At 38.8% G+C, this 72,089-nt stretch overlaps 2 protein-coding genes across 2 annotated transcripts; one reads left to right on the top strand and one right to left on the bottom strand.

Annotated features, from left to right (window-relative positions):
• Positions 1-5,781: 5,781 nt before the first annotated feature.
• On the bottom strand, positions 5,782-7,000 carry LOC113293745. Its single transcript, XM_026542280.1, has 2 exons — positions 6,793-7,000; positions 5,782-6,606 (listed from the first exon to the last, which is right to left on the bottom strand). Exon 2 carries the CDS (start codon positions 6,595-6,597, stop codon positions 6,064-6,066), a length of 534 nt encoding a protein of 177 aa, XP_026398065.1. The 5' UTR covers positions 6,598-6,606; positions 6,793-7,000; the 3' UTR covers positions 5,782-6,063.
• On the top strand, positions 6,977-8,765 carry LOC113296508. Its single transcript, XM_026544810.1, has 3 exons — positions 6,977-7,024; positions 7,758-7,893; positions 8,191-8,765. Exons 1-3 carry the CDS (start codon positions 6,977-6,979, stop codon positions 8,763-8,765), a joined length of 759 nt encoding a protein of 252 aa, XP_026400595.1.
• Positions 8,766-72,089: the final 63,324 nt, after the last annotated feature.

Raw genomic sequence — 72,089 nt, forward strand, 5'->3', positions numbered from 1 at the left:
CCTAGTTCGCATACATGCAAGAGGCAAAAGAATACATATAAATAAGACCTATCGCACGTCATAGTCGGAGAACCTAGAAGGCATGACTCAAGGGAAGGCTACAGCGACCCCGGAACTTGAGTTGTGGAGATTTGGGGTGAGAACAAACGATGATGCCCATCCGGGAGAGATACCTTAAACTTTCAGTCTAAGATAACAATCTTAGATTGAGAAACTAAGGTGAGAAAGGCTCTCCTAAGGAGTGCAGAAACTCGATCAGGGCGCGAGGTACACGGTTGAGTCAAGAGTTCCCGGGGAGTCTGGAGCGTACCTTGCCACTCTTGACAAGTCCTGACTATGATGCACTCGGTCCGAAGATACCCCACTTAGGGTGCGGTCTTGCTGCCATAAACCCTATAGGTAGTGTATGCGAGACTGCGAAATCAACTGGTTGTTGATACCGGATGGAAGAGCCATTATCTTAACCCGATAGAGGTAAGCTTCCTTGAAGGGGAAACCAGGGGGAAGATAAGGACGACACCCTCTATTAGGGAGGTGAATTGTGTCAAATGTCGGGAATGTTGTGGGGCTTCTACTCACGGGAGTACTTAGGCCTGTCGCATTGTCGCATAGATATATCCTGAAGAGGAAATAATTCGAGAAATGATAAGGCAAGATCAATGGGTCATTGCAAGAAAGTGTAAAGACGACCTGCGATTTTACCGCCCAGAGGCAAAAGTAAGACCTTTACTTAGGAAGGCCAATAAGACCTCCAGAGAAAAGAAAAATATGTTTATTTAAATAAATATTTATTTTGCAGGATATCCGAAAAAGGAGTAGCAAAACTAAATTCACACATGAGCAAAGGAATCGTTAGGAAAAATAAAGCCTCATGAGAAAAGTGGAACACAAGTTAATATTGTTTTGCAGGAATTGATAAAGAGCGGATAGGCTGCGAAGAAGATCGCATTGTAAATGTGATTGAGGCAAAGCCAAAGAAATGGTAACACCAACACAATCCCGATCCGTTACGGCACGGGTCATATTCTAGTAGTTCATCTGAAATTAAATGTACTGTATTAAGACCACTTGGCATGTCCCGAGGGTGACCCAGTGCATTGAAGGGAGTAATCTTAGCGTGTTCAATACCCTAGTTAACGATGATAAAAGCATGTAATTCTTAGAATGAAGTTATGTTCGTCTGAAGCTATGCAAATACCTAGTTTTTATTGGTTTATCAGTTCTATTTGCACTGACTAGGTTTCATGTAGATGGTTTGAGGACTTTTTTGGCTCTGTACGAACTGCAGAAGCCTTACGTCGAGGGCCCGAGGCTGCAAGTATAGTCTTATACTTGATACTGACAGCATGTCCTTTTTGCTAATGGTGGGGTTGGATACTGTAGAATCAGTGACTAGTATTTGTCGTTAAATTAGTGAACATATTTGCTACGAATGGCTTAATAGCTTCTGTCGGCTATTCTCTAGACTTGGTTCTATTTAGGGGTGAGTATGGGCCGGGATGGACCGGTTTTCATCTCAGCCACATCAAATCCAATTTGCTACGGTTTTCAGCGGCGACCAATAATCTCGCCGTGCTGTTGTTTTGGCATTTTCCCCAGCCAACATGGAACCTCAAACAACTTCAACCACACATCGAAGATGTTATTTGGGAGTTTATGGGTATTCCGTTATTGAACTCGCGGGACAAAAATTAAGATCAAAATACAAAGACAAGTGCGAAAAGTACTATGAAAACGAAGATTAAGACATGAAAACAGACTCGCCTACAAGCGAGACTAGTCGACTGTTCGGGATCGACCTAACTGAAAATGTTTGCTAACGACTCGATCTTAACAACGAAAACTTAACTATCTCAATAGTCTTCGAACCAAACGATCATATACAGACTTTCACCGAACAAAGTTCATCCCATAGCATCAACTAACACACAAAGTGTTTTTAGGAGCTTTTGGATCGTCTCTGTCAGCACATGCAGTCAAGGTATCCGGAAAACTTAGAGGTCCCCTTAGTCGGCGCCAGAATATAGTGGCATAAAACCACACACTACATCCAACGAAGTATAAGATGATTTAACACAAAGTGAAGATACACAAGCAAATGTAGACACAAGAATATACGTGGTTCGGTATGATTACCTACGTCCACGGGGTGAAAGGATGAATGTTCTTATTTCTCTTCTTTGGTTACAAGTTGTTCTCTCCTTCTCAAATGGTGAAGCTCTCACAACTCAAGTATGATGCCTTGTTTTTCTCTCTCTCTCAACCTGCCTCTCTCTCTCGACCTTCCCTTATATTTATAGGCCAAGGTCGACATACAATAGAATTACAATGTTGGTCACATTACATCAAATTTAGATGTTCCCTATCGGACCTTCACTGCTCGCCCGACTTTCTGGTTTGACCGATAGTTCTTCACCCGAGGCCGAGTCTTCTGGTTAACACGATGTCGCCCTTCTGTTTTTCTTGTTCCTTTGTTTGACCATCTCCCTTTGTCTGACCGAGTGCTTTCTGATTGTTCGCCCGACCTGTCAGAGGATAAAGATCACGTCACATCCGATCCACGTGATACCTCGCTCCTTGCGCTGTCTGGTTCTATCTTGTGCTTCGACGCTCTTTGCTCTTTGGTGTATCACAGCTTAGGATCTTGCCACCTAGCCCTGTGGATTATCTACACCTACAATAACCAAAAATAGTTTGCATCTTTGACAGTAACCATGAGGTCCAAGATCCGATGAGCCGTTTAATGTTACTCCTCATTACAGGATTTGGGCTTTGGACCATCAGTTACCCTTCTTCTTGGGTCCGTAAACGAAGATGGTGGCATGGTGGTGCCTTTGTTTTCTTGGAAGTACAGTTGGAAGTTGCGAAAATGTAGGAGGAATAAGAAAACCTCCCCTTCAATATAAATGAACATATTAAAAATGCAAACTAACTATTTTTTTAATAAAGTTAACCATGAATCCTTCGGACAACTTTTTAATTGAGCAGTAAAAAAATTCAAAGAAAACTCTAGACTTTGGCCACTAGAAGGAAGAGGTAAATATGCTGGTTTTGAAGCAGAAATTCTGCCTTTCTTACCCATAATGGTATTATGGGTAATGATGCAGGGTTATATGGGTTCTTACTTTCTGACAATATTATAATGTCCCTTAGACTCTTGTTGTGCTATCCGACTCTGGAAGGAGGTGTACCGGAGTAACAACAGGAGCGTCTACCACTCTACCAAACAACAAAGGAATTTAAGTTGGAAAGTGTGCAGCTTGCTGAGTAACTTGACCTTGGGCGTCAAGATATATAAAAATAGGTGAGCCCAAATATGCCCTGAAAAATGGCAGGCGTGTTAGTGTGTGTGTATGAGACGAAGAGGTACTGCTGGTTCAAAGGGAAAAAGCCCTCAAGGCTTAATGGGCATGGTGGTGGTGCTTTAATGCATGCTAGCGACGTCAACCGCGGCAGTGAATTCTGTATCGCCTACACTAGAGGAGGTGATGAAATTTGTATCACTAACATTAGTGGAGGCGCTGAATTTTGTAATAAAAACCATTGGTAGAGGCGCAATAAACACTACTGAAGGCTTGCTTGGACTTCCATTTTGTAAGCTTAAACACTACTGAATCGTCGTGGCACCATGATCTATACTACCTGTATGAAAAAAGTAGGTCATGATTTCTACTATCTGTATGAAAAAAGTAGGTATAACATGGACATATGTTGCAGTTAAGCAAGAAAGAAAATCAAGAAAGCACTAAGCTAACTCACACATTGCAGTCACCATGCAGATACTGAGGTTAAAGACTTGTAGATCCACTTTTGCAAACATGACTTTGATACTTTTGGGCTGGCAGATGGCCAACTGGTTCACCTGGAATGAGAGTGAACATACTTATACTTATACTTTTGGGCTGGCAGAAGAAACTAAATCGAAACCCACCCCACTCGAACTCAAGTAATCATTGGGAAACCACTACTGTAAATGAATTTAAAAAATTGATAAACCCAACGAATCAGTACTTAAGTTTGATGGCAGCAAGAATAGATAAACACAATAGAACCAAAAAATACGAACCATAACACTTTCAAACCTCAATAATTCAAATGAACCTTCAAATAACTTAGAAGAGCACTTATCATAGCCATTATCAGATTAAGAGTTTGAGCCCTTGATGTAAGCATCACGAAAGAAGACGAAGACGGATTCTAAAATACTGAAGAAAAAAAATATAGACCGTGCTCAACTGCTCCATATTTCCTAGTTAATATATCACGCATCTCACAATGAATTTTTGGGAGGCTTCTGGTTTCTGAAGATGAACCTTGAATGTCTGTTAGAATTAAACGAAAAATGTTGTTGTAAAGACATTTTTGAAGAATGCAGGAGTTCTGCAGAGGATGACTATCAAGTTTGATTATGATTTATCAACAGATGAGCAGAAAAAAGTAATGAAAAAGTTGCTTAAATTTCCAAGAGGCTCTGCTGGTTGTATTATTGAGTTCTGAGGTCTCATAATATGAGTATGGTTACACTTTTTCTGGTTTAGTGCCAAGATACATATGCTTTAGCTAACTAGGCAAGTTTTTGGTATGTACTAGTCACACTGAAGTGACTGAAGTTCTTTTATACTTCAGTTCTATTACAACTTTAAGTGGCGTCGGTACTTGCTTGATTTTTTATATAGGGGATCTACCAGAACATAAGGATGCGCAGCTCGCCATGACATAGGACGGAATTCCATAACAAAAGCATATTGCAGTTAGGCAAACATATTGGTTATAGCTTGTTGAAAAGTTGAACATACCTAGGAAGGAACATAACGAAAATATAACATTCAATAGAAGTTTGTAAGTCCTAAACTTGTGTATCAATCACAGAATTACAACGTCAGCATACTTTGCAGCATCAATCATGCCATTGACATTATTAGGACACTCCACAAACTGTATCCGTCTTTGTTCTTCACCTAACAAAAAAAAACACTCAACCAGAAGCACAATGAGTCTGTCAAACTAATACGTCCGATGTGGTCTAGTTAATAAAATAAGTAAGAAAAGTAACATACCTGATCCGACCACGACGATCGTAATGGGCCTGGGGTGGTATCATCAGTAAGATTATGGTTGGTAACTTGGTATATATGATGCTTTAAATTCTTTACTTTTGTTTTGGTTGGTTCTGAATTGGGTCGACGGTTCATGCTCGTAGTGTTTAGGCATAAAACTCAGGAACCAAATTGTCTGGGGTGTATGATGTATCAAATCGTAGCCTTACTCGTTAACTAGATCCAACTCGGCATATTTCTCTTAAATCAGAAGATACGCAAGTTCTCATGAAAAGAAAAAAAGAAGTGTAGTGTAAGTGTAGTGTGCCTGGGTGAGGAGCCAAGTCTAGACAATTGATAGCAAGCATGTTTTGCTTATGCCCTTTTGAAGGATGACTTATAAAGTTAACTAAAAAGTTCTGTGATTGTCAAATTAACGACTAGAATATAGGAGCGCAGACAGCTGGATCATCTTCAGTTGCTCTACTGGAGATTTAAGCCAAATAGAATTCTATTTTATCAACGACTGGATCATCTTCAGTCTTTAACCCCATAGTCTCAGGGCAACAGAGGCAGGATAGTAATGACAAGAGTAAACCAACATTTTTAGCTCTATTGCTTTAACAAAATCTGATAGTATATAACAACAAACTAGAACACAAGACTAAAAGACAGCAGCTTAATAGAGCATCAGAGTTTCAGTAAAACCTGACTAGAACACATGACTAAAAAGACAGCAGCATAATAAAGCATCAGGTTCAGTACTGGAGAGTTCAATTTATTAATACAGCAGCATCTAGTGAGCTTCTGTTACCTTTCTTGGAGGATCTTGATGCTGGAGAGTTGAAACACATTCACGGATGAAAAGGTCCTGTGTTAGTTGCTTCTGTGTGGAGAAATCTCAGCAGGTCAACAATTTTGTCTTCTCCTAGTGGCAACAGACCCTTTTCAAATGAAAATTCAAGTGTCGCCTTCCCCTCACTGGCTGCAAGTCCTGCCAGACATAATGCACTACTTAATTCACCACCTACGCTTGGAAGAAAATGAACATATCTCTGATCCTCGGGATCACATTGTATTCGAGTAAGCGTTTCTTTGATTCGTCACCAAAGACCCTTTCACACCACCTGTCGTTAATATCTTGCCCAACGGCACAATCATTGAGTTCATAGGAAGTATCCTCTGATGTAATGACCGCAATATTCTTGAACTTGAGTTTTTCGGCTTTTTCTAAGCTTTTGTCCACTGCTTTCATCTCCAGATAAAATTCTGAAACTGGCTCAGTCTCATCAGTAACACATTCAGAATACGCATAAATGGGTATACCATGACAGTCACGGATAATACACCCGAACCCTGACACTCCATTTTCATTACAGATACTAGCAACATGAATCCAGTTCATATGTCGAGCCTTATTCCGCCTTTCTATTAGCGCTGCAAGATTAAATGGTTGCTGAACCCAACTTATCCAATTATCTTCACCATATAAAATTTCACGAGACAAGGGAGGCCTGAATTGTTTGGCACGATTTCCATCAGCCTTGTCCTCGTTAGCCATATTCTGAGCCTGCAAATATGTTGGAGCAATTTTTACGTGAGAAAAAAAACAATAACTGGATCATAAAAGAATCATATTCTGACATAAATCGTAATCCCAACACGTAAACCATCAAGACACCCAATATCTTTCAAACATGAAAATAAAAAAATAAAAATTGATCAAAATCCAAAGTAAAAATAAAACATTACTCACCTCTCCGAACCCTAACGTGATCAAGAAAAATAGACAAGCGGAGAAACGAAGCGAAGAAATTTGTTTTTCTTTTAGATCAGCTCTGGTTTTTCACTTTAAGTTTTACGATCCCTTCTCTGGTTTGTTTATCTTATTTGTAGCAGCGCAATTTTTATTTATGGTAATTGCCTAATCGGGGAAGGAGATGGCTGTGATCGGGTTTCGGAAAGGGACTACAATAATGATTAAACTGGTTTTGATCGCAACGATGTGGTCGGGCCACATACATTTTGCATGTGGCCCCTCTTTATTTTTTTTTGACACCTAAGGCCGGTTCCTATGGGGTTGGCTAAACCCTCCATTTGCCATGCCAGCTGGCCTGGCCAACTGGCCGCGCCACTATGGGGAATAAGTTAAGCGATCGAGTGTCCACCGAACGGTTGAGACTAAACCGACCGGTCAGGTCTTCATAAGACCGGTCGGTCTTGTAGTAGCCGGTTATGAAATGGTGAAGTAACGATTATTTCTCCCCACGTCTCCCTATAAATTCACCCCATTCAATTCAATTTAATCACACCTCATTTTCTCATTAATTCTATCATCTTACTCATTTGTACCTTTAATCATTTGTTTAATTCAACTCAATGGATTCTTCCGACGAAGAAGAGCGTATTCATATGGATTGATTTGGAGAACAACAACGAATATTCGTTCAGGCGTTGAAACAAATTGATGATGAATCAGATGAAGATAAAGATCTAACCAACAACTTGTTGCAGCTATATTCATCGGGGCAAATACCTAGAGATCCAGAGCCAAAAGAAGTGTTCACAAGAAGATATACGTACCGGGGTCGGGATGAATGGCACGAAAAGCTGATGCACGATTATTTTCTTCCCGACTGTGTGTTCTCTGATGAAATTTTTCAAGGCTGATTCCGCATTCCCCGACATTTGGTACTAAAGATTATTGGTGAGCTTTGTTAGGTAGAACCTCAATTTAATTATCAGTATGATGCACTGAATATTAGGGGTCATAACCCAGAACAAAAGGTTACTTCGGCCTTAAGGATTCTAGGATGTGACAGACCTCCAGATTCTAATGATGAGTACCTTCGCATTGGTAAAACAACCGCATATAAGTATCTTTCGTTGTTTTGCGAAACAATGATTAATCATTTTGGTCCAACCTATTTACGAAAACCAACTGACGCAGATGTTAGAGAAATATTTAAGCAAAATCAGGAAAGGGGATTTCCCGGAATCCTGGGTAGTCTTGACTGCATGCATTGGGTATGGACCGGATGCCCTACCTATTGGGCCGGTCAGTATAAGGGTCACTACACAAAACCAACGGTTATCCTTCAGGTTGCTGCTTCATATGATTGTTGGATATGGCACGCTTTTTTTGGTCTCCCAGGATCTCAAAACGATATAAATGTTTTACACAAATCGCCTTTATTTGAAGATTTAAAGTATGGAATTTCTCCTCGGGTAAATTTCAGTATCAATGGGAATCAATACACTCATGGTAATTATCTTGCAGATGGAGTTTATCCAAAATGGTCAACTTTAGTTCAATGTTACCGTCAGTCACCTTCCGGTGAAATGGGTCGTTCATACTCATATTTCAATAGTAGACAAATGGATCTGAGAAAGGATGTGGAACGTGCTTTTGGAATTCTGAAGCGGAAGGTCGCAACCATTTGTGGGCCTTATCGTGGTCTAAGTGCTCGTGAAATGCATAAAACTATGTTGACTTGCATCATTATGCATAACATGGAAATCCAGGAAACTCGTCGTAATAAGAATTGGACTAACCATCAAGATGAAGACTTAAGGCCTGAGATTATACCAGCAAGAGGATTACCTGCAAGGAACTATGCGCAAATGACTAGTCATATTGAGAACATAACTCTGTATAACAGGTTAAGGGAAGATCTCAGAGCGAATATGTGGGCTGAGTTTGGAAGAGATGGAGGACAAATTGAGTAGTGTTGTTTCATTTGTTATTTTATATATATATATTTTTAAATTGTTTAAGTGTTTAAGTTTCATTTGTTATTCCATAGTTTTGTTTTGAAGTTGTTTAAGTTTTAATTTTTTAGCGGTCATTTAAAGTAGCGGTCTAGACTCAACCGCCAACATTCCTTATAAATATATCTTTGCTTCATCCATTTCAAAATCACACCTTCACTTAGCTTCATCCATCTCAAAATCAAACCTTCACTTCTCTACAAAAACACTTTCTGGTTAAGAAAATGGATGATCCCAGATTCACTGAAGATGAAGATTTATCTCTTTGTAGAAACTATATAATATACTACTCGAAGAGAGGTGAAGAACGACGGATTCACGGTTTACCTAGTATGAGTTATTTGGGTAAAATTCATGATGCCTTATGTAATGAGACACGTAATCCTCATAACCGGGATCGTGCTGCTTTGTTTTGCCGATTCATGGATATAAAAAAACAGCTTGTGGATTTTATAGCTATGAAAAATATTGTCACTCGATATCTTCTTAGAGGTGAGACCAATGCTGAATTGGGAATACGAAATCGATACGAGTGGCGAAGATGGAAACGAAAAGATTTCGAATATGAAGCGCATTACCAAATTCTTAAGGAGTTTCTAATAACTCGTATGGGATGTTAGGCTTAATATTAGTTTTCATGGATGTTTTCAAGTTTAAGTTTTAATGTAATGAAAAAACTAATTTAAGTATTAATGTAATGAAAAAACTAGATCAATGTGTAATGCAAAAACTAAAAAAATTTCATTCACCATAAGTTTTAACTACTACATCTTCATTATTAACATTAAAGCGGATACATTAATTAATTAATTAAGTGGCACTATTTCATCGTGGTCTTCATCTTTTTTATCTTCAGCTTGAACTCCAAATTGTTTTTCCAAATTTCTCTTCTTTTGTTTTTCTTCCAACTCCTATGCTAACCTGTCCATCTCCATCTCCCATACTATATATTATCTGGGATTCATTGTTGTGGTGTTTGCATTTAGAATCTTACTCTTGTCATAGTCTGAAACAAATTTCTCTTGAGTTTGTCGATGTTTTTTCATCTCCCTAGTCAAGAACTGCCGGTCTACAACTCTTTCCTTTTCGGCAATCTTCTGATTCTATATCAAAGTATCCAAAACACCTTCACTTGGTTCTCCTTATTGGGAAGCTTTTCTCGTTGCTCTTGCAGCATTTCTTCCTAATAATTTTCTCTTAATCGCAACATTGACATTCAAGTTGGAGTTGTTGTTTGTTGTGGTTTCTGGTGAAGAAAATGGATTCTCCGAAGGGGGATGAGATGATTGAGATGGTTGTGAAGCTGGCGTTGAAGGTGAATAAGTGTATGTTGAACTTGCAGGTACATTTTGCATGTTTACTAACACTTCTGGATTATATTTAGGTAACACTTTCAAAATATGATAACAACTTTCATATGCAAAAATTTTCCCATGTTTATGGTGCCAACAAGTTCGACACTTTCGTTCGACATCAACATCGACAAGACCGCTTGCTCGAGCACGAGCAGCTTGCATTAGAGCAGCGACATACAAGGCAAATTATTGTAACGAAGCGACTGGACAATCCATTTGCATCACGATCATTGATGTTCATAGTTTCATCATGAGATTTAGCAAATATGTTATCCCACAACTTAGTAGATTGTTGATGGGCACCAACGACACTATCTTCTGTATATATCACATAGTTTCTGCAAATGCTTTCATCTTCGGCTACGGTAAATTTTGCACCACTAATCTTCTTAGTTTATTAGATTGAGTATTAGATTAAGACATATTAAAGAAATTATACAATACGAGTGAATGAAAGAGTTGGATGATGAAATTTGTTTTAGATTAACAAATGTGAAGAGTAGAGAAGAGAAGGTGTGAGTTAAAATGGTAGAGGAATGTGGTATTTATAGGGGGGAAGATTTATGGCCGTTGGATCAGATTCCACTTAGCGGTGTAAACTAGACCGACCGATCTTACGGGAACCGCTAGCGGTGTAGTAAACACCTAACGGTGTAGACTTGATCGAGCGAACTTGACCTGGCCTGGCTAAGTGGAAAATTTTCCACTTAGCCAGGACGGTTTGCCAGTTTGTCAGCTCCATAGTGGGTGCAAAAATGGCAAACTCTTTGGTTTACCACACCCATAGGAACTGGCCTAATTAACTAAAAAACCTGCCCCCTCCAAATTCCCTTAACCATTATATTTTTGAGAAAAAGCAGGAAGTTAAACAAAGCAAAAAGAAAAAAAGTTAAGTAATAAAACTGTTTTAAAACTTTTTTCCTACTTTATAATACTGTCAGAATTTAAAGAGGGGCCACGTACTTGAAGTATATGGCCCGACTACATCATAGTCACACTGGGTTTTGATAAGGGGTATTTATTTAGTGTATCTCGTTCCTTCTTGGGTGGAAATAAAGACTTTTGTAGTTCAAAAATGTATAAATGAGTCATGACCAAATTGCCAAGCCAACTGATTCAAAAGGAAAAATTGCCAACCCAAAATACAAAAGGAAGGCTTCTTTAGCTGGCTTTTAGGATTTGCATATAATTTGGAGGAACTCGAGGACATTTTTGGTTGTGGGAGAATTGAAGACTAATAAGAATCGTATTTTAGAGGTGAAATCATTGTTATCCTTTCAGTCGGTAAATGTCAGCTCAGAGGCCATTTGTTGTCTCTCTTTTTCCTGCAAAGCACAAACAAAATCAATATCAAGTATTAGGGAATTAACGTACATGTGTATTTTACTTAATTATAATAATAATTACAATGCGGAAACACAGTAAAATACACAACAAGATTTTGTTAACATGGAAGCTGCAAGTGCCGATCTCAGACAACTAATCAACCAAGCTCTATCAAATATAAACCGATCAAAGTTTGTGCACTAAATCCACAAGATGCAAAAACTAATAAGAGTTCTTCTTCGTCTTCAAATCTTCTATTGCCTTCAAAAACCTTCACAACGACACTTGAATCCTCTTGTGATTGATAAGCACATAAGTGTTGCATTTTATACCCATATTTGTATTAGCTATGACTCAATATTTTGACTAATGATATTATTTTAATGCTTTTGTAGAAAGTACATGCAAATTCGATCATCCGTGGAATATATGGCTAAATGAGAGCTAAAATGGCGTTTGCAACAATAACCACCAATATCACTCACAACACCCAAAGGAGACAGCTTAATTATTGAGATTGTGGCTGCCAAAACTGACTACTCAATTTAGTGACTCCGTATAACAAGCTTGCGGTCAGAGAACTGAAGGAAACAAAGGGATGACCTTTATTAACGCACTCAAGCACCCCAAATGCACTAAGATCTACGAGATGGTGTTTTTATTCTAGATGATGTGGCAACTCCACACATTTCTATATGACGTCGAAGTAATGAATGGCAGTGAGTTCTCAAGCTACTAGTGGAGGTGTCATGCTATATACATTTTGGGTTCATACTCGGACAGAAATTGGGTTTGTTGACAGCGTGGTTCTGAGATGGGTTAGAGCGCGCAGCCGAGTAAGAGTAACACAGAAGAACTGTTGGAAAATTTGTGTCGTGGACAGAAGGGCTGTTTCTTTCGGTTGGTGTTTGTGGATGTATGCCTTGGATGGTTACAAAATGAAAATAGTGTTGAAGCCGATACTGAGATGATGGTTGGCGATGGAGAAACGAAGTAGATGACCAAGAGAACGAATTGGCATCAATCTTCTACTCGAACTCAAATCGATGGAGCTGTTGTGCGCAGTCGAAGGAGCAAAAGAGTGATGGTTGGTTTGTATTTTGAACTGTTGGCAGTAGAATGGAAGGAGATGGCAGGAAAGAATTGCATGATGAGTTCAATGGGTATCAGCTGCCGGTGATGATGGGTTTGGTGTGAAATAATTGGGGCAGTGCTGATGAAAGTGGTGGATTATCTACTCTCAGTTTGGTTGTGGATCGATTGCAGGTTGTATAATTTGGAAGAATATTAGCCAAATATATTCTCGGTATATTTGGCATTGTATCTTGTAATATATTTGGCATTGTATCCTGTATAATATCTTGCCCATCTTAGGAGATATGGGGCATATACTGTTACCTAGCTTAGGATATTTGCTTGGATTATCATTTATCTTTTAGGATCACACTCTTTTATATAGTAGGTGACTGCAATGGGTTTGAATGATGATAATTCTCGCTGCTGGGATTGCATGGCTGAATGGACGACGACTCAACGACGACGATGGTGATTAATTGTGAACTTGAAGGAAGTGAGTGGTTCTTGTTGGCTGGTTCCGTACGGGAATGCAACCATCGATTCAGTGAATGGAGTTAATGCTCAGTTGGTCAGAATGGGCTGTGCTGCCATGGTATCTAGTAGATGAAGAAGAGAAGTGGGTGTTGGCTTAGAACAAGTTGTTGGTTTCTGCTCGGAGAGAGAATGCTCAGGTGGTCAGGGAATAGAGTTGTGGCCGGAGTCTGGACAAAACTTGGAGTTGCTGTGTAAACAGTGGCGAGTTCTCAGACAGAGAATACAAAGTGCAGTTGGGTCTGAATTGGTGACGCAGGTTTAGAAGTTCAGGGAACGGAGGCTGTTGCTGTGGCCAGATTTTGAAGGGTCAACGGAAAGGAGTTGAATTTTGACGTTGGGTCAGTTGTTGGACTGGGCCTTGGCAGATTTGCTAGGTCTAAGTTTTAAACTCTCGCAGCAGACTATATGAAGAACTAACAAAAACTTGAGAAGAGGAGGTCGGCTTTGGAGTTCTTTGGAGGCCGCCGAAGACAGAGAGGCGTAGCTACGGAGGTGGAAGAGAGGGTTTGCAGTCCCATTTCTCCATTTCTGTTTTGGTTTGCTAGTAATTTTCTCTCGTATGTTTATGGCTTTTAAGAAATCCATAGTTATGTCTTTCTAGATTTTTGTAATTAGGGTTGAATGTTTGAAACCACTTTGGGTATTAGGCTATTTTGATTTGAATAATATGAAGCAAAGACCATTATGATTTGAATAAATTAATTCTTGAATTCTGCTTATTGATTGATTGAAAATTAGTTGTTGTTTCACCAGTTTTTAAAACCTATGTGCTTAATGAATTAGTTTTGCAAATATGTTTGTCTTATTTTTTGATGATCCATGCTTGATTAGTTTCTTTGATGGGTTATGCTTAGAAAATCCAAATAAAATTTGTGAACTATGTTTAGTTTCGTATAATTTTCTCGCTAACGCAATTTGATGGTGCATGCTTTGGTTTAATCTTTTGATGTGCCATGCTTAGGGTGTCCCAGTGATATTTGCGACTCTAATATATATAATAGGTGATGTCAATAGAACGGACAATAAATAATTCATGATTTATGTTTCATTTCAGTATTTGAATAGAAATAGTGGTGGATACATTGAACCCCGGTTACCAACTTTCCCATTTGATTCGTTTTGTTACTTTAGATTATTTTTCTGTTATTATTCTTTCAAAAATCCAAAAACATTATTGTTGGTTAATTGATTGAGAATATTGATTATTGGTATTTCCACCGCTCCTCGTGGGAACGACCCGTACTTGCCTCTGTCTACTAGTTAGACACCGTGCGATTGCGGTTATTTACATATAGACATATCCGGATCCTATCAAGTTTCTAGCGCTGCTTCCGGGGAGCAGTAGTGCAATATTGTAATTAGTATTTTTGATTTTGTAAATATTTAGGTTTTGATTTTATTTATTTCTAATTTTGCACAATTTTTCTTTCCTCTTGACTTGTTTTGTGTGTTAGAATTTTATTTCAGATACCTTTTTGAGGATGTTGAGTGCTTCCCAACAGACGTCATCTCATATGACGCTTGGTGAATACATGTATGGGTCACGAAATAAGGAAGTTCTTGCTTATAATCGTCTCAGGTATGGAACTTGGAATCCACGTAATTTCGCCATGGGTGGTTATTCAGATGAGTATCAACCCCAATACCATGAGGGTGAAGATGAACTTGACATTATAAGTGATTTTAGGAATCATGATACCGATATAATATCTGAATCTATTGTATCTTACCCAACTCATGATCATTTAGCTGATTATTTTTCTATTCAAAATGACGAGAGTTGTGTTAGAGACGCCATTTATTCAGATAATGATGATTTAGAAGAACATATTTATATTGAAGATACTATTGTTGAGTCTGATGATTTAAAGACAATAGACGTGCATAATGAGATATTTTCTAATCATTCAAATAAATAGTTTCCTATAAGTCACTTAGTTGCAGACTATAATGAGGCGATTATTCATGATATTGTTGCTCCATTGAGCTCCTATTTTGTTGACTCATCTTGTGATTTCCTGATTGTTGATGTGAATGTGGAGGCAATTGTTACTGGTCAGGTAACTGCTGATTTTGAACCAATCTCAGTTTGTTTATCCCACTTTGCAGATTCTGATGATCCTATGCTTATTGACATTGTCAATGCATTGCGCTCTCCAATAGTTAATCAAGGTAACTCCACAATGGAAGTTATTTCCGCGGACTTAGAACCAGACTTAAGATTTACTAATTTTGACAAACTTGAATCACTAGATGCATGTTTAGACCATTGTGCCGAGTTAGATGTTTTTTTGCCTTTAAACGTTGTCAATGCATTGATTCCTTTGGTTTCTAGTGAAGATATTGTGTCGACGGAAGTTATTTAAGCAGATCTTGAGCCGGATTTAGAGCATGTTTCCAAAATAGAGACTAATGATTTACTTATTTCGACTAAGGACAGTTTTCTATTGGGGACGGATTTACACTTGTTTTTGGAGCTTTATCGTTTTTGCAGGTTCATTTTCACAGCTGACGTGATTTGTTGGATTGATCCCCAACTTTTCAGACTATACATATATGCTTTGCAGTTTACTTTGGTGCAACCTCACCTTGTTTGAGGTTCTTTATGTGCGCAAACATGGATGCAAAGATTATGCTTTACGGAAGTGAACCCATACGATTTCGCTTCATGGGAGTCAACCCATCAGATTTATTTTCTTTCCTCTATCTTTTATTTGTTTGCTTGAATCTCCCTTCTTAATTTCTACGTTGAATGACTCAATTACATTGAGGACAATGTAATGTTTAAGTGTGGGGGAGTGGCATTTTGGTTGGGCTTTGAAAAAAAAAAAAATGATCAGCTGTATAGCGGGTCTTTAAAAAAATATATCATTACGGTTTTTAAGATATGACCAGCTGTATAGCGGGTCTTGGGTATGGTATTTCAAGTTTTCATTCTATGACCAGCTGTGTAGCGTGTCTAGCTCTCTTATGATATGACCAGCTGTGTAGCGGGTCAATTCTTTGTTTTGCTCGAGGACTAACAAAATTTAAGTGTGGGGATGTTGATAAGCACATAAGTGCTGCATTTTATACCCATATTTGTATTAGCTATGACTCAATAATGATATTATTTTAATGCTTTTGTAGAAAGTATATACGAATTCGATCATCCGTGGAATATATGGCTAAGTGGGAGCTAAAATGGCGTTTGCAACAATAACCACCAATATCACTCACAACACCCAGAGGAGACAGCTTAATTATTGAGATTGTGGCTGCCAAAACTGACTACTCAAGTTAGTGACTCCGTATAACAAGCTTGCGGTCAGAGAACCGAAGGAAACAAAGGGATGACCTTTATTAACGCACTCAAGCACCCCAAATGCACTAAGAGCTACGAGATGGTATTTTTATTCTAGATGATGTGGCAACTCCACACATTTCTATATGATGTCGAAGTAATGAATGGCAGTGAGTTCTCAAGCTACTAGTAGTGGTGTCATGCTATAGACATTTTGGGTTCATACTCGGACTGAAATTGGGTTTGTTGACAGCGTGGTTCTGATGGGTTAGAGCGCGCAGCCGAGTAAGAGTAACACAGAAGAACTGTTGGCAAATTTGTGTCGTGGACAGAAGGGCTGTTTCTTTCGGTTGGTGTTTGTGGATGTATGCCTTGGATGGTTACAAAATGAAAATAGTGTTGAAGCCGATACTGAGATAATGGTTGTCGATGGAGAAACGAAGTAGATGACCAAGAGAACGAATTGGCATCAATCTTCTACTCGAACTGAAATTGATGGAGCTGTTGTGCGCAGTCGAAGGAGCAAAAGAGTGATGGTTGGTTTGTATTTTGAACTGTTGGTGGTAGAATGGAAGGAGATGGCAGGAAAGAATTGCATGATGAGTTCAATAGGTATCAGCTGCCGGCGATGATGGGTTTGGTGTGAAATAATTGGGGCAGTGCTGATGAAAGTGGTGGATTGTCTACTCTCAGTTTGGTTGTGGATCGATTGCAGGTGGTATAATTTGGAAGAATTAGGTGACTGCAATGGGTTTGAATGATGATAAGTCTCGCTGCTGGGATTGCATGGCTGAATGGACGACGACTCAACGACGACGATGGTGATTAATTGTGAACTTGAAGGAAGTGAGTGGTTCTTGTTGGCTGGTTCCGTACGGGAATGCAACCATCGATTCAGTGAATGGAGTTAATGCTCAATTGGTCAGAATGGGCTGTGCTGCCATGGTATCTAGTAGATGAAGAAGAGAAGTGGGTGTTGGCTTAGAACATGTTGTTGGTTTCTGCTCGTAGGGAGAATGCTCAGGTGGTCAGGGAATAGAGTTGTGGCCGGAGTCTGGACAAAACTTGGAGTTGCTGTGTAAACAGTGGAGGCGAGTTCTCAGACAGAGAATACAAAGCGCAGTTGGGTCTGAATTGGTGACGCAGGTTTAGAAGTTCAGGGAACATAGGCTGTTGCTGTGGCCAGATTTTGAAGGGTCAATGGAAAGAAGTTGAATTTTGACGTTGGGTGAGTTGTTGGACTGGGCCTTTGCAGATTTGCTAGGTCTAAGTTTTAAACTCTCGCAGCAGACTATATGAAGAACGAACAGAAACTTGAGAAGAGGAGGTCGGCTTTGGAGTTCTTTGGAGGCCGCCGAAGACAGAGAGGCGTGGCTACGGAGGTGGAAGAGAGGGTTTGCAGTTCCATTTCTCCATTTCCGTTTTGGTTTGCTAGTAATTTCCTCTCGTATGTTTATGTCTTTTAAGAGACTCATAGTTATGTCTTTCTAGATTTTTGTAATTAGGGTTAAATGTTTGAAACCACTTTGGGTATTAGGCTATTTTGATTTGAATAATATGAAGCAAAGACCATTATAATTTGAATAGATTAATTCTTGAATTCTGCTTATTGATTGATTGAAAATTAGTTGTTGCTTCACCGGTTTTTAAAACCTATGTGCTTAATGAATTAGTTTTGCAAATATGTTTGTCTTATTATTTGATGATCCATGCTTGGTTAGTTTCTTTAATGGGTTATGCTTAGAAAATCCAAATAAAATTTGTGAACTATATTTAGTTTCGTATAATTTTCTCGCTAACGCAATTTGATGGTGCATGCTTTGGTTTAATCTTTTGATGTGCCATGCTTAGGGTGTCCCAGTGATATTTGCGACTCTAATATATATAATAGGTGATGTCAATAGAACGGACAATAAATAATTCATGATTTATGTTTCATTTCAGTATTTGAATAGAAATAGTGGTGGATACATTGAACCCCGGTTACCAACTTTCCCATTTGATTCGTTTTGTTACTTTAGATTATTTTTATGTTATTATTCTTTCAAAAATCCAAAAACATTATTGTTGGTTAATTGATTGAGAATATTGATTATTGGTATTTCCACCGCTCCTCGTGGGAAGGACCCGTACTTGCCTCTGTCTACTAGTTAGATACCGTGCGATTGCCGTTATTTACATATAGGCATCTCCGGATCCTATCAAGTTTTTGGCGTCGCTGCCGGGGAGCGGTAGTGGAATATTGTAATTAGTATTTTTGATTTTGTAAATATTTAGGTTTTGATTTTATTTATTTCTAATTTTGTACAATTTTTTTTTCCTCTTGACTTGTTTTGTGTGTTAGGATTTTATTTCAGATACCTTTTTGAGGATGCTGAGTGCTTCCAAAGAGACGTCATCTCATATGACGCTTGGTGAATACATGTATGGGTCACGACATAAGGAATTTCTTGCTTATAATCGTCTCAGGTATGGAACTTGGAACCCACGTAATTTCGCCATGGGTGGTTATTCAGATGAGTATCAACCCCAATACCATGAGGGCGAAAATGAACTTGACATTATAAGTGATTTTAGGAATCATGATACCGATATAATATCTGAATCTATTGTATCTTACCCAACTCATGATCATTTAACTGATTATTTGTCTATTCAAAATGACGAGAGTTGTGTTAGAGACGCCATTTATTCAGATAATGATGATTTAGAAGAACATATTTATATTGAAGATACTATTGTTGATCTGATGATTTAAAGACAATAGACGTGCATAATGAGATATTTTCTAATCATTCAAACAAAGAGTTTCCTATAAGTCACTTAGTTGCAGACAATAATGAGGCGATTATTCATGATATTGTTGCTCCATTGAGCTCCTATTTTGTTGACTCATCTTGTGATTTCCTGATTGTTGATGTGAATGTGGAGGCGATTGCTACTGGTCAGGTAACTGCTGATTTTGAACCAATCTCAGTTTGTTTAGCCCACTTTGCAGATTCTGATGATCCTATGCTTATTGACATTGTCAATGCATTGCGCTCTCCAATAGTTAATCAAGGTAACTCCACAGTGGAAGTTATTTCCGCGGACTTAGAACCAGACTTAAGAGTTACTAATTTTGACAAACTTGAATCACTAGATGCATGTTTAGACCATTGTGCCGAGTTAGATGTTTTTGTGCCTTTTTACGTTGTCAATGCATTGATTCCTTTGGTTTCTAGTGAAGATATTGTGTCGACGGAAGTTATTTCAGCAGATCTTGAGCCGGATTTAGAGCATGTTTCCCAAATAGATACTAATGATTTACTTATTTCAACTAACGACCGTTTTCTATTGGGAAAGGATTTACACTTGTTTTTGGAGCTTTATCGTTTTTGCAGGTTCATTTTCACAGCTGACCTGATTTGTTGGATGGATCCCCAACTTTTCAGACTATACATATATGCTTTGCAGTTTACTTTGGTGCAACCTCACCTTGTTTGAGGTTCTTTATGTGCGCAAACATGGATGCAAAGATTATGCTTTATGGGAGTGAACCCATACGATTTCGCTTCATGGGAGTCAACCCATCAGATTTGTTTTCTTTCCTCTATCTTTTATTTGTTAGCTTGAATCTTCCTTCTTAATTTCTACGTTGAATGACTCAATTACATTGAGGACAATGTAATGTTTAAGTGTGGGGGAGTGGCATTTTGGTTGGGCTTTGAAAAAAAAATTAAAAAAAAAAAATGATCAGCTGTGTAGCGGGTCTTTAAAAAAATATATCATTACGGTTTTTAAGATATGACCAGCTGTATAGCGGGTCTTGGGTATGGTATTTCAAGTTTTTATTCTATGACCAGCTGTGTAGCGGGTCTAGCTCTCTTATGATATGACCAGCTGTGTAGCGGGTCAATTCTTTGTTTTGCTCGAGGACTAGCAAAATTTAAGTGTGGGGATGTTGATAAGCATATAAGTGCTGCATTTTATACCCATATTTGTATTAGCTATGACTCAATATTTTGATTAATGATATTATTTTAGTGCTTTTGTAGAAAGTACATACGAATTCGATCATCCGTGGAATATATGGCTAAGTGGGAGCTAAAATGGCGTTTGCAACAATAACCACCAATATCACTCACAACACCCAGAGGAGACAGCTTAATTATTGAGATTGTGGCTGCCAAAACTGACTACTCAAGTTAGTGACTCCGTATAACAAGCTTGCGGTCAGAGAACTGAAGGAAACAAAGGGATGACCTTTATTAACGCACTCAAGCACCCGAAATGCACTAAGAGCTACGAGATGGTATTTTTATTCTAGATGATGTGGCAACTCCACACATTTCTATATGATGTCGAAGTAATGAATGGCAGTGAGTTCTCAAGATACTAGTGGTGGTGTCATGCTATAGACATTTTGGGTTCATACTCGGACTGAAATTGGGTTTGTTGACAGCGTGGTTCTGAGATGGGTTAGAGCGCGCAGCCGAGTAAGAGTAACACAGAAGAACTGTTGGCAAATTTGTGTCGTGGACAGAAGGGCTGTTTCTTTCGGTTGGTGTTTGTGGATGTATGCCTTGGATGGTTACAAAATGAAAATAGTGTTGAAGCCGATACTGAGATGATGGTTGTCGATGGAGAAACGAAGTAGATGACCAAGAGAACGAATTGGCATCAATCTTCTACTCGAACTGAAATTGATGGAGCTGTTGTGCGCAGTCGAAGGAGCAAAAGAGTGATGGTTGGTTTGTATTTTGAACTGTTGGTGGTAGAATGGAAGGAGATGACAGGAAAGAATTGCATGATGAGTTCAATAGGTATCAGCTGCCGGTGATGATGGGTTTGGTGTGAAATAATTGGGGCAGTGCTGATGAAAGTGGTGGATTGTCTACTCTCAGTTTGGTTGTGGATCGATTGCAGGTGGTATAATTTGGAAGAATTAGGTGACTGCAATGGGTTTGAATGATGATAAGTCTCGCTGCTGGGATTGCATGGCTGAATGGACGACGACTCAACGACGACGATGGTGATTAATTGTGAACTTGAAGGAAGTGAGTGGTTCTTGTTGGCTGGTTCCGTACGGGAATGCAACCATCGATTCAGTGAATGGAGTTAATGCTCAATTGGTCAGAATGGGCTGTGCTGCCATGGTATCTAGTAGATAAAGAAGAGAAGTGGGTGTTGGCTTAGAACATGTTGTTGGTTTCTGCTCGGAGGGAGAATGCTCAGGTGGTCAGGGAATAGAGTTGTGGCCGGAGTCTGGACAAAACTTGGAGTTGCTGTGTAAACAGTGCAGGCGAGTTCTCAGACAGAGAATAGAAAGTGCAGTTGGGTATGAATTGGTGACGCAGGTTTAGAAGTTCAGGGAACGGAGGCTGTTGCTGTGGCCAGATTTTGAAGGGTCAACGGAAAGGAGTTGAATTTTGACGTTGGGTGAGTTGTTGGACTGGGCCTTGGCAGATTTGCTAGGTCTAAGTTTTAAACTCTCGTAGCAGACTATACGAAGAACGAACAGAAACTTGAGAAGAGGAGGTCGGCTTTGGAGTTCTTTGGAGGCCGCCGAAGACAGAGAGGCGTGGCTACGGAGGTGGGAGAGAGGGTTTGCAGTTCCATTTCTCCATTTCCGTTTTTGTTTGCTAGTGATTTTCTCTCGTATGTTTATGGCTTTAAAGAAACCCGTAGTTATGTCTTTCTAGATTTTTGTAACTAGGGTTGAATGTTTGAAACCACTTTGGGTATTAGGCTATTTTGATTTGAATAATATGAAGCAAAGACCATTATGATTTGAATAGATTAATTCTTGAATTCTGCTTATTGATTGATTGAAAATTAGTTGTTGCTTCACCGGTTTTTGAAACTTATGTGCTTAATGAATTAGTTTTGCAAATATGTTTGTCTTATTATTTGATGATCCATGCTTGGTTAGTTTCTTTGATGGGTTATGCTTAGAAAATCCAAATAAAATTTGTGAACTTTATTTAGTTTCGTATAATTTTCTCGCTAACGCAATTTGATGGTGCATGCTTTGGTTTAATCTTTTGATGTGCGATGCTTAGGGTGTCCCAGTGATATTTGCGACTCTAATATATATATAATAGGTGATGTCAATAGAACGGACAATAAATAATTCATGATTTATGTTTCATTTCAGTATTTGAATAGAAATAGTGGTGGATACATTGAACCCTGGTTACCAACTTTCCCATTTGATTCGTTTTGTTACTTTAGATTATTTTTCTGTTATTATTCTTTCAAAAATCCAAAAACATCATTGTTGGTTAACTGATTGAGAATATTGATTATTGGTATTTCCACCGCTCCTCTTGGGAATGACCCGTACTTTTCTCTGTCTACTAGTTAGACACCGTGCGATTGCGGTTATTTACATATAGGCATCTCCGGTTCCTATAAGTGATCAATCACGCACAAAAAAAAGTCTGTTAATAATGGATTATCACAAGATGTCTTTAGATCCGAAGATGGTTTTAAAGATCCCGTCAATACTTTGATCTAGTCTGAGTGAATCTTATATCAGGAGAGAAGATTCTCGAGAATAAACAAACTAGGTGCAATCAAATTTTCAACAACCGTTAGTCAATATCAAATCAATAATAGAAAACTAATAACACTGCAACTATCGATCTATTTTCCCGCCAACGATACTCGTAGAGCTTCTTGATTTGATAGAAGTCTTTAAACGACCGGTCGTAAGAGATTTCGCCTAATTAGGATAATTTCCTCTCTGGATAGACGGCTCCACCAGAAATTAAGTTTGTGTGGATCCTTGCAAACTCAAGTATTTATAGACCAAGGTTGTTTGGACAACAAGGAAATTCCAAAACCGAATATATCTTAAGATATGCATTAAAGTACCTAAAATTCGGTTTTTCTATTTCCAATAAATGTTAACCAATATTTTTGAAAACTCTCATGGAAAAACCTTATATTATTAGTGTTAGAGCATAGCTCGGTCGACCTCGCATGCGTTGCTATATCAAGCATGTTTGTCAATGTTAATGATCAAAACTATGAGTCTTGATTTCTAGTCTATTATAGACAAGTCTCGGACTAGGATAGAAAAGTGTAGTTGAGCTCAAGGACTTCATGGCGATTCATCATACAACGACGAAGATCTACTCAAGGAACCATGGAACTTCATCAACAAAAAGGTATGTGGATACTTGAACTTATCTATCACTCAAAAGTCTATATATTCTGTCTCCTACTTCTTGTGAGACAAAAAGTCGTATGCTATATAGACTGGATCATACACATTTGACATTTCGAGCTAAGTATTCACTACTTATCTTTTTTCTCGAAATGGTGTGTTGGTAAAGCGTTTCGCTTTGATCAAGTTTATCTTCACCTAGTGACAAAAGTCATGAAAAATTTCAATTACTTTGAGAATTTCTCTGACGTGAAACAATCTGTGAATAACGGCTATATAACGTCCTCTGAGAATGTCTCAATGATTGAAATGAGAGTTTAGATTACATAACCATGTACTCCTTAATCCGAAATTTTTGAACTTTGTTGATTGAGAGAAACCGGAGGAATTGGCTTTGCCAAGTACGCGAACCCAGTTTGCGAACTCAGTCCGCGAACTGACAGAAGTTCTCTTGCCGAGAATTTCTGCTGGGATTTTTCAGAAACTCGTTTGCGTGTTTAGTCCGCGAACTGGCAGAAGTCTCTTTTCCGAGATTTTCTGCTGAGTTTGGAAAACTCTGCCGGTTTCCTTAATTCCGCGAACTTGTTTGTGAGCTTAAGTGGTTATGATCTAAAGATGTGCTCTGAACATGAAACTTAAATTACTAAGGAATACTATATGCAAACCGTGGCTATAAAGTTCATGAGCCGATTCATCGAATAGAATCATCTTTGTTCTAATTGTATCTTGTGTATTTACATAAGATCTCATAGCAATTGAACAACTCTTTAACTAGTTCATTTGAGTCAATTGAACTAGTTATGGTGAAGAAGAACTAGGTTAATATGAATTTCTCATATGGTTAACCTTTTGGGTTACTATGTTGAACCAACATACACGTACACGTTTGGGCATAGTTTTCACAAACCCAGTAAATGTCTACCTAAGTGTGTGGGACAAGCTAAGTTTTCGATCTAACAGTTGAGAAATATTAGCTTGAATCTAAATCAGGTTTCATCTAACAGTGAATATGGATTGCTTTGTAACTAAGGAAAAACCATGATTTGAAGGCTATATAAAGGAGACATCTAGCATTGTGCAAAACTAATCCCCACACGTCCGTGTGATACTAGTGCGCTCGCTAGAGTCGATTCTCCTTTAACCTTTGGTTTTCTTCTCTAAAACCAGGTTAACGACTTAAAGACTTCATTGGGATTGTGAAGCCAGACCGATACTACTTTTATCGTAGTTATGTGATCTGATCTTTCATCTTCTATCGTACGAGTACAATCTATTGATTTTCTTGAGATCGTGAGAGTTCTCCGATAGGCAAGATAAATAAGTCACAAACATCTTCGTCTCACTGTTTGTGATTCCTCGACAAACCGCTTGTGTAGTCAAGAAGGATTGTTGAGAGGTAATTGATTAATCTAGGCTGTTCTTCGGGAATATAAGACCGGATTATCAATTGGTTCATGTTCATCTTGATTTTATATCATAAGACGGAACAAAAACCTAGGATTTTTCTGTGGGAGACAGATTTATCCTTTGATATACTTTTATGTGTGAGAAAGATTTGTTTATTATCAAGTCTGCGATTTTGGGTTGCAGCAACTCTTAGTTGTGGGTGAGATCAAATAAGGGAATCAAGTGTGCAGTATCCTGCTGGGATCAGAGGCGTAGGAGTACAACTGCACCTTGAATTAGTGGGAGACTGATTGGGGTTTAACTATAGTCCATTCCGAAGTTAGCTTGGAGTAGCCTAGTGTCTGTAGCGGCTTAATACAGTGTGTGTTCAATCTGGACTAGGTCTCGGGGTTTTTCTGCATTTGTGGTTTCCTCGTTAACAAAATTTCTGGTGTATGTGTTATTTCATTTTCCGCATTATATTGTTTATCTTTATAATTGAAATAATACAGGTTGTGCGTTAAAGGTTAATCGATTGGAGATCCGACCTTGTGGTTGTCGATTTCATTGATTAACACATGGACATTGGTCTTTGGTACCGTCCAAGTTATTCATTGTATTTGATAAAGACTCGTTATTGTTTTTAGCTTGAGTAAAAATCAAATCAAGAGAGAGATATTAACTCCTTGAGATACTTTTATCTAGATTGAATCTGACTGTCTAGTTGATTCTCTAGCAAAGTATTTCGGAGTTAGTCCGTACAGATTGCTAAGAGAAATATTGGGTGGTGTTGTTAGATCCCCTCCTTTTCAATTGGTATCAGAGCAGGCAAACACATTAAAGACCTTATAACCCTGTGTCTGTAAGCGATCTGACTCTATGGACAATAGTGCTATCTCAATAAATGCACCACCAGATCCAGGGATTTCAGAATTCTCTTCCATGAATGATTTAATTAAATCTGTAGAATAAATTCTATCTAAACCTCCACCAGGTTTAAAATACCTTGAAGTGTTTTCAGGGCTTGAAAAGAAGCTTGAGAGCTTATCTCTTGATGTTGAGTTATACCTCCAGAAAGAGCAAGAATCTCTTGACAGGCTAAATCAAGTTATGATGAATAATATTTATGTTGAAGTTGATATTGATTTACTAATCAGTGAGAGCAATACTCCTCCTCTGCGTAAACCAATTAGTTGTAACAAACTAAACGAATTACAAGAGGAGTTTAAATCTCAGTCATCTGAGTGTATCACCTCAAAGCATGAATTGATTCGTTGCTCAATTTCTGATACTTCATATCAAGATAGTAGTATTTCCTTCTTTTATGAAGAAGCTAGGATGTCTCTGTTTATAAAAATATTTTCCCCTCGTAGTACTAAAAACTATCTGCAGAAACTGTTTTTTATAAGTTGGAAAACAAGAAATCAGAAACACAAATCCCTTTGGGTTCTCTTGAAGTTCTTTGATAGACTTATAAAAACAGTTCCTTGGGTGTTTCTCAACACTACAAGATGTAAGAGTTGCTGGAAATAAACTCTCTCTTGATGCCATGTTGAGCAAGACAATGTTCATCTCAACACAACTTGTTTGTCTTGAAAGTGCATCCTCACCAAGGAATGTCCTGTTACGGTAAAGGAAGCACGAGAACTGGGGGACACAGATTGTGTTCAGTAAGGCTGTAGAATTCGATTGAATTCTTATAAAAAGGTATGGCTATAAACTTGAGCAATATTTGTGTTTTTACTTGCTTAAGTACTTATTATGATCCATGTACCTTTCTTATCGTTCATTTCTACCTAACTTGATCCGTGTTTAAGGTTCTTATATGTTTAGGTTTGAAAATAGCTGTTCGGGATATTTGGACTTCATGGTACACATTCCAGGGATGCATACCATCATTTAAAATCAAAATCCAGGGGTTTAAGTTCGCAAACCCAGTCTGCAAACTTTTTTTGTCATGAAAATTCGTTTGCAAACCCGTATACATACTTGGCGTCGATATTCGGTAAACTTGTCTTGGCCTTAACGTCTTCGTCCGAACTCGGAATGAACTCTTTTTTTTTGAATTCTCTTCCTCTTTGAATTCTCTTCAAAATAGAGATGAGAATTATTGATTTTGGATGAGTTAAGATTGGTATTTGTCCTATCTCTTATTTTTGAGTGTTTTGCTCCATTTCGTCGCACTTGTTCCACTTCTCTTCGACTTGGGCACTTGGATTCTTGGAGTAATACTCTTCTAAGATAATTTGTATATTTTACTAGAATGTTGTTGGTGAATCACAAAGAAGGAAGATCAAGAATGTAAATTAGTACGCATTGCTATGGGATTCTTGAATGTTCACAATCATCCTTTGTGAACTATGGTGCATGGTCGTTCGTGACTTTGTATGTTATTCTTTGTGAAAATCTTTTTATACGCCTTTGGTAGCTATTCTTGGTGTAAATCCGGGCGGAAAAGATTGATTCTACCCTCTAAGGACAAATCATCTTATATGTGCATTACGAGTTTGTCTTGATGCCTAGGAAACTTCTTATGAGAATTTATTCTTGTTTTTTAGAAGGATTACTAGAGTTTGGAATAGACATTATTGTGATTACACATAGCTATGTCCAACTTTTTCATCTTCATGTTTTTTAGGTTTATTGGTTTTTAAATTCTAAAAATATTTGAAGGATGATGTTATTGCAGTATTAATCTGTTTGATTCTCAAGTATTGCAATATTTTATGGGATATGTATTGTTTGCGTCCGTGAACTTGAAGGTCCCATATGTTGTCAAAAGTAAAGTCGTTCATATATTGATATTCATATTGATGAAAGGACGAATGGACTTTTGACAAATACAAAAGTTATGCCTATGCAGTCATTTATTTGATGGAAAATAGGATGAAATCTTTTGTAAGACAAGGATAAAGTCTATTATGTCGTTATGCAAATAGTGATGGAAAATAGAATAGATCCTTGTATGTTATCCACGGTATTGATCTTCATTGATCCATTTTGTTATGTTTTACCGTGAAGGCTCCATTGTGTATCTTATGTTGAGCACCTTACAACTATGTCGATTAATATTGGCCTTGTTGGTTGTTCCATGAGATGCTATATGTTGAGCATTCTTGAACTAAATTAATCATCTTGATTGGTTATTTAGTTATTTACTCCGAAAGTCTTCTTTTGTCGAGCAAAATATTTTGACAATTAAATTGATTGCTTCGGTGATTAGTTTGGTTGTGTATTCCAATTAGATTAATTATAGGTTCTCTTGTAATTAATCTAGTTGAGTTTTTCATATATTCCACAAGTTCTTGTGTTGAGTATATGAACGGCTATACTAATCATGTTATATTGATTGATGTAGTCGTATATTCCGTAAGGTTTTCCTTATGTTGAGTATTTGAACGATTAAGGTAGTCATCTCCGTGTGGTTATCTTAGTTGTAGCTCCGTAAGTGTACTTATGTTGAGAAAAATCAATTAAATTGATCACTTTTGTGGTTTGATTTAGTTGCGCATTCCAATTAAATTGATCATGAGTTTACTTGTGATTAATTTGATTGAGTTTGAGATACAGAAAATCATTTTCCTATGGTTTTTGGTGTCCAATTAAAAATCCTTCTTTTCTTTCGAAATTAAGGTCGCTCTTGTTGTTCTTTCGGGAATGACATCAAATGGGGGAGAGTTATTTTGAACTTGTGCTTAATGGTAATATCTTGCGGGGTGTGCGGCTGTGAAATTTTATAGGGGTTATCTTGTATCTTAAAACTCCTTGATGAATGCATTTAGCTTCGGCTTTATGATTGCATCTAAATTAAGTTGGTATGTATTTTTTCTTTTAGTCTATGAAATGTCTCTTGTGGAAATTTCATTATGGTCCCGTTCTTTTACCTTTGCCAATTTTATTGACAAAAAGGGGGAGAAATAATGTAGTTCACACTACAAATACATATGGTTTTCGGATCATTGTGTAAGGGGGAGTGATTTCCATGATCGAGATGGAGTATTGACTAAGGGGGAGTGATACATATCACTGTAGTATTATTGTTAAAGTCGTGATGCAATTGGACTTTGATGTTACATAATAATACTATGTCACTGTATAATAATGATCGAGAATCTCGATTTCTCTCATTGTTATAGCTACGGATCTTCAACAACGATGGTGCTAAACTTACAACCTTTGGGATCATTGGAGTAATTGGAAGGACGAAGATTTCAAGGAATGTTGAAGATTAGACTATGGAATAGGAGCCACTAAAGTTTATCTTTTTTGTATTCCATATGTATTAATAGTTTTGTCACTAAAATTGACAAAGGAGGAGATTGTTAGAGCATAGCTCGGTCGACCTCGCATGCATTGCTATATCAAGCATGTTTGTCAATGTTAGTGATCAAAACTATGAGTCTTGATTTCTAGTCTATTATAGATGATTCTTGGACTAGGATAGAAAAGTGTAGTTGAGCTCAAGGAATTCATGGCGATTCAAAATACAACGACGAAGATCTACTCAAGGAACCGTGGAACTTCATCAACAAAAAGGTATGTGGAGACTTGAACTTATCTATCACTCAAAAGTCTATCTATTCTATCTCCTACTTCTTGTGAGACAAAAAGTCGTATGCTATATAGACCGGATCATACACATTTGACATTTCGAGCTGAGTATTCACTACTTATCTTTTTCTCGAAATCGTGTGTTGGTAAAGCGTTTCGCTTTGATCAAGTTCATCTTCACCTAGTGACGAAAGTCATGAAAAGTTTCAATTACTTTGAGAATTTCTCTGACGTGAAACAGTCTGTGAATAACGACTGTATAACGTCCTCTGAGAATTCCTCAATGATCGGAATGAGAGTTTAGATTACATAACCATGTATTCCTTAATCCGAAGTTTTCGAACTTTGTTGATTGAGAGAAACCGGAGGAATTGGCTTTGCCAAGTCCGTGAACTCAGTTTGCGAACTCAGTCCGCGAACTGACGGAAGTTCTCTTGTCGAGAATTTCTGCTGGGATTTTCCAAAAACTCGTTTGTGTGTTTAGTCCGCGAACCTAGTATGCGAAATGGCGGAAGTTTCTTTGCCGATATTTTCTGCTGAGTTTGGAAAACTCTGCCGGTTGCCTTAAGTCCGAGAACTTGTTTGTGAGCTTAAGTGGTTATGATCTAACAATGTGCTCTGAACATGAAACTTAAACTACTAAGGAATGCTTTATGCGAACCGTGGCTATAAAGTTCATGAGCCGATTCATCGAATCGAATCATCTTTGTTTCAATTGTGTCTTGTGTAGTTACATAAGATCTCATAGCAATTGAACAAATCTCTAACTAGTTCATTTGAGTCAATTGAACTAGTTTTCGTGAAGAAGAACTTGGTTAATATGAATTGCTCATATGGTTAACCTTTTGGGTTACTATGTTGAACCAACATACACGTGCACGTTTGGGCATAGTTTTCACAAACCCAGTAAACGTCTACCCAAGTGTGTGTGACAAGCTAAGTTTTTGATCTAACGGTTGAGAAATATTAGCTTGAATCTAAATCAGGTTTTCATCTAACGGTGAATATGGATTGCTTTGTAACTAAGGTAAAACCCTGATTCGAAGGCTATATAAAGGAGACATCTAGCATTGTGCAAAACTAATCCCCACACGTCTGTGTGATACAGTGCGCTCGCTAGAGTCGATTCTCCTTTAACCTTTGGTTTTCTTGTCTAAAACAAGGTTCACGACTTAAAGACTTCATTGGGATTGTGAAGCCAGACCGATACTACGTTTATCGTAGTTGTGTGATCTGATCTTGCATCTTCTATCGTACGAGAACATTCTATTGATTGTCTTGAGATCGTGAGAGTTCTCCGATAGGCAAGATAAAGAAGTCACAAACATCTTCGTCTCACTGTTTGTGATTCCTCAACAAACCGCTTGTGTAGTCAAGAAGGATTGTTGAGAGGTGATTGATTAATCTAGGTTGTGCTTCGGGAATATAAGACCAGATTATCAATTGGTTCCTGTTCACCTTGATTTTATATCATAAGACGGAACAAAAACCTAGGATTTTTCTGTGGGAGACAGATTTATCCTTTGATATACTTTTATGTGTGAGAAAGATTTGTTTATTATCAAGTCTGCGATTTTGGGTTGCAGCAACTCTTAGTTGTGGGTGAGATCAAATAAGGGAATCAAGTGTGCAGTATCCTGCTGGGATCAGAGGCGTAGGAGTACAACTGCACCTTGAATTAGTGGGAGACTGATTGGGGTTCAACTATAGTCCATTCCGAAGTTAGCTTGGAGTAGCCTAGTGTCTGTAGCGGCTTAATACAGTGTGTGTTCAATCTGGACTAGGTCTCGGGGTTTTTCTGCATTTGTGGTTTCCTCGTTAACAAAATTTCTGGTGTATGTGTTATTTCATTTTCCGCATTATATTGTTTATCTTTATAATTGAAATAATACAGGTTGTGCGTTAAAGGTTAATCGATTGGAGATCCGACCTTGTGCTTGTCGATTTCATTGATTAACACTTGGACATTGGTCTTTGGTACCGTCCAAGTTATTCCTTGTATTTGATAAAGACTCACTATTGTTTTTAGCTTGAGTAAAAATCAAATCAAGAGAGAGAGATATTAACTCCTTGGGATACTTTTATCTAAATTGAGTCTGACTGTCTAGTTGATTCTCTAGCAAAGTATTTCGGAGTTAGTCCATACAGATTGCTAAGCGAAATATTGGGTGGTGTTTTTAGACCCCCGCTTTTTCAATTAGTCTAGTACATTAACTAATAATATATTCTAGAGGATATGTTTTAAATGCTTGTAATTAAAACATATATGATGAAAATCAGAATTAAATGTTTTTTCACTTTTTCGGAACAGGGATCACCTTGAGTATCAAGGAATATCTTTGAACAATAAATGATAAGAGTTATGTACATGTTCAGATATTTCGACATTTAGAAGTTTCTTATCAATCCCTAATTCCAAGCTTCACACAAAACATCCAGAGATATGTGAATATTGGAAATTCGGTTTTGCATCTTTGGATCGGTTGTACCAACCTCACAATGTAAGTTGTGATCGGTCATACCATGTTTACCAAACTAGGTTATGACCGGTTACACCTTGCTTCCCAGAGGTACCTTGTGATCGGTTACATCTTACTTCAAGAGTTAGCTTGTGATTGATTACACCTTGCTTCCCAAAGTTAGCTTGTGATCGATTATAACTAACTTCCCAATTCATCTTGTGATAGGTTGACCTGTTATACCCTGGTTACCAAAGTAACTTGTGACCGGTTACAACTTTCATTCCAATATAGCTTGTGATCGGTTACACCTTGATTTCCAATGAAGCTCATGACTGATTACAAACTAATTGGATTTCCAATAACTTTGCATTCCAAAGTTAACACCCCAGAAGAAAAAAATAGTTTAATGTTCTTGTTAACCTGTATCTGAACCAACAAACTAATTAGATTCAAACTCACTTCAAGAAATTCTTGAAATGCTTATATGCCATGTTTAGTTAAACTCCAAAGCACTTCTGTAATTGTTCTGATCTCATATAATTGCTACTACGTAGTTTTATTAACATGTACTGTATCACTAGTATTTATAGCTCAAACTGGAGATTGTGATGTTGTAGTTGTAGCAGAAAACAGGTAAAAGGACATTAAGTGCTACCGCTGGCATATGCAAAGAAATGATACCTTAAAAGCAGCAGACTTAAATACGGGCTAGCTAGGGAAAACAATCCATATTTGCACTGTTTGGCCTTTGTTTTTCATTGATGTTTACACATTTGTCCTCTTTCAAGTGTAGTGCTTGATTTTTGTTGTTAATTTGGATATAAAAAGTTTTAAATGATTTTGCAAAAATAAATAATTAATAATTATAACAATAAATTAGAAGTCCTTATAAAAAGAAGTGAAGATCAACAAATACTGATGTTCGAACGAAGTATCAACACATATACATGACCGGCCTCTTCTACCAACTAGATGATTCATTCTACAAATTCATGAATAAAAGGCTGATGTTAGTAAAACCGTGGGTTTCCTAGTTTAAGTCCGTTTCCACATTGAGGTGGATTTCCTAATCTAGGTGGTATATAAAGTTTAGGAAAGAGTTTTAGTTTCCTAATAGGATACTAATACTTGGTGTCTAAGTTTGTGTTCGCTGTATATATGAGTAAAATTGTAGGTTTGTAGACATCCAACTTAGACGAGTGGTAAATCCTGGTGCTGGTAGACAAAGACATACTTTTTTGTGGTGGTGGTTACGTTGGTAGTGGTGATGGTGTTTTCGGTTCCGGGGTGGCGGTGAAGGAAGAGAGTAGCAGAGATGGTGATGAAGGAATGGAGTATTGAGTTGACCATTTTGAATTTATTCAGTGGTGATAATGGTTACGGTAGTGGTGATGGTATTGCTGGTGGCGGTGTTAGTGGTGAAGAAAAACATGGAGGTGGTGCTGGATACGTCGGAGATGGTGGTGAAGGAAGAGATAGTATTTTGATTTTGGTTAATATTTTGTTCGGAGTTTCCCGTGCAAAACTAAAGTGAAAACAGAGATGCATAGGCTAAAGAAAGAAAACAGTGAAGGGTATTTTTGGAAGCAAAAAATCGACCACCAAACAAATATTTTTGTGGAAAATTGGAAAAAAAGTCATGCTTCACATTGACACAAAGTCACCACATACATAAGGTCTTCGCTTCGCTCGGTCAGCCCAACAAGTAAAAACGTGAGACCTTGCATAGGGATTCTGTGGAGCAATCGTGTGTGAAGACAACACTAGCAACACTAGGTTAGTGAACTGAATGTACTGAGTTTAACTACTAGTATCAAACCTAAATTCGCAGATCTTAAAGCGCTCGATTGAGTTACACATTGTAAGCGTACCTCAAGGAGGCTCAGGTGGATAGAATCCAGTAACTAAGCGTACTTGTTATCCGTTGATACAAGGAGTTATATGGATATCTAGGCGTACATGTTATCCTGCGGTTGATGATGAATGGTTCCGACGAAAGATAAATAAGTATACTGATTGAGTCATCGTTTGGTAATGGCGAAGAAATTCTTAATCATCGAATCTTTATTTTCTTATTTGTTTATTTTTTAGTTATTTCATAATCCAATTTCCCTCTTAGTTGTTTAGTCCATTTTACCGATCCTAATAACCTATCAATTACGCAATTCTCTATGGGAACGATTCTTACTACCAATATATTACTAGTTAATTAGTGAGAAATATCTTGATTAATTTATTGCACTTACGAAACGTATCAATGAAGCTTCCCAGTTTGGATATGTCCATACCATATACCTGATAACCGCAAGATGTATAAGAAATCATGTTGTACATTTCTTGAATTTACTGTCATCTTCTTTTTACCGTTTTTGCGAGTCCGTTGGAATCAGTCTAAAATAGGCTAATATTTTAAACAAAATGCTAGAGCATTGGACGTAAAAACTTATAAAAAGCTAGTTAGATATGTTCGTCCAAATATGCTTACATATTTTCATCTTCATCTGGAGTAGATGGGCGGAATATATGTGCCACTTCATGTAATTCAATATTGAAAACTTGTTCTACACGCGTTGTTCGAATTTCCTCCATATTTATGCGTTTTTATTCAAGAAAAGGTCAAAATGTGTAAACACCCCAAACCTTGGGAATGTCGTAAACTTTCAAAAGGTTAACAAACACGAGTATTTCCTGAAATCAACAAAAGCATATAGCTTGTTTAAACGTTAACATACTTAGAATGAATGTAATGAAAACATGAAATTTGATAGAAGTTTATAAGTCCTAAACTTGTGTATCCATAAGTCGGAAAGAGCTCCCATGTATTTTCAATATAAATTAGAGTACATTATTGAAAATCAAATTAAAACATTAAAAACAAAACACATAAACTAAATTTTGAATCATATTAGGGGACCAGCGCCAACAAGTTTGTCAAGGGATTCAAACATAATTACAGTATTAAACATGGTAATTCAGATCACATAATTGAGTTCATACCTCATATTATTACTCATAATTAACTTCGAATAAAAATATTTAAGAATAATCTGAAAGAGAATTTGACTGGTATTACTCAACTTTCCTAATGGTATGGCCTAATCCAACATGTGTCAACCAAATAATAGGATATTGGCTCTATCTATATTTAATCTAACTAGAAACCTATTACAAAACCAAATTGCATCAAGTACCAACAACGGGAGGACAGACCCAAAAAACTAGAATTTCTCCAAAAGCGGTTCAAACCTTTTATCTTTAGGCCATAAAATTTTCTTATGTTTTAATCATCTTGCTACACAATTTTGTTTTTCATCACATATGCTGGTGGTACTTAAGTTATATTTACCCGATGCTAACATCCTAAACTATGCATTCATTCGTATGAGAAATGGATATTCGGTTTAAACACTATCAAAGGAGAATAAAGCTATTGATGTAATGAGTATAATTTCTTATGATCTAAGTAGCTTTTTTAGTTCAAATCTCTGTTCCCAGTGACAAGAGAAAGTGATTACTTATCAAGCTCTGTAAAAGTTACAAATTAACTAGAGTATAATACCTAGGGTTAAAATTTCATACATAAAGTAGGAATTTTATTTATTTATAATTTATCTTTTCCACATAGTTCATGATGACCTGATATTTTGTGTCAGTCAGTAATAGAAAAAATAGAAGACTTAATAGATAGTAGCTTCACCATACAAAATTATATACCTTTTCCTTCAACATCTGTCTGAAAAGGTGCAGAAAGATCATAAGACCCGATACACATGGTGAATCAATATTCTCCTTAAAAATACATTACCAGCTTCTAGAGGAGAAAAAAATTATACATTCTTTTCTCTAGAGGAGAGAAGAAAAATACAACAAGTAGTAGTAGTTTTTCAAAGTGGTTTCGAGAGTAGTTGTTTAAAGAAAAAAGCAGAGGAGAAAGATGTTTTGCTCATCTTTGCATCAGTACCCATTCCAAAATCCCCTCTCCATTGATAAATTACCTTAAAAATGCAATACAAAAACATATTCTCATATATGTATTAACATCCTTTTATGTATGTGTTTTAGTAGAAACATTGACAAAAACAAAAGATATTGATTATTTAAAGGAGAAAAGATTGCACATTCTCCTTTAGTTTCTCTATATATTACTAAAGGAGAGGAGAAAATTTTGTGAAACAACTAGTCGTCATTATAGGAAGAAAATAACCAGAAAAAAACAGAGAAGAAGAATACGAAGAGAAAGATGTTTTGCAATGTTTTTGTTTCAAACCCCCCTATTGGTCATGATATTTCAAAGAAAGTAAAATTCTTTAACTTAGGGTTTTAGATCTCATTCATGATTTCTTCTATAGTTATTCTTTAATGAATCTTTTTTTTTATTTCTTCGTTAATGATTTTTTTTTAATAAAGAGATGTCATTGTAACAATAATACCGTATTTTCAGTCTTCCTATTTCTTCAAGAATGGGCTTTCTTATCAGTAGCTTTTGTGGTAATCATGTTTCTTTAAACTCCGCAACTGCAAAGATGAAGTTTCTTGTTGGGTTTGGTGATGCTGTTGTCTCCAAGTAATATTACTTAACTTACGTTCCGATCTTTTTTTTGATAATTTGTTTTTGTTTTTAGGGTTCTAACTTAAGGTTTGTTTCTGTTTCATAGGAAATTATTGAAACCTGTAATCGAGACCCGTGGAATCCCAGAGATGATTTTGAGAATCATATTTTATAACATAACAAAAAACACACGACGAAAAAGGAGTTGCGTCAAGTATGATAGGCACATTGATGAACTTTATGGTAATACTAGGGTTTAACCCGTGCCATAATGACACGAGTGTTATATAAATTATGTATAATCATGTTAGATTATTTATTGAAAATAGCTTCAAGTCAAATTATTCTGGACTTTCAAACAGAAGCGCCCGGAGAACATGTAAGATCATTTAGTAAATACCAATCTATTGTCTCATTATAATGTATAATTTGAATAATCTTATAAGTTTCTCTTTAAGTTTATCTATCAAGATGAAATAAAAATTCCATTTCCAGTAAATCTAAACAAATAGAAACGAAAAATTGGTTCTTGAGAAAATCTCACCTTTCTAGACTAAAAAGTTGTGAATAGATTGAAACCCCGACGACCTGTGATAGCCAAATTTTCATATTCTGGCTAATCACAAAATACATGCACCACTAAATTTCAACCATGAGCTTATAATCAATAAGGTTATCTTTGAAAATGTATACTTCATCTAAATATACAACAAATGATTTTTAAGAAAATGATAGAAACCCCAAAAATTCATACATGAAACAATGTAAAAAAGAAAGGATTTTCCTCAGAGTAGTTTAACTGGTCACATATGTACGTTTTGGTGGACGAAGATTGAGAGAAAATTGAAAGAAGATTGAATGGAACTATACTTTGAGTTTTTTCCTTTCTACAATCTATCCCCCTTCCCAACTTTATTTCTAATTTTCGTTTGCTCCAAAGTAAGGAATTAGAGTTTTCAAACCCACTCATCCTACTGAATGTGAGCGAGAGAATCAATTGTTCAGTTTTATAGGAAGGTAGGTTCGTTATTTTCAGTTGATCAAATTTTTCCATTTTGATTTAGACTTTTGAGATGGGAATAAGAGAATATGTAATGAATTTTTCTCAATTAAAGTGTGTATTTATGGGATCGACCGCAACCGTGAATTTACCAATTGGGAGGAAAAATCAGGACTGGTCTTCTAGTCAGAAATAAAGTTGGGAAGGGATAACATAGGCTTTTGTATACATGTAAGATCATTTTGTAAATACCAATCTATATACTGTCAAATTATAATGTGTAATCTGAATAATCTTATAAGTTTCTCTCAAAGCGTATCTATTAAGATGAAATCAAAATTCTATCTTCACGAATTTCTATACAAATAGAAAGGAAAAATTGGTTCTTGAGAAAATCTCACCTTTCTAGAAAAAATAAGTTGTGAATAGATTGAAACCCCGACGACCCTGTGATAGCAAAATTTTCATAATCTAGCTAATCATAAAATACAGGCACCCCTAAATTTCAACCATGAGGTTATTGTAATCAATAAGGTTATCTTTGAAAATGTATACTTTAGCTAAATATACAACAAATGATATTCAAGAAAATGATAGAACCCAAAAAATTCATACATGAAACAATGTAAAATTAAAGGATTTTCTCAAATGTTATCAGCTCAGAGTAGTTAAACTGGTCACAGATGTACGTTTGAGTGGACGGAGATTGAGAGAACTTGAAAGAATATTGAGCGGAATTATACTCTCGGATTTGAGTTTTTTCCTCTCCGCAATCTATCTCCCTTCCCAACATTATTTCTGATTTTCGTCTGCTCCAAAGTAAGGAATTAGAGTTTTCAAACCCACTCATCCTACCGAATGTGAGCGAGAGAATCAATTGTTCAGTTTTATGGGAAGGTAGGTTTTTTATTTTCAGTTGATCAAGTTTTTCCATTTTCATTGAGACTTTTGAGATGGGAATAAGAGAATATGTAATGAATTTTTCTCAATTAAAGCATGTATTCATGGGATCGACCAAACACAGTAAATTTATTAATTGGGAGGAAAAATCAGGATCGGTCTTTATCTTTCTTAACTTAATGAAGCTTCATTTATAATACACTACAAAAAATAGGCAGAAAAGTATACATAGTTAGGGTACAACCCTTTCCATAACAACACATCTCGATAATAAGTATTTTTTTTTGTGTATTGATTTTGAGTTGTGCATGTTTGTTTGTAGTAATCATATAACGCAAAATTTTCTGTTTGTTTTTTGTTTGTTTTTTGTTTTTTTTCATGTATTTTAACCGAGTCTATTTTATTAATAAGACGATCAATCACAACTTCTATTGTATAATGTTACCCATTTTGTAGCGACACAAAACTAACATAGCTTATTTCCACTCATCAACTGTCGCTACCGCTACAAAACCATCTAATACCATTTATTTTTGCACCACACCGTCGCCTACCTCCCGTTGGCCGTTTGTCGTACTTCTAATTTTGAATCACAAACATCATGAGTAAAGTATTGGTTGAACAAACTTAGGTCATTAATTAATTTATTCCATAATATTCTTTATTGTTACATATATACTCTGTTGTATTGCAATCAATTTTATTTTAATGGTTAGAACCATGATTTATACAACCGGGTACTAAAGGTAGAAGGGGTACCGTTTAGGTGATCCGGCGGTTATGATCATTTTTTTCTAAATGGTAGGATATCATCCTCAAAATATGAAATCTGTTTTAATCAATCGTGATGACCAAGATACAATGTCGCATGTGTTGTAAATATACATAACTAATAATGTCCACGACTATTCACCAACATCACCACCATAAAACCACCCATCAGCATTATTTTTTCCACCATCATTGATATTATCGCCTCCACCACCATCGCTTCTACCAGCCACTACTTCTTCCACTACTAACCACTAATTTCCACTGATATAAATTTTATTGAAATTCTTTATTAATGTAAAAATACATATTTATTAGATTAATTAAGAGGACATTTAGTGACAAAAATTTAATAAATTATTCATTATGAGAGGTTAATGAGACACTAATTAATAAAACACTCATAATGATTCATTTCAATTAGAACAAACCACAACCATGGATTTAGCTTTCCTTAGAATGCATCCTGACCGCTCTTTATCTAGGCTAAGTTGTCCATGGCTTTACATTCTTGATCATTTTTTTACATTTTTAAATAATATATATGTTCAACACAATGTAATATGAGATTACTTATTAGTATGAATGCTTCAAAAAAAAGAGCAAGAAAGTGTAAAGTAAATAGTTTTAGTGAGTACAAAAATGTTTGTAGCAAATTTTTTCTTCTAAATTCATATGTTTGATGTCCTGCTTCAAAACCTCGTAATAAGATGAAAAAGAGTATGATGTTTAAGACATAACTAGCAAGTAACAACACTACCTTTTTGTTTTTTTAATAAATATTAAGGCCCAATAAGAAAACTAAAACAAAAGCTAATTAAATTTTTATCATTATCTCTTCTCTTCTATGGTATCTAATCCAAAACCAATAACCCATATCTTTGATAAACAAATTTTACAACGACTATCCAAGATATTTGGATGTTAAAAAAGAAAGTAAAATATGAATGAAAAAATGTCGAAGAGAAAGTAAGTTGCGGATGATGTTTAGTACCAATTGTGTGATAATATAGGTAGTGTGCATAAAAAACACCAGGAAAATAGTTAGGGATACAAGAGGTTAGTGGTAGAGAAAGTGCAGAAAGAATGAAAGAAATAAGTTTGTTGTATAACCTTTCCATAAACATTTAGTGTGAAGACAAAAACCTCATTAACATTTATTGATTACGCCTAATGTACACTTCTAATGATGAGCTTTATTTACATTTAATTAATGTCTTAAATAACAAAATTTTGCTAAGACCATGCATGTTTGTATAGAAACACAAATGTTATTGTTACTTTCGATTTGGTAATATTTTCAGATGAAGTTCAATTTTTTTGCTCACTATTGAAGTCCATCTTCCCATGGGCACAACTCACCTCCAAAACCGCCTTGTAAGGTTATGGTGGCCTGCCAAAGCTAATAAATTGTAGGATCTTTAGTTTATTATATATAAGAGCATCTCCAATGGTGTTTGGATATTTATCGTATGTGGAGACCTTAAAAACAAGTATTTTATAACATAAAGTACGATTAAAATTTGTGTTTTGATAAGCATCTCCGATGGTAGCTCTATCTGAAAACGTGGCCGGTACCAAAATACACCACCAACTTTTTCTTAGGCAACCTGTATGGACAAAACTTAAATACAATTCCGAGAGTTTAACTTAGTGAATCTCAATCAAGTAATAATATTCAGAGTTACATTTCTTTCTCTTGCAACAAGAAAGTTTACAGAACCGAATTCGTGAACCTGATTATTTGTAAGAGAACTTGGACGATCTCAAAAATTAATATCCAAGAAGCAATCAAGTCAAATCCAACAAACGAGGATGCATATAAAAACTATGATTGATTTACATACTGTTGAGGGGTTAATTTAATTCTGGTCCTACCCGTCCTAGCCACACCAAATGACCTCACAATTCCAAATATGGTAGGAGAGAGAGTTTCCTTTCCATTGTACCTTGTCCTTTCTTTTATAGACTTTCCTAAAAGCCCCTCTTTTTACTACATCATGACACATGTCCCAACACCTCTTAATTACCCTTAATGTCATTCTTTAACATAACCTTTCCCTTCTTCATTAATTCCTCCCTTGTCCTCCCACCTTCATGGGTATTTCCTACTTGGACCCGGGCTTAGTCCCCAAGTCCCCGTACTGCAAACCAAGCTCACCTCTATTCTTAGGAGAACCCCCAACTTTAAAGCGCACGTTGAGGTTAAGAGAATTCCGCGGAGGTAAGCGTTTTTTCCCTCTAGAAGATATTTTTATTGCTCTCCTTTTAAATCCTCCAGTGCTGCCTTACCCCCGCTGCTCCTGGATGGCTTATGCAACCTGAATCGAAGAGCATGGATGCTTTTGCGTTCAAAACTGTTCCGCGGATGGCCATTCATCGTGGAGATTACAACCTTCCGCCTATCGATATTCTGTCTAACTCTAAGACCCATCCGGTATGGCCACATTGGGCTGCTCGTATGTGTTCCAACCCTTACCATGTCGCTGCACTTCAGAGGGCTGACATCGAGGAAGCTATACACTCGTCTCTTAAGCGGGAGGTAAACAGGTGCATCCGCGATATAAAGCGGCTCTTCTGTCGTTGGACCCCTCATGTTCATACCCTTTTCACAGCATGGGGAGAAGCTACCATCGTTTTGGAGGACGTAGTCGCCCTTACGGGGTTGCCGATTCATGGTAGTCACTCATATAAGGAGGCAGCCGTTTTTGAAGAGCTAAATGATGAAGACAAGATATTGTGTACTTATTTGCTGAAATGCAAAGACGATTCTCGTCGTGAACTAGTTCAGAAGACCCAAGTGCCCCTGGAACAGGCTAAAGGCGAGGAGGCCTCTCACGAAAAGGAGAAGCCATCGTCCTCCAAGAAAGGGAAATCCGCATGGGTAGAAGAGAACAAGGCGCCTCTTAAACGCTCATCCGGTGATCGATTGATGTCCAGCTCTTTTCGCGCGTATGAGGCAGCTCATGGCTCATCCGATCCAGTAGAAACTGATTCCGAGTGGGTTGTCAAGTTTAACCGTCGCGCTTATTTTTCTCTCTGGTTGAAGTATTGGGATCCCCAGATCGTTGATAAGAAAGTGCTCCCCTGTAAACGCAAGGAGAAGAATCCCCGCGCGTAGTTAGCCGCTTTCATCTTGTTTTGTCTTTGTCATGATGTGTTCGAATACAGTCCCCAGGATACCATTAAAGGTGAGCTTGTGCCGATGACAGTGTTGTTGTCCCGCGGGGTTTCTTTTCCGCTCGCGCCGATGTTCTTAGGCAGCTTGTACCGCCATGTTGATCTGTTTTGTCGAGATCTCCATACGGTAAGTTCATCCCATAAGATTGAGACCTACATCCCAGCTTCCTTTTGAAAAAGTGGGGGTACAACAACCACACCCAACAATTCGATTAGCAATCTGTATGGACAAACTCCAATATACTTTTTAGAGAATCAACTAGACAGTCAGACTCAATCTAGATAAAAGTATATCAAAGAGTTTATATCTCAATCTCTCGATTTGATCTTTACTCAGGCAAATAGAAATATGCGAGTGTTATCAAAGAGAGATAACTTGGATGGTACAAAAGACCAATATCCAAGTGTCAGTCAATTAAATCAACAACCAAAAGGTCGGATATTCTAATTGATTGAACAACGCACAACCTGTGATATTTCAATTATATAAACAAATATAATGCGGAAAATAAATAACACAGACACCAGAATTTTGTTAACGAGGAAACCGCAAATGCATAAAAACCCCGGGACCTAGTCCAGATTGAACACACACTGTATTAAGCCTCTATAGACACTAGCCTACTCCAAATTAACTTCGGTCTGGACTGTATTTGAAACCCAATCAATCTCACGCTGATCCAAGGTACAGTTATGCTCCTACGCCTCTGATCCCAGCAGGATGCTACGTACTTGATTCCCTTAACTGATCTCACCCACAACTAAGAGTTGCTACGATCCAAAGTCAAAGACTTTAATAAACAAATCTGCATCACACAGAAAAGTCTACGGTAATAGATAAATCCGTCTCCCACGAATATACCTACGAGTTTTGTTTCGTCTTTTGATAAATCAAGGTGAACAGGAACCAATCAATAAACCGGTCTTATATTCGCGAAGAACAGCCTAGTATTATTGATCACCTCACAATAATCTTAATCGACGCAGCGAAAAAAGGTATTGTGGAATCACAAACGATGAGACGAAGTGTTTGTGATTACTTTTCTATCTTGCCTATCGGAGATATAAATCTTGAGCCAATTATTACAATCGTACTCGTAACGATAGAATATGCAAGATCAGATCATACAACTACAACAAAAGTAGTATCGGTCTGGCTTCACAATCCCAATGAAGTCCTTAAGTTGTTAACCTGGTTTTAGAAGAATAAACCAAAGGTTAAAGGAGAATCGACTCTATCTATGCAACTAGTATCACACGTAAGGTGTGGGGATTTTGTTTCCCAGTTGCTAGAGTTCTCCCTTATATAGTTTTCAAATCAGGGTTTGCAATCAATGTTAGCTTGGTAACAAAACACTCAATGTTCACCGTTAGATGAAAACCTGATTAGATTCAAGCTAATATTTCTCAACCGTTGGATCGAAAACTTAGCTTGTTACACATAAATGAAATGTCCAATTTTGGGTTTACGAACCGTTCCCAAACATTAACATTTGTTGGTTCAACAATAATTAACCAAATGGTTAGCCATATGATTACTTTAATATCAACCATATTCTTCTTCACCATAACTAGTTCAAATGACTCAAATGAACTAGTTAGAGAGTTGTTCAATTACTTAGATCTGATGTAACTACATAAGACACAATCGAAGCAAAAACGGTTTGATTCACTCGAATCGATTCATGAACTTTATAGCCACGGTTTGCAAAAGCATTCCTTAGTTTAAATAAACATGAGTTCAAGAACAACCGTTTTTAGATATAACCTGCTCAGGTTCTCGAACTGGGTTCGCGGACTTAAGCTCATGGAAGGAGTTCACAAACTCCAACAGAAATTCTCGGCTCGAGAACTTCCGCCAGTTCGCGGACTTAGTTCGCGGACTTGGCTCACGCCACTTCCATTCCTCTTGATCAACAAAGTTCGCAAACTTTGGTTCAAGGAATAAGGACTTATACATATATGTGTTTCCACAATAATGCTTATGTCCTACCAATGGTTATGTAATATAAACTCTTATTTCAGTCATTGAAACATTCTCAGAGGATGGATACAGCCGTTATTCACAGACCATTTTTCGTCACAGTAATTTTCAAAGTGATTGAAACATAACATGACTTTCGTCACTAGGTAAAGATGAATTCGGATAAAGCGAAAGCTTACCAACACATATTTCGAGAAATAGATAGGCGAGATAAACTCGGCTCGAAATAGCAAATGTGCATAACGAAAGTCTATATATCAAAACGACTTTTGTCTCAAGAGTAGGAGATAGAATAGATAGGCTTTTGAGTGACACATAGGTTCAAGTCTCCACATACCTTTTAGTCTATGAAGATCCACCAGTTCCTTGAGTAGTCCTTCTTCTTGTATGATGATTTCCATGGAGTTCTTGATCTCAACTATACTTTCTATCCTAGTCCGAGACCTTTAGCTATGTAGGCTAGAAATCAAGACTTATAGTTTTGATCACTAACATTGATAAACATGCTTGAGATAGCAATGCATGCGAGTTCGACCGAGCAATGCTCTAACAATCTCCCCCTTTGTCAATTTTAGTGGCAAAACTATTAATACATATGGAATATAAAAAATAAATAAATTAACTTTTGTAGATCCTATTCCACATGCCTAATCTTCAACATTACTCGAAATCTTCGTCACTTCCAAGTACTCCAATGATCTCAAAGGTTGTAAGTTTAGTATCATCGTTGTTGAAAATCCGTATCTATAACAATAAAAAAAAATAGTTCTCAATCATTGTTATACAGTGTCATAGTATCATTACACAGCTGTTGATGGTGGATTTTAGTTCAGGGCTAAAATTGTAAAATCCAAAACTTATGCGCTGACATCCTGCAAAGGATAGATCCACTGATAAGTGATGAATACTTCTTCACTTTACTAATTCATCCAGGTTGGAGAATGTAGCAACAATCCCATATACACTGTGAATTTATAGCATTCTCAATCAATACACGATTAGCCTTGTATTTCCCGCTGAACTCTCATTATTGGTGCGGCATGACGACTGAGTATTGCTCTCAGCAGAGCAACACGAATCTCCAAGCGTTAATAATGAAGCGTATACGAAATACCCGTACAGGTTTCCGCTCTCGGTATGTTATACTAGCCCGATTGAGCATACATCTTTTTGTGTGTTATACTAGCCCGATTGAGCATCTGAACTGTCCATATCAGTCTCAGAAAGAATCACGACCATCCAACTTCACCAGCATGATTGGATGGCTTAGATCGAATCCATAACCCTCAAGCAGGTATTGGAATGTTCAACACCGGACCAATGCGGACCCCGCATGGTCGGCCTCCCCAAAAGAGTAACATGGCTTTCCAATTCGTCCAGCCAAAGCAGCGGGGACGTGAAACCCTAATTTAGGTTCTGCGGCACATTACATGTGTCGCAGATCAGTCTCAACTATCCATATTCGCAGGCATGGATGGAGGCATAGATGTAGATTAAAAGGGCCCAGAGCATGTCAACACAATCACCGTGGGCCCGCTTACATACATGACCGATCGGTCAGGACCAAACAACGCATGATGCACGGCTGGCAAAAGCCTAATTAGGGTTTTCGATCACGAGCGTCCATTTTCACCTGATCGAACGAAGGGTCTAGGAGTCGATTAAGCAGGTCCAGTGAGTATCGACACGATCACTATGGGCCCACCTATCTCCACACCCGATCGGCCAAGGCATATGATGTATTTTCAAATGGTTGTAGTGATAGTGGTAAAAATGGGTTCTTTTCAGATTTGTGAAGGGAATAAAAAATTTATATTTTTTTTTTAAAACTTAAGAGTGTAGCAAAATTAAATAGCAAAGTGATCTGAAATTTTATGGACAAATAGGGGTTTAATATTTCACCATTCAACAATACTTATATGATCTAATATTTTTTTTTACTATGCAATTTAAATAATTAGTTTGATTCAAAATATTGCCAAAAGCAGATTTCCAAAATATCAAATGTTAATCACAAGTATAATGCATCAAGAGTCTAAAACTAAGCATGCATTATCAAGGGAATACACAGTTGATTAATAAAAATAATTTAATTCATTTTTATCAATGCAAGTAATCACATAAAAATATTGCATAAAAAAATAGAGATTACCACATAATTATTGTGATAATGGCTTCCTCTGTCATCCCTGGTATTGGGATTAGCTACTCATGATGAAAAACCTCTCAAAATATTTCATTGATGCTCAAAAGTGTTTTACAATGAAGAGTAAGATAAGAAAATGATATAAAACAGGATTCTGCAACCCACAGAAGGCGTCCAGAATCAACGATAGAGATGAAGTGATGTTGTCGTTGGAAAACTATGACCCCAAAAACGACAGTCGTTGTCTTTGTTGGTAAACGACTGCCTTTGGTAGTATGTTCTTCCTCTTCTTCTTCCTCCTCGAGAAGCAGCAGCAGCAGAACCAGAATCTCTGCAACTTCAATTTTCTTGCTCTGTAGTGCTCTAAACTTCTCCCAATTCTCTCCCCCAGCAACCTATTTATAGCCAACAAACCCATCGAATCTCTCTCATTCACTCCATATAATTCTCTTTAACTCGGCAGTAAAGAAAATATTTCTGGGAATATTTTCTTTCCTGTTTCATCTTCTCACGCGTTTTCAAGCCTCCAAATTACCATATTTAACTCCTTCACGCTCCAACAGGCTGTGAGGGTCTTCCATGCGCGCACAAAACACGTTGAATCTTCTCCAAATCACGTGAAACCCGTGATATACACGAACTGCCCTGTTTTCAACCCGTGAATTGTTTAGCTGATTCTAGCCAATTCAGGTCGAACCAAACGCCCACAGTGTGTTTAATAGGCCATATCACAACTATCTACCAAAAATCAGCCATTGAATCTCCCTAGAACACGTTCCACAATTCGATCAAAAATCTGCAGAAGTGTTCTCCATTTTCCCGCCAAAAACAAAATTCAAATGGAGAAGATGACCTCCCCCTAATCCTGTATTGGGGTGCGAATAGCAGATTCCTTTTGGGGTGCCCCTTAGTAATTGAGGTGCCCCTTATCCAACGGCGAGAGTCCGAATAACACGTGTCCTCCGGGGCTTTTACCAACTTTTCGAGCCGAATTTTCCAAAAAATGTTTATTTTCCAAAGGTGCCTACAAACACATAAAACACCAAAATTAGTACAAACTCGAGTGCCAACAATATATAGTATTGAGATCAAATTAAACACAAAAATGTGTCTATCAAATACCCCCAAACTTATTATTTTCTAGTCATCGAGCAAAATTTATTTTTGAAAAGATAAAAAGACTACACTTAGCACGTGCAGCAGGACGTTAAACCGCTAGGTGGCCCTAGCGGCGGAGTGTTGTCTCCGGAGGGTTTACGAGAGGTGTACCCACAAAACCTTTACTCTTAATTGGTCACAAGTATCCAAAGAGCTATTAGGACATACATATTCTCAACATATCTCCAAGTAAGTAGAATGCCAGAGAAATTAAAGGTGTCAGCTCTAAAGCTGACTGAAGAAAAGGGGAGACATATCCACACCACTGCTAGATAAAGAGATATCCGCTACACAGCTAGATAAACATTGTAAGATGTGTCCGCTGCTTTACAGATGGATAACATTAGGAGAGAGATAAAAATGAGAGGGACATCTGCTACACAGCTGGACTAATTACGTGTGATGAGTTAAACCAGTGCTAGAAAGATTTTGTGCCAGATTGAAAGCAGACTAACAAAGCAACCAAAATGCATCTTTCTTCGACTCTCTCACAGTGCTCAGTAGAAACAACGCCTTCTCCGGTCTTCAACTGTTGATGGTAAACTCTCGAACCTCATAGAACCTTGACAATTAACTCTTCTCTTCGATTTCTTGCTTGACTTATAAATTTCTTCTTCCCTATGGCCTTATTGAACAAAAAGAACGTAATGACGTTTCATTTTTATTTTTTATTTTTTTTTTTGAAAACAAAAAATTACAAGACAAAAAATTACATGGCCATGAGAGAAGGACTTTCAAAACTTGGATCTTCGCAACTTGTGATGTCTTGGTATCATGGATTCTAACAACTTATATCATTTGCTCTTATAACTTCAACTTTGATTTTTGAATTATTCTCTTCTGTTGTTGCTTCTAAACCTAAAACGTCTTCAACTTTCTTCATAGATTTTGATGTCGCTCCGCTTGTTGATAATGATAAGTTTCTACTGAGAGAGAGTCGCAATCCAGTAACTAAGACTACATTGTGAGGTTGCTTTGTCTTTCTGGCATTTCCCTGACCTACTTGCCTTTCCATCATGTATGGTTAGGTCCATCACGGTTACCCTCTAAAAGGAAAAAATTCTCTCCTGAATTTCAAGGATCTCAATGTCTTTTTCTCTAATGTCTCAATAAGTTGTTATCTCTATCATTCCAATTTCTATCTTTTCGGTGAGAAACAGTATGTAAACTTAGCTAACCGGATACCATGTGACGCTAGAAGTTTCAAAAAGTGCAACTAAAAAGTTTCTCCCATACCCCAAAACTTAAATCTAACATTGTCCTCAATGTTCTAAAGATAAAATTAAAAGCATATGAACAAGGATAAACTGTTACCATTTGAAGCAAAAGAGTTAAGGATAGATATTACCGTGTCGCATAAGATTGGTTTACCTCCCAAGGAGTGCTAAGTTTAAAGTCTTCATCCAGACATCGGAAGAAATTAGTCACCTCATAGAATCAAAAAGTAACAGCCGAAATAACTGTGGGTCTTCAAAACCAAAAAGAGCTGACCAAAGGAAACTGCAGTAAACCAAGAAAATGAACAAGACTAGCATGCCCTTACCTAGTTTCCCGATTAAGACAACTACGTCTAATTGTGGTTCAGGTTCAGGTTCTATAAAAGGGTCTAAATATATTTCTTTAGGATGCAACTCCTCAAAAGTGAGATCCGAATTATTAGGTCCTAGAGTCCGTAAAAACTCAAATAAAAATTTAGAAGCACATAATAATAACCTAAATAATTGAGGATCCTCTAAGTCAATCAGGTTTGACTTACAAAATTGACCACAGTGAGGGTAGTAGTCATTCTTAAGAAAATGTGTTGATTCTAATTTCCTAAAGCATTTAGGTTTAGTCTCACAACTAAATATTCGACACATTTGAAATATAAAAGTTCCCACATTTGGAAGAAAACTATTTGGTGGGAAAACAAAGTCAATAAGGGTATCATATCCTGGGCAAACCACATGAACCAGAGGATGGGTTTCTAATGACTGAACTTCTTTCTGGACATTATTAGGTTCGGGAAAACGTGTATGGAGATAATCTTGTACGATGGTTGAGGCACAACTGTCAAGCCCTACACGAGGGAACTTTCTAAGAGTTAAAGGTAAAGCACAGGTAGAATGATAATCACCCCCAAACTTAGAGTTTTGGGTGTCTCTAGGTAGACTAACTACAATTTCCCTAATTTCTAGATCATCGGAATCCTGAAAATGGTCAATTGCTTCTGTTAGGTTATACTCAGGTGATGCATCCTCACTCATATTTAAAATCTCTACGAGTTCATCTTTTTCGTCTAAGACTATTGTTTCTAAATCGCTAGACTCTTCTCATAATAAACTCGTTCCTCTAAATCATTATCGGCTTTGTAAACAGGAAATACTACATCGTCTAAAACGAGGTATCTCTAGTCAAATCCTTGTCCTTTTGAACAGGTGAATAATTATTAAAATTATTTGGATTTGGATTTGAAATAGAAATAATATTATCATTGTAAAGCTCAATTGGAGTATCCATTTCCTGATCACTATTCTTACATAAGTATGATTCTCTATCAACACTATCCTCATCATAATAACATGAAAAAGATCGAACCTCATCAAAACAAGTAGTACTACCAATTCTAACCTTGTTATCTTGATTATGTAAATAACTATCTTCATTCTCAAGGGTATTATTGGATACACTATATTGGCAATTCAAGTAATTTCGAGCAATTCTTTCGTTCGTCTCAACTATCCGCTTGAGGTGGTCTTCTAAAGAAGGTTCACTCATTATTGTAGTTCTTTCGTCTATAATTATACTATTCATCTCAGCTAACTTACGCGTCGACTCAGCTAACTTCCTGAGAGACTCTTCTAAAGGAGGAATAGGAACAGAGGGATCATAAAATGGACTACTTTTCAATAGTTTGATTGTATCCTCTAGAGACGAAGAACTAGTACTATAATCTTCTTGCTCGTAAGACTGATGCATGAGTGGGTAGTAATTGGGATCACCAGGGTATGACCCATATCCTTCCAAAGTATGGCGTTCCCAACCACTATTCCCAACATGGTCATAAAAAGGATGATGTCCATATTCAAATTCAGGTCGATAATCATTGTATTGTCTTCTATCATACCAGTTCGACATTCTTAATTGCAAGGGAATTCTACACAATCACAAACAAGGCTGACTCGACCAAATAAAACCTATAGAATCTAGCAAAAAGCATGATGGCTCCACTTAGATTGTTTTCTAGACCAGCTTCTATTCCTTCGAAAAGGAATTCGCTACAATTTGAGCACACCCCTCTGGAATCAATCCGAGCTAATGTAAGTTGAATCGAGGCGAGGGAAGCTCAGTGGAGCTTTGATACCCAAGGCCTCACCGCTATCACAAGGCGGCGCAGTCACGCATTCAACTTATAGAAAACATCAAGAACTTTGAAGTATGCTTAAAAGAGTAACCAATATTTTTCGAAAAATTTTCCTACCAAGCTCGTTACCCTATCGGTCTCGTTCTAATCAGGTTTTAAGCTTGGGTTCGCGTTAGGTTTCGTTTACCTAAGGCGGGCAAGAAGGGAACAGTGATGAAATCCGAACCCTTATCTTATATGGCTAGTTCTTTCCCTTTACTAGGAAATTAAAGCAGCCGGTTCAGTCATCAACATATAATCACCTTAAGGCAGACAGTAAACCCGCTGACAGGAGATTCGCGGGTGTTTAGAAGTTTACCACCCGTACCAGACGGGCGAAGAACCGTTGTAGTCGACTCGGGCCACTGACTCCGGTGTCAGTGTGCGAACCCGAGGGGCCGAGACGATATTGTAATCGTCGTCCTTCCCTGCAAACAGCTTATATTTTTTTTATATAACCCTTCCGTAGGGTTTAAAATTAAAATAAATTGTCCAAAGTCCAATCCAATGAAAAGAAATACAAAAAATAACAATAATTATTACAAAAAAAAATGGAAAGTCTCTTAAAAAAATAAAAAAATAATAATTCTCTATCTTTTTTTTTTTCTCTTTTTTCTTTATTTTTTTACTTTGTCTTTTTTCCTTCTCTTTTAGCTTTAAGCTTTGATTCCAAGGTCTTTAGTATCCAACTTCAAACCTGTAATACAAACACACAACCAAAGAGACGTAAAAAGAACAAATGGAATAATAAAAAATAATAAAAACCTAAAAATTCTACCTAAGCACAAATCCACGTCGGCGGCGCCGAAATTTGATTTATTTTCAAATGGTTGTAGTGATAGTGGTAAAAATGGGTTCTTTTCAGATTTGTGAAGGGAATAAAAATTTTAGATTTTTTTTTAAAACTTAAGAATGTAGCAAAATTAAATAGCAAAGTGATGTGAAATTTTATGGACAAATAAGGGTTTAAGATTTCACCATTCAACAATACTTATATGATATAATATTTTTTTTACTATGCAATTTAAATAATTGGTTTGATTCAAAATATTTCCAAAAGAAGATTTCCAAAATATCAAATGTTAATCACAAGTATAATGCATCAAGAAACTAAGCATGCATTATCAAGGGAAAACACAATTGATTAATAAAAATCATTTAATTCATTTTTATCAATGCAATTAATCACATAAAAATATTGCATAAAAAATAGAGATTACCACATGATTATTGTGAGAATGGCTTCCTCTGTCACCCCTGGGATTGGGATTAGCTACTTATGATGAAAAACCTCTCAAAAAATTTCATTGATGCTCAAAAGTGTTTTACAATGAAGAGTAAGACAAGAAAATGATATAAAACAGGATTCTGCAACCCACAGAAGGCGTCCAGAATCAATGATAGAGATGAAGTGTTGTTGTCGTTGGAAAACTATGACCCAAAAACGACAGTCGTTGTCTTTGTTGGTAAACGACTGCCTTTGGTAGTCTGTTCTTCCTCTTCTTCTTCCTCCTCGAGCAGCAGCAGCAGCAGAACCAGAATCTCTGCAACTTCAATTTTCTTGCTCTGTAGTGCTCTAAACTTCTCCCAATTCTCTCCCCCCAGCAACCTATTTATAGCCAACAGACCCATCGACTCTCGCTCATTCACTCCATATAATTCTCTTTAACTCGGCAGTAAAGAAAATATTTCTGGGAATATTTTCTTTCCTGTTTCATCTTCTCACGCGTTTTCAAGCCTCCAAATTACAATATTTAACTCCTTCACGCTCCAACAGGCTGTGAGGGTCTTCCATGCACGCACAAAACACGTTGAATCTTCTCCAAATCACGTGAAACCCGTGATATACACGAACTGCCCTGTTTTCAACCCGTGAATTGTTTAGCTGATTCTAGCCAATTCTGGTCGAACCAAACGCCCACAGTGTGTATAATAGGCCATATCACAACTATCTCCCAAAAATCATCCATTGAATCTCCCTAGAACATGTTCAACAATTCGATCAAAAATCTTCAGAAGTGTTTTCCATTTTCCCGCCAAAAACAAAATTCAAATGGAGAAGATGACCTCCCCCTAATCCTGTACTGGGTGCGAATAGCAGATGCCTTTTGGGTGACCTGGGGTTCCCCTTAGTAATTCAGGTGCCCCTTATCCAACGGTGAGAGTTCGAATAACACGTGTCCTCCGGGGCTTTTACCAACTTTTCGAGCCGAATTTTCCAAAAATGTTTATTTTCCAAAGGTGCCTACAAACACATAAAACACCAAAATTAGTACAAACTCGAGTGCCAATAATATATAGTATTGAGATCAAATTAAACACAAAAATGTGTCTATCAGCATATCATGCCTGGTCGTCTCGATTCGCACGCCCAAACTAGGCGTGGTCACACCTCCCAATTGCAAACTAATCTCGACCACTCAACTTTGCCGGACAAATCGAGTGGCTCAGATCACGTTTCTATGGGGTATTAAGGTATGGACGTGTATACCAACCAGCCGTCTGTATACCAGACTAATCGGACAAGACCGACTAAGCTTGGTCGTCTCGAAACGCGCGCCCGAAGTTGGCATGACGCGCGGCTTTTGCGGCACCGGGTTGCTGTTGCAAATTGATCTCAACCACTCAACTTCGCCGGACAAATTGAGTGGCTTAGATCACACTTTCACGAGACAATGAGGTATGGGCACCTACACCGGCATGTCGTCTACACGCATGCACGATCGGCCCGGCCAAAATTGTGTCCCAAGCTTGGTTTCGATCAAGCTGAAGAGTGATACTTGCGCACCTCTTCATAAACCCTAATTCCACTAACGGTCGCAGATGAGTGTCTCAAAGATCATCTCGTCCGTTCAACTTCACCTTCTTGGTTATACAACCCTGGTCAGGACTGGTCAATGAGGTGGTGTGGTGATTACCATCCGCCACTCTACCACACCAAGTGATCGGTCAAGTCAGGACTTACCTGTATAGCCCAAAACGATCACTTGAAGATGGCTAGACACGCATCTATTTTAAGACGCTTAATCGTGACTTACTCCATTAAGCCTAAAAACAGCGATGCTTCATACATGCTGAATATATTCGATGCATTACATGCATAGAATTCACGTGATATTTTACAAGTATCAAATTCCAAATAACTTAGTTATTTAACCTAGCATTACATGCTACCTTCTGTGGGTCCCACGATCCACACACTCGAGACATCAATCATGTCACAAACTGGGGGATACATACTGGGGTATTGGTCTGGCGGTTTACAGCGTGCAGCGCACACCGCGCCATCACAAGAACGTGCCAGGAAGTCATGGACGGTTAGTGAGGATGGGAGAAGTGGGCAAGACTGGTCGTGTAACACTAACACCCGCAACTCCACTACTCCATCACTCCACTTTCTCCATTTTCCACGAGATACGTAAGTAAGGCTTAATGACTTGTATAAATAGGTTCTCCTCCCTATTTCGACAAGACAAGACAACAGAAACCAAGTGTTGATACAATCGTATTCAAACACCGGAACTGATAGCTTACATTTTGCAAGCCAATTCAGCTTTCTGATACAAGTCATACATAGCCAACACCTTCACAATCTCAACACCTTCTTCGCTTCCCTCCCTAAGATCAACCCCATCTCCTTCACTTTGTGAACCGAAGCAAGTCTGGAACGGCCATTTCTTGGTTTAGGCCAAAATTGTACAGATTGATTTATCGAATCACGAAGCACTCCCGTGCAGTGCATTTGTTTAGGGTTTAGATTCATTCCTCATCCACACACCCCAAATTACCAAATTCGGCAGGAATAGTTTTCACCCATAAACATTTGGCAACCACAGTGGAAGCTTAATCTCTCGGTTGTGAAGTCAATTTCTTCAATACCAGTTCAATTTTACTGATTTCTAAAATGGTGGATCTTAGGTCTGGATCAGCAACCAATCCTGAAGGGACTAGCGTTGACAACACTCTCGGTGTTGATATCCCAAGTGTCACCGTGCATCCAGTCAATACCATCAATGTATCTCGTGGAATTGCTTCCTCTACTATCAACACTAGCGGAGCAGGAGATGTTCCAGTAAGTGTAACACCTCCCATCACCAGAGACAGAGAAGCCACAAATGCCGACATCTCCTCAAGTGTAACGCCTCCGACGGTCACCAGAACAAAACCTTTCACCCCTTCATCAGAACGAGGATCTGGAGGAGCAAGAGGAGGACCATCTCCCAATACCATCGCATGGAGAGGCAGGAAGTCCTTTCTAAGACTCAAACGGATATGGATGCAACACAGAAAGAGGTACTCACTTTTCTTAAGACATTAACTGATCGATTTCCACAAGAGCCGCGACATCCCATGGAGCCAACAAGGAGCGCATTCAACGCACCCGGAGAAGGTACTTCAGCGGCGCGGACCTACATGGACCTGATCAAAGAAGTGACATCAGATATGAACGGTCCTGTCATGGAGATTCCTACACTGGGGACTGATCCTCACAACGATCCTCCTCAAGTCAATAGTGTCACTATGAGCCAGAGGACGGTGGATCAGGAAGCGGTTTCTCTAGTGAAAAGTTTATACGAACTTTTACACCTCTCGAAGAATCAATGGGCAGAGACGTTTTGCTGCAATCAACCAGAAGAAGGTCACAACCGGGCCCTACACATCACTGCACGCATCAAGGATTCAGAGATCAAGAGGTCCCTCATCGACACGGGAGCGTCTTCGAATGTGATTACTCTCAAGACTCTCAGGACGGCCAAGGTTCGCTCAGGAAAGATCGTATGGCATCCTACCACAATGACATATTTTGAAGGAAACCAGACCAGCACATACGGGATCGTCCCTTTAACGTATCACCAATGCCTTAAGACTATGCTGAATAAAGAATTCGTTCGTATTCCTGCATCATTGTCTCCTTACGCACGAATATGCGGAGTGAAATTTTTCAAACTGAGGGAAGCTCCACGGGAAGGACCAGACAAAGTCCATTGCATCCCACTCCCCACGTGGGCGTCAATCCAGGAGGAGGACCGACTTGCATCAGGCTAGGACCCATGATGTATCCTTGCTGACAAGGCGTCTCAATTCTTCTCTCTGCCCAACAGGATGCTACAACAACGACGAGCCACAAGATGAAGTGCTAGGCGATCCACGACAGCTGCAAGATGGTACCAACTCCACAACTGATGAGCTCGACGATGAGGAATATCCTAGGCCTATCTCCATCAGCTCAACCTTGTGTAAGGATTCATACAATCTCTGATCCAAACTGGTCAAACAATCTCCGACGCAATTCAGGCGCGAGATCAGGTGTTGCATAGATCCAGAGACTTGAACGAATGTTGCCCCAAGGACGACTTTCCTCTGCCTAACATCGACATGTTAGTAGACGCCACCAGCGGACATGGCATGTTCTCCTTCATGGATGGTTACAACGGCTATAATCAGATAAGGATGTATGAGCATGATGCAAGTAAGACAGCCTTTCAAACTCCTCTTGGAAATTTTTACTATAATGTTATGCCTTTTGGTTTAAAGAATGTCGATGCAACGTATCAACGCGCTATGACGACAATCTTCCACGACATGATGCATAAGCAAGTCGAAGACTACGTGGATGATATAATAGTCAAACCAAAGACTCAAGCTATCCTCACAATGCCGCTGCCGTGAACCGTGAAGGAGCTCCAAAACTTCATGGGCAAGGTGAACTTTCGCTTCATTCACCCCTTGCTGAAGAAAGGAGAAAGTTTCGTCTGGACCGCACTACAACATGAAGCGTTTCGGAGGATTCAACGGATATTGTCATCTCTGAGTCATCACAAAGGGTTCGCCTATTATGTCATCCCTGACAAGAGCGAGCATGGGACATCATCAGATCCACTGAAGCAGACACCTCAAGGGAGCAGCCTCAAGAAGATAACGATGTCCGCGTGTCATATCGAGAAAGAATCCGGGCGAATCACTCTATCAGAGGATGGTGCATGTCTACCGTGCTATGTTGGAGAATCTTCACTTTTGGTCATCCTCTGGACTTCGTGAAACTGTTGAATGCTCATCTACGACAGCATTTTCCCTTCTAGAAAGAACCAGGCCTGCCAGTAATGAAGAGCCTCATGATGTTCGTGGAAGCGTACATCCCACCAACAGGCAATACAACCTTCAGCCTTCTGTAAGCATCTTCGAAAAAGCAAGAGGAAATCCACTGATATACAACATCCTGCGCATCCAAAATCGCCAACTCCAACTCCAGTACCATATGCACGACTGCCGTAATGGTGAAACAACGTCCAAGATATTCCATATCTGGATCGATGGTAACTACATCAATGAGAGATGCTCTCCCGTAGAAGAAGTAGTTGCGTTACCAAAGGAGTATGACTGGGACTGATTAGCACTGCCCATCTCAAAGACAGCCTCATGAATCTAGCATGACAACACCTATCAAGTGAAAAGCTCTAAATACTCGTGGGCAGGGGACTGTCTCCCTCTTCTCTATTTCATGAAGAAACGTCATGTAATACATCGGTTCCAGTTTACCCCTCAAACAATGAGACGAGCTCTGCCACTATATGAAGACTGCCAAGTTCATGCCCGTAGCTATCACGCCTCTCCCTGCCAGTCTCTTCTGATCACAGCTGCTGCCAAGAACTGTTGTTGCTCGTCGATTGATACCATCCAGAGCTTCACCATATCAACGACCATTACGTACAAAAGACCTATCGGGCATACAAGATAGAGCCACGTAGACCATGCTTGGAGACTGAGGATCAGCATGAAATTCCTCCGCCGTCAGTCAAGAGCTTCTTCAACGCTCCCTCCACCAGAAGTTGCTTCAACGCTCTCAGTGGGACCCACACCACGTTCGAACATAGAAGGTTCACGTTTGGGAAAATCAAGCACGCCTGGGTCCCACGTTCGAGCAAAGGGAAGACCGGTGTTAGTCAGCAAGACCGGTGTTGGTCACAGCAGCAAGGCCGGTGTTGGTAGAAGTAACAAAGCTGGTGTATGGGACAAGGCCGGTGTTCGAACGAAACAAGATAGCAAGGCCGGTGTTAGTCAAGGCAAGGCCGGTGTTGGTCAAGAGACAAGTCTGGTGTTGGGTGAGGCAACCGGTTTGGTGTCTGGTCGAAGCAGGCACGCGGCGGGTCCCACATTGATCAAGCACAACCAGCCCCAGATTGGTCAAAGCAGGAACAACCGTCCCCAAGAAAAGCAGGCACGCGGCGGGTCCCACATTGATCAAGCACATAAACCGTACGGGCAAAGCAAGCAACGATGGTATTGGGCCACGTAAGCAAACGAGGCCGGTGTTGCTCAAGTCCGCGAAGCTGGTATTAGTCGAGATCGCAAGGATAATATCTCGTCACGCAAGCAAGGCTGATATCACGTCAGCAAACAAGGCTGGTATTGCTCAAGTCACAAGGCTGGTATTAATCAAGTCACAAGGCTGGTATTGATCAAGTCACAAGGCTGGTATTGATCAAGTCACAAAGGCTGGTATTGATCAGGACATAAGGCCGGTATAATAGGCACACACAGTGGACACACGTTTAACTGAAGCACGCATAACAAGCCCACGTTCGATCTAGCAGGCGCATGATGAGTCCCACGGTTGAGCGAAGTAGGCGGGCCCACATGCCTATCAAACAGGTGCAACAGGGTGACATTTGGTAGAAGCATATACATGGTGGGGTACACATCCGTTCAGGGTTACATGTCCCACCAAGGTCGTCGTCACACCTGGCGTACTCCCACGAACAAAGCAGGCGCAGCAGTCCGTCGATTAGGCACATCAATCCCACGTTCGATCAAGCAGGCGCAATAGCCCCTCGACCGAAGCAAGCATAGAAAGGTCGATCCGGCAAGACCGACATTCGAATGGACCAAGCAAGGAGCATGCTCTCGACCGAAGCAGGAAAGACCGACACCATGCTAGGGGAACGCTCGCCTGGACGCCTCTTGAACGTGACATGCTCCAAGGACAGGACGACCCGCCTCTTTTGGTAACATCTAACTTTGTCTCATAATTTTTATCTTTAACTGTCACCATCTCATGCCTACCCCACAATAATGCAATCATTATGCGCTAGGCAGGGGACTTAATGTTGATGGTGGATTTTAGTTCAGGGATAAAATTGTAAAAGCCAAAATTATGCGCTGACATATTGCAAAGGATAGAGCCACTTATAAGTGATGAATACTTCTTCACTTTACTAATTCATCCAGGTTGTAGCATTTAGCAACAATCCCATATACCCTGTGAATTTATAGCATTCTCAATCAATACACGATTAGCCTTGTATTTCCCGATGAACTCTCATTATTGATGCGGCATGACGACTGAGTGTTGCTATCAGCAGATCAACAAGAATCTCCAAGCGTTAATAATGAAGCGCATACGAAATACCCGTACATGCTGCCGCTCTCGATGTGTTATACTAGCCCGATTGAGCATACATCTCTCGGTGTGTTATACTAGACCGATTGAGCATCTGAACTGTCCATATCAGTCTCAGAAACAATCACGACCATCTAACTTCACCAGCATGATTGGATGGCTTAGATCGAATCCATAACCCTCAAGCAGGTATTGGAATGTTCAACACCGGACCAATGCGGACCCCGCATGGTCGGCCTCCCCAAAAGGGTAGCATGGATTGCCAATTCGTCCAGCCAAAGCAGCGCGGACGTGAAACCCTAATTTAGGATCTGCGGCACATTATATGTGTCGCAAATCAGTCTCAACAATCCATCTTCGCAGGCATAAATGGAGGGTGTAGATGTAGATTAAAAGGGCCCAGAGCATGTCAACACAATCTCCGTGGGCCCTCTTACATACATGATCGATCGGTCAGGACCAACTATAATTGGTCGTTCCAGTTCGTGCACCCAAACAAGGCATGACGCACGGCTGGCAAAACCCTAATTAGAGTTTTCGATCACGAGCGTCCATTTTCACCTGATCGAACGAAGGGTCTAGGAGTCGATTAAGCAGGTCCAGTGAGTATCAACACGATCACTGTGGGCCCACTTATCTCCACACCCGATCGGCCAAGGCATATCATGCCTGGTCGTCTCGATTCGCACGCCCAAACTAGGCGTGGTCACACCTCCCAATTGCAAACTAATCTCGACCACTCATCTTTTCCGGACAAATTGAGTGGCTCAGATCACGTTTATATGGGGTATTAAGGTATGGATGTGTACACCAGCCCGCCGTCTGTATACCAAACTAATCGTCCAAGACCGACCAAGCTTGGTCGTCTCGAAACGCACGCCCGAAGTTGGCATGACGTGCGGCTTTTGTGGCACCGGATTTCTGTCGCAAATTGATCTCAACCACTCAACTTCGCCGGACAAATTGAGTGGCTTAGATCACACTTTCATGAGACAATGAGGTATGGGCGCCTACACCGGCATGCCGCCTACACGCATGCACGATCGGCCCGGCCAAAATTGCGTCCCAAGCTTGGTTTCGACCAAGCTGAAGAGTGATGCTTGCGCACCTCTTCATAAACCCTAATTCCACTAACGGTCGCAGATGAGTGTCTCAAAGATCATCTCATCCGTTCAACTTCACCTGCTTGGTTATACAACCCTCGTCAGGAGTTAACAGGTCAATGAGGTGTTGTGGTGATTACCATCCGCCACTCTACCACACCAAGTGATCGGTCAAGTCAGGAATTACATGTACAGCCCCAAACGATCACTTGAAGATGGATAGACACGCATCTATTTTAAGACACTTAATCGTGACTTACTCCATTAAGCCTTAGAACAGCAATGCTTCATACACGTTGAATATATTCGATGCATTACATGCATAGAATTCACGTGATATTTTACAAGTATCAAATTCCAAATAACTTAGTTATTTAACCTAGAATTACATGTTATCTTCTGTGGGTCCCACAATCCACACACTCGAGACATCAATCATGTCAGAAACTGGGGGATACATACTGGGGTATTGGTATGGCGGTTTATAGCGTGCAGCGTACAACGCGCCATCACAAGAACGTGTCAGGAAGTCATGGACGGTTAGTGAGGATGGGAGAAGTGGGCAAGACTGATCGTGTAACACTAACACCCGCAACTCCACTACTCCATCACTCCACTTTCTCCACTTCCCACGAGATACGTGAGTAAGGTTCAATGACTTGTATAAATAGGTTCTCCTCCCTATTTCGACAAGACAAGACAACAGAAACCAAGTGTTGATACAACCGTATTCAAACACCGGAACTGATATCTTACATTCTGCAAGCCAGTTCAGCTTTCTGATACAAGTCATACATAGCCAACACCTTCACAATCTCAACACCTTCTTCGCTTCCCTCCCTAAGATCAACTCTATCTCCTTCACTTTGTGACCGAAGCAAGTCTGGAACGGCCATTTCTTTGTTTTGGCCAGAATTGTACATATTGATTTCTCGAATCACAAAGCACTCCCGTGCAGTGCATTTGTTTAGGGTTTAGATTCATTCCTCATCCACACACCCCAAATTACCAAATTAGGCAGGAATAGTTTTCACCCATAAACAACAACGTCAAAGTCCAATTGCATCACAACTTCAACAACAATACTATGGTGATATGTATAACTCCTCCTTAGTCAATACTCCATCTCACATGGAAACCACTCCCCCTTACATAATGATCCGAAAACCATATGTATTTGTAGTGTGAACTACATATTAATTCTCCCATTTTTTGTCAATAAAATTGGCAAAGGTAAAAGAACGAGATCCTAATGAAATTTCCGAAAGAGACATTTCTTGACCAAAAGAAAGCAAAAATATCAACTTTCTATTTAGATGCAATCATAAAGCCGAAGCTAAATGCATTCATCAAGGAGTTTATAAAGATACAAGATAACCCCTATAATATTCCACAGCCGCACTCCCCACAAAGATATGGCAATTAAACACAAGTTCAAAAGAACTCTCCCCCATTTAATGTCATTCCCGAAAGAATAACAAGAGCGACCTTAATTTCGAAAGAAAAGAAGGATTTCTTTGGACATAACAAATCACATACAAGTATGAATTTGAATCCAAGAAGTTCAATTAAATTAACCACACGAGAACCCATGATTAATTTAATCGACAAATGCTCAAACATAAGTGAACTTATGGAGACTTTAAAAAATACAATTAGATTAATCACAAGAGAACCCATAATTAATCTAATTGAAATACGCAACCAAATTAATCACAAAAGAATCAATTTAATTGGCCATGCTCGACATAAGAAAACTTACGGAGCAACAACTAAATAACCAAACAAGATGATTAACTTAGTTGAAAATGCTCGACATAAAGTACCTTACGGAACAACAACATAGCTAATCAAAAATAATCAACTTGGTTGTTTAATGCTCAACATAAGACACTTTACGGAGCCTCACAGTAATACATAAAATATGGATCATGGAAGATCAATCGCTGCGGAATACACAAGGATTCATTCTATTTTCCATCACTATTTGCACAATGACATACAATAGACATAATCCTTGCAAACAAAAGATTTTAACCTATCTTCCATCAGTAATTGACAATATAGTCTTAACTTTTGTATTTGTCAAAAGTACATTCATTCTTTTATCAATACATGCATATTGACATACGCAAGACTTTACTTTTGACAAGATATGGGACGGTCAAGTTCACGGACGTAAACACACAAATCCCATAACAAATATTGCAATATATAAAACCATAAAGATTAATACTGCAAAATCATCTTCCAAACAAATTTAGAATTTACCAATAAATCTAAAAACATGAAGATGAAAACGTTGGACATAGCTATGTGTAATCACAATAATGGTTATTCCAAACTCTAGTTATTCTTTTAATAAAAACAAAAAATAGAAGATTTACTAGGCAATAAGACCTTTGAAGAATTCTTTATCGTCCCCGAACTCCTTGTCCTCAACATATATTGGGACATAAGGTTCATTAAGGTAGGAGTTTATATCAATAAACCTTCTCGGCTTATGTTGTCGAACCAGGGCCTTCTGAATCTCATGAGTCTTATACACGAAAGTCTTTATTTGTTGAATCTCCTTTCTCATCTCCTTCAACTCTTCAAGAACCCCAGAAAACTTCTGAGAGTTTAAAGGAACAGCTCTTGGCTTCCTCACATTCCTTCTTTTTCTTTTCAAGGTAGGAGATAATAGAGATTTTTATTTTCCTTCATGATTGATGGCTTAACAATCACATTTACATCTTTTCCATCAGAAGACATCATGCTTGGAGTATCCATAACGTATGGGTTTGTGAGAGGAAATCACAAATTGAACTCAACAAGTAGTCTTGAGATAAAAAGAGGTTTTGAGGAAGGAAAAAGGAATGTAGGGTTTCGAAACCTTTAAACAGGTTCGTACACGTCCAACTCACAACCCTATAAAGAGTCGAATTGTCGATAATAACCCTCCTTTGTTGATAGACAGGAAAGAACAAAAAAAAAAACTAAGAAAAAAAAATGAAAAACTTTTCTTAAAGCCTGAGAGGTACAAAATCATTGTCTCTTTTGATCAGGCACATGAGACAAGATTTCCAAAACAACACAATCTAGTTGCGTTGCGGTGAACAACAATTTGTCCACCATTTTCCTCTTGAGAGGAATCCTTAGACTTATGTCTATCAAACCGATTTTTGACCATACCTTCTCCTCTAATGGTCTTGGTTTGTTCTTGGAAACTAACTTCTTAGATAAAGATAATATCCTACATACCTCAGCGGTCTTCTGAGCAAGTTTAAGCTTCCTTGCTAAATGATTTGCTCTTCGTTGAAGTTTGCTGACGTGCCTCAATTGGTGTTTGTACTTGTAACACCTTGAGAGTTCATGACCCTTTAAAGAACAATACGAGCACGTCAAACTAGGATAAAAGTCAGACTTCTGAGATGTGCACGCAGCTAGACACATGGTGGAACCTGAAACATTACCAATAGAGTTTCCAAGAATTGGGTCAATTTTTTCTTCCAGATTAGTTGGGTTCTCTTCTGAAAGAATATCAAGATTGATCTATGTATTTCTACAATTATCAAAATCAATATTTTCAACAAGAAGTGCAACACTTGATTTCTCGTCTTCATTAGAATCATAGTTGTCAGACATTTCATCAAGAGTTGCCGCAAGACCTTTGTTCCCAGTGTATTTTCTACGATTTGGACAATCGTTTGAAAAATGACCAAATACTTTACACTTAAAGCACTGAGACATATCCTCGTCATCAGTCTCATATGTTTCCCTGTTTTTAAGAGGAATGCGATTATGAGGTTTAACCGATGGCTTAGGCTTATCTCTGGAAAACCGTTTACTTTTCTTCAATATAAGATCTCTAAATTGTCTTGTGATCATCGAGACTGACTTGTCAAGATCTTCATCTGATGAATCTGTCTCAGAGTGATCATCTTCAGAGATATACACTTTTTTACTCTTATCAAGTAATTTAGTGTCCTTGTGTACTTTGAACGCAACATCCTTGGTTATGGATGAATGTTCGTGATCAAAGATCTTAAGCTTCCCAACCAGCGTATTTCTGGAAAGATTATCATGGTTATTTCCCTTAACGATGACACGCTTCTTAGAATCGTATCTAGATGGCAGCGATCTGAGAATTTTCATCACAATGTCCTTTTCAGGAATAGTCTTACCCAATGCAAAGGATGCATTAACAATTTCAGACACTTTTTGATCAAATTCATCAAATGTTTCTTCATCTGCCATACGAAGGTTTTCCCAATCGGAATTAAGGTTTTGAAGCCTAGATTCCTTTTCACTGGAGTTACCTTCGAATACGGTTTCCAAGATATCCCAATCTTCTTGTGACTTAGTGAAATTAGTCACATGGTGCTGAAAATTTGGGTTAATGGCATGTATAATGGCATTCAAACCGTCGGAGTTTTGATTTGCAGCATTTATCTCGGCAGGGGTGTATTCACCAATAGGTTTTGGAACATTTACATCTCCAACTGCCAGAACGGGAGGATTATAGCCATTAACAACATATACCCATGACTGAAAATCACGCGCTTGAAGAAAAGCTCGCATAGCAACTTTCCACCATAAGTAATTAGAGCCATCAAAGACTGGTGGTTCGTTAATAGAGATAGAACCTCTGTCCATAGAGTCAGATCGCTACAAACACATACTTGTAAGGTCTTAAACGTGTTTGCCTGCTCTGATACCAATTGAAAAAGTGGGGGTACAACAACCACACCCAACAATTCGATTAGCAATCTGTATGAAAAAACTCCAATATACTTTCTAGAGAATCAACTAGACAGTCAGACTCAATCTAGATAAAAGTATATCAAAGAGTTTATATCTCAATCTCTCGATTTGATCTTTATTCAAGCAAATAGAAATCTGCGAGTATTTATCAAAGAGAGATAACTTGGATGGTACCAAAGACCAATATCCAAGTGTCAATCAATTTAAATCAACAACCAAAAGGTCGGATATTCTAATTGATTGAACAACGCATAACCTGTGATATTTCAATTATATAAACAAATATAATGCGGAAAAGAAATAACACAGACACCAGAATTTTGTTAATGAGGAAACCGAAAATGCAGAAAAACCCCGGGACCTAGTCCAGATTGAACACACACTGTATTAAGCCGCTACAGACACTAGCCTACTCCAAATTAACTTCTGTCTGGACTGTAGTTTAACCCCAATCAATCTCACACTGATCCAAGGTACAGTTATGCTCCTATGTACTTGATTCCCTTAGCTGATCTCACCCACAACTAAGAGTTGCTATGACCCAAAGTCGAAGACTTTAATAAACAAATTTGTATCACACAGAAAAGTCTACGGTAATAGATAAATCCGTCTCCCACGAATATACCTACGAGTTTTGTTTCGTCTTTTGATAAATCAAGGTGAACAGGAGCCAATCAATAAACCGGTCTTATATTCGCGAAGAACAGCCTAGTATTATTGATCACCTCACAATAATCTTAATCGACGCAGCGAAAAAAGGTATTGTGGAATCACAAACGATGAGACAAAGTGTTTGTGATTACTTTTCTATCTTGCCTATCGGAGATCTAAATCTCGAGCCAATTATTACAATCGTACTCGTAATGATAGAAGATGCAAGATCAGATCACAAAACTACGACAAAAGTAGTATCGGTCTGTCTTCACAATCCCAATGAAGTCTTTAAGTCGTTAACCTGGTTTTAGAAGAAGAAACCAAAGGTTAAAGGAGAATCGACTCTAGCTATGCAAATAGTATCACACGTAAGGTGTGGGGATTTTGTTTCCCAGTTTCTAGAGTTCTCCCTTTCAAATCAGGGTTTGCAATAATGTTAGCTTGGTAACAAAGAATTCAATGTTCACCGTTAGATAAAAACCTGATTAGATTCAAGTTAATATTTCTCAACCATTGGATCGAAAACTTAGCTTGTTACACACAAATGAAATTTCCAATTTTGGGTTTACGAACCGTTCCCAAACAATAACATTTGTTGGTTCAACAATAGTTAACCAAATGGTTAGCCATATGATTAATTTCATATCAACCATATTCTTCTTCACCATAACTAGTTCAAATGACCCAAATGAACTAGTTAGAGAATTGTTCAATTGCTTAGATCTTATGTAACTACACAAGACACAATCGAAGCAAAAACGGTTTGATTCACTCGAATCTGTTCATGAAATTTATAGCCACGGTTTGCAAAAGAATTCCTTAGTTTAAATAAACATGAGTTCAAGAACAACCGGTTTTAGATATAACCTGCTCAAGTTCGCGGACTGGGTTCGCGGACTTAAGCTCATGGAAGGAGTTCACAAACTGCAGCAGAAATTCTCGGTTCGAGAACTTCCACCAGTTCGCGGACTTAGTTCGCGGAATTGGCTCATGCCACTTCCATTTCTCTTGATCAACAAAGTTCGCAAACTTTGGTTCAAGGAATAAGGACTTATACATATATGTGTTTCCACAACAATGCTTATATCCTACCAATGGTAATGTAATCTAAACTCTCATTTCAGTCATTGAAACATTCTCAGAGGACGGATACAGCCGTTAATCACAGACTATTTTTCGTCATATCAATTTTCAAAGTGATTGAAACATAACATGACTTTCGTCACTAGGTAAAGATGAATTCGGCTAAAGCGAAAGCTTACCAACACATATTTCGAGAAATAGATAGGCGAGATAAACTCGGCTCGAAATAGCAAATGTGCATAATGAAAGTCTATATATCAAAACGACTTTTATCTCAAGAGTATGAGATAAAATAGATAGGCTTTTGAGTGACAGATAAGTTCAAGTCTCCACATACCTTTTAGTCTATGAAGATCCACCAGTTCCTTGAGTAGTCCTTCGTCTTGTATGATGATTGCCATGGAGTTCTTGAGCTCAACTAAACTTTCTATCTTAGTCCGAGACCTTGAGCTATGTAGGCTGGAAATCCAGACTTATAGTTTTGATCACTAACATTGACAAACATGCTTGAGATAGCAACACATGCGATTTCGACCAAGCAATTCTCTAACACCTTCATGCAGGCATGGTACTGGGAACATGTTCATTCGTGAAGAAGATGTTAAACAGGATGACGGTTCAGTTAAGAAGCTTCCTGTTGTTTATGGCTATCCACGGATGGCTCTATGGAACTTGAAGGGGAAGATACTGAAGGGCGATTTAGGAAGGCATTTGGATGTAGCCAAGGATTTTGAACCATTCCCCTACCAAGACGGTTTTTCAGGTCCGGCGCATTACGATTTTCTCGCTCCTTTTGACACAGAATTGGATTCTTCAAAGCCCTTATCAGAAGCAGATTTTGATTCGGTAATGGTTGTGTTACCCGGTTATCTTCCTGGTGTTTATGCCGGTAAGTTTATCACCATATCATATAATCCTGATCGCGCGGCTCAGAAAGTAGGGTTCGATCAAGCAGCCCATCTCGTTTAGAGGGCCGAAGACATTGTCGATCATGCCGATCTAACGCCGAAGACATTGTCGCTAGCTTCAAATTTACGTCTTTAGAGGGCCGACTCGTTTGTCTGATCGAGGGATCGATTTTTCGTTCAAGCAGCCCATCTCCGCGCGGCCTTTGGCGGTTACTGAAAGGGCTCACGAGTATCATGATTTTTTAAGGCGTCGAGCTCTAAAATTTCTTTTGCACGAATCATCTCCCCCTCGTGATATGACTGTCCAAGATCTTCGGGAACTCCATGCGTCTGGCAGGATCAAGCTTGACGATGCTGTGGCTGCTGAGCATCGCCTTGTTCCTGCTAACAAAGGTCGCTCGGATCCTGTGGTGACTTCTTGGGCCCCGCCCGAGGGTTATGAACCTGTGAAACCAAAGAAGGGGTCGTTCTCCGATCGAAAACCCCCTCGGCTGAATGTGAAGACGTCTTCTAGTCCTTCATTGCCCCGGGTACTCGCTATTTCCTTTGCCTTAAATTTTCTTGTTATTCATCACTATGTTTCCGCGCTATATTTTGATTGAGATGGATGGCGGAAATCACTTCCCCAGGGATCCCCTCCTTCTAATCGCCTAGGGTGGAAAGCCCCTTCTTACGTGATGGAGGAATACTTAAATATGACCTAGTGCGATTGGAAGGAGAGCAGTTTGAAGAAAAAGGCTAGGCGGGAGGAGAATCAGTCTTCTGCTCCGCGTCCTTATTCCTCTGTTAACACTGCGCCTTTTCAGCCTCATCAAAGCCATCGGAGGAGCACGTCGCATCCCCCGAGGAATGCGAGCGGAAGTCCAATTCCTTCATTTGTAGACCAGTTGAGAGATTTGGGAGTTAGCCTTCCTTCAGGGGCTGGCTGGGTGTCGTCGCGCCTTCACGTATCGTCGATTCACCCCCTTATGGATGAAACCGTTCGTGGAAGGGGTGAGCTTCCGGTGTCTCCCAGTGTCGTTCTGCAATCAATGAGTCCTTCTGGGTCTAGCCGGTTAGTTTTTGGTGGGTCCTCATCCCATGTGGCGTTAGACGTCAATGATTCTGCAGGTAGTTTCTTATTTAATACGTATCTTTCTTTTTGTTATTCCTCTCTCTTATTTTTTTTCTTATAAATCTAAGTTGGTATTTCGCGATGGTGGTTATTTCTCACTTGTCAGGTTCCACTAATGACTCTGAGTCCTCTTTTACTTCCTCCGTGTCTCGTCCTAAGGTTACCGATACTCCGCTAGGCTCGTCAATTCCCGAGGTTAGTTTTCCTTTTCTCCTCTTCTCTTCCATTATTATTATGTGTTGTTTCGTTTTTCTGTTTTGACGTATTGCTATCGGTGTTAGGATATGGACGGTGATAGGCGCGTCGTTCGCGGTGGCGACGGATCTGTTAAGCGTACCAAAGTGGACAGCGGCAGCTCGTCTGTTCCCCCAGAGAAACAAGCTGATGCTCCCGTTGCTAACATATCGAACACCCCCGTTGTGACGGGGGACCCTGAGGACGCGTAATTTCATTTTCCTTTGATGGTGAGCGCTACCGAAGCTGAGGTGGATCCTTCTACCCATACCCTTGTCCGTGTCTTTTGGGTCCCGACTGTTTTTGCTGCCAACTATAGGGACATCGTCGAGCGTGGCGGCAGTCATACGGCAAAGGCGGGTCTATTGGGTGTCCCTATCCTATGCTACATGACTCGAAATCTTCTGGAGATCGCGGACCAGCTTATGTGCATAGGAGATGATCCTGTTGATGAGGTGAGGCTGCATAGCTGGGAAGCTTCCGTGCAATCTGCGCCTCAATGTTCAGTTTCCCATAGCATGGCTAGAGGAATTGTTGGTGAAAATGAAGAGACGCAATGATCCTCGCGGTCTCCTTACTAGTCAAATTTCTCAGTTGGAGGAGAGGCTGCAGAGGTGCTCTGAGGCGACTTCTAGCAAGAAGGTAGTGTTGAACATGCTGCTTATCGATGTTGGTTCAGCAAATGACGAGGTATTGCGAGCCGAGGCCGCCGAAATGTAAGTCTGTGCTGAGATCGAGGAGAAACGACGGGAGTTTGAGAAACTTTAATTTTCTTGCAGCACTCTTATGTTACTTGTTCTTTTATTTGTCTTTGTTGGACTTGATCTTTGATAGACTTGATGTTTATTGTGGGATGTTTGTGTTCGGGTTAATTTCTTTTGCTGGCATTTCATTATGGGATATTATGTTGATGTTAATATTAATTTCTCTTGCTGCTAATATTTTATTGACTGTTTTATATTCGTGAATATGCATGTAAGTAGGATCGTTGTTTTTAGTTTGAGGGTTTTATGTTTGTTTGTAGTAAAGGATTGCTGGTAGCAAAGGATCGCCATTTTTTTTGAAGATCTGGTTAGGAAGGACGTTGGTAAATGCGCCTACTCATCCCTTATTTGTCTCTTTCTTTCCTCTCCTTTTTTTGAAGGTTTCTGGGTGGGGCGGGTGTTTGCTGAACGCGCCTACTCTTTCCCCCCTATCTCCCCTCTTTTTTTTTTGCAAGGGTGGTAAGGTAAGACGTTTTGTAAACGCTCCTACACCCCCCTTTTTATTTATTCTTTCAGAGGGGTTTTTGGGTGGGGCGGGCGTTTGTTAAACGCGCCTACTCCCCCTTCTTTTTTTGTTTATTGTTTCAAAGGAGTTTCAGGAGGGGCGGGCGTTTGTTAAACACGCCTAAATCCCCCCCCCCTTTTTTTATTCTTTCAGGGGGTTTTGAGTGGGGAGGGCGTTTGTTAAACACGCCTACTCCCCCCTTTTATTTATTCTTTCAGAGGGGTTTCGGGTGGGGCATGCGTTTGTTAAACCCGCCCACTCCCCCCTTTTATTTATTCTTTCAAAGGGGTTTTGGGTGGGGCAGGCGTTTGTTAAACGCGCTTACTCCCCTCTTTTTTATTCTTTCAGAGGGGTTTTGGGTGGGCGGGCGTTTGTTAAACGCGCCTACTCCCCCCTCTTTTGTTCTTTCAGAGAGGTTTTGGGCGGGGCGGGCGTTTGTTAAACGCGCCTACTCCCCCCTCCTCTTTGTTGTCCTGAGACCTCTGCGAATTTGTCGGTCGATCAGGCGCCTTTGACTGCTTTGAGACCTTTGTGAATTTGACGGTCAATCAGGCGCCTTTGGCTGCCCTTAGACCTTTCGTGAATTTGTCAGTCAATCAGGTGCCTTTTGTTGTTCTGAGACCTTTTGTGAATGTCAGTTAATCAGGCGCCTTTCGATGCTCTGAGACCTTTTGTGAATTTGTCAGTCAGTCAGACGCCTTTGGATGCTCTGAGACCTTTTGTGAAGTTGTCAGTCAATCAGGCGCCTTTGGATGCCCTGAAAACTTTTGTGAATTTGTCAGTAAATCAGGCGCCTTTGGCTGCCCTGAGACCTTTTGAGGTATCTGTTTGCCGAATCATGAGAAAATTTTGTTCTTACCAAAAAGGATAGCGTTTTACAGTTTGCGGAGTCATGTTCCGCGTTCTTCCTCTCTTTCCTTTTCAGGTTAGTGGCGAGGGAACGGGTCATGCTTAATCGTTTGTTTTGCTGTCTCAAGTTCTCCAGCTGCTCGCTTGCGTTCGAATGAAAAAACATTCCTATGTAGGGTGTCCCATTCTTCGGTGGTAATAGCAGTATTTGGATGAGTTTTTATCCATTTTGTTGACATATATTGTGGTTGGTGGTAGCTGAACTTCTCCTTCAGCGACTCAACGATTTAGCAACCTGATCGCGCGTTCCCTATCGCAGGGGAGAGGGGGTGGAGTTTTATAACCACACCTGCTTCCTCCGCCCCTCGCTTGATTTCTGTCGTTGGCGTAAGATTGGTTCCTCCGCTCATTAGTATTGGCTTAACGTTGCGTGGCGTTCCCGACACCATGCCAACTGTGGTGCCAAGCAGAATCTGTAGGTATCTCTTCTACGCATTCGGCGATCCCTCAGCTGCTTCTTCTAGTTCAATGAAAGTATGGAATCTGAAATTAATTAGACCCCTTCTGAAGGTTGAGACCATCCCGCGTACACATATTTCGACAAGCGATTCTTCACTGATATCTTCATGGCAGTCCAGCGTTAGGCACCGGAAACGCAAGATGTATTTTCCTACTTTTTCGCCTGTTTGTTGTCCGCTCCTGCTCAGGTCTATTGTCGTCATCT

The sequence above is a fragment of the Papaver somniferum genome, chromosome 7, assembly GCF_003573695.1.
Source record: "Papaver somniferum cultivar HN1 chromosome 7, ASM357369v1, whole genome shotgun sequence".
In the NCBI taxonomy this organism is placed as follows: domain Eukaryota; kingdom Viridiplantae; phylum Streptophyta; class Magnoliopsida; order Ranunculales; family Papaveraceae; genus Papaver; species Papaver somniferum.

What these genes read in the sequence shown, in the direction of transcription:
- LOC113293745 (XM_026542280.1), bottom strand. Translation starts at nt 6,597, where the DNA reads ATGGCTAACGAGGACAAGGCTGATGGAAATCGTGCCAAACAATTCAGG.
- LOC113296508 (XM_026544810.1), top strand. Translation starts at nt 6,977, where the DNA reads ATGGCTGTGATCGGGTTTCGGAAAGGGACTACAATAATGATTAAACTG. An exon ending in CTACAATAATGATTAAACTG is followed by an intron (nt 7,025 to 7,757) that starts GTTTTGATCGCA and finishes GAGCTTTGTTAG; the next exon opens with GTAGAACCTCAATTTAATTA. An exon ending in TGATGAGTACCTTCGCATTG is followed by an intron (nt 7,894 to 8,190) that starts GTAAAACAACCG and finishes TTGGTCTCCCAG; the next exon opens with GATCTCAAAACGATATAAAT.